This window comes from Micromesistius poutassou, assembly GCF_964030765.1.
Source record: "Micromesistius poutassou genome assembly, chromosome: 24".
Lineage (NCBI taxonomy): Eukaryota > Metazoa > Chordata > Actinopteri > Gadiformes > Gadidae > Micromesistius > Micromesistius poutassou.
Window position 1 is genome coordinate 4,741,278 of NC_140294.1, and position 72,089 is coordinate 4,813,366.

Consider the following 72,089-nt stretch of genomic DNA (forward strand, 5'->3'; position numbering starts at 1 on the left):
AAAATATCGGTTTTTACTAGAGAAGGTTACAAAAATCATCACTATATAGGAGTCATAGAACTATTTCCCAACTTAAAAAATGAACCAATAATCATGTAACATCTACTGGGGAGTGAAGAGGAGGGAGGGGGGGGTCTAACAATGCCATCAAGTACAATGGAGATCCTTTAGAAAAGAGTGGGGGGCTCGGGGGTCAAAACACTGCCTATCATACTGGTCAGTACACTTGATTACACATCACCTGAACAAAACTGCAAAGACACAGTTGAGTCTCCTTCATGCAAGTAACGAGGAGACGACGGCCGCCGCCAGCCACGCGGCGCCTCGCGCGGGGCCGGGCGTCCCTTGCGCCGACTGTGCGCCTCGCGCGGGGCCGCGCATCAAAACGCGAGGCGCGCGCTCGTCCAACCACGCCGGCCGAAGCACGGATACCAAACAAAACACACATGGCAATATAGTCCTTTTTAATAACGGAACAGACAGCTGCACACGTGGACGATACTAACATGCTTTGTATTTTTTTTTTAAATCTTGAATCTTTTTTTTGTTGTAATTATCGTATCCTCCTGAAACCATCCCCCCCCCACCCTCCCCCAAAAGTAGCTCCCAGGCTAACCAGTTGAGGACTGGTCTAGAATACGGTTCATGGATATTAAACAATGTCCGATTATAAAATGAATAGTTATGAAAATTCCTGACTTGTATTTATACAACAGTGTAAACATCCAAAACAGTCACTGTGGCTCGTGAGAGGCGCGAGGGAGTGGCTTCCGTCTGGTCCTCATTTGGCTGGCCATTGTAAAATAAGCACAAACATGTTCCGTCACGGGTAGTACTGAATCACACCAAGAAGAACCCAGCTGCCTTTTAAAAGACGGAGAAAACATCGAGAAATCAATTCGATTTTAGGTAATTTTTTTGTCATATGTATTTTTTTAAATCGGTATGGTCACAAGCACCCGCAGCCATCGTCATGTCATCAAAACTGCACCGTATCCCTTTCAAGACATTTAAAAGTCGTTACATTACAAGTATATCAAATGCAGAACTAGTTTTTCAATGCTAAATACGTAGCCCAAAAAATAAAATAAAAAATTACGTTGAAGTTATTTGTGGGAGTGGGGGCGTTGGGGGGGGCATTGGTGATCTGGGGGAGGTGCCACTCAAATCCACTGGGGGCTGGAGTTAAATCTATGTACAGATAAGAACCTGTGTTTTACTGCGGGCCTCGCCGACCTGAGGGACATCTTGGCTCTGACCGTGAGCTGGGAGGTTCAGTTCCAACCGCCAAGCTCGCCCTGAGAACCAAGATGGCTGCTAGGCTAGGCTAAGGCCCGTTGGTTAGCAATTCAAAGTTCAATTTTCTCTTAGCTTTGGGGAGGTTATCTTAATGACACCGTAACGTTGGCGAGTTGGTTTTGGTTTGAGTGTGTGTCATTAACTAAGCACACCCTTTTATTTTCTCGGTAATGAAGCAAACTTACCAGTAAGTCACAAAAGTCTACAGAGGTGAAGTGATTAATGTGCTTACACCTCAGCTCTCAACAAGTCATTGAATAACTGCTAACCTTGTGAAAAAATTTTTTTTTTAAATGTCCTCCACAAAGAACAGGGTTTTATCTTTAAGTGTTTCTCGTTTTACGTGGGCTTTTTTTTACATTTCTCCTTCATATTAATTCTTTTAAAATAGTGCAACAACGTATCAAGCATCACCAATGAAAAACTCCATGAGAGAAAAGAGTGAAATAGGATAGAAAAGGAAAGAAATCAAACAAGAAGATAAAAGAATAACAAATCCATCGCAGTCCCTCACGTACTCCAGTGTTTAAAAAAGAAACCAAACCTGACAACATTCGTACACATTCTCACAATATATTTATATTCATATATATTTATATATGCATATAAAACACCAAAAATAAAGCAGGTGTGGGGGGGCGGAGGGAGGGGGAAGGGGAGGGGGGGGGGATGGGGGAGGGGTTGGGGGAGGGCAGTGGGTGTGTGGGTTGAGTCTGCGGTCCCCAACACTAGACAGTGAACCAGTGGGTCTTCAGGGTGTTGGGAGGAGGATCAGAGAGGAACCGGCTGCTGCTGCTGACTCAGGACCCGGCGCCATGGTTACCGTGGTTACCACGGCGACCGAGCCGCCGCCGCCGCCGCCGCCACTCACTCAATGCACCTGAGTCCGACCTCAGTAAGGGTAGGGCTGAGAGTGTGTGTGTGTGTGTGTGTGTGTGTGACGGGAGTGGGGGGTGGGGGGGGGGGGGTTCGGCCTCCATAAAGAGGAGACGGGGGCGGGCCGATGTCACATTGTGGTCGGGGGTCACATCAGGAAACCCCGCCCATCTCCACCCCCCCTCAGCCCTCCCCCCCCCCCCCCCCCGATGGGACGTAGTTGGTGGAGGGGAGGAGGCAGAAGTGTGTGTGTGTGTGTGTGTGTGTGTGTGTGTGTGTGCATGTGTATCTATGTGTGTGTGTGTGTGTGTGTGTGTGTGTGTGTGTGTGTGTGTGCGGAGAGGTGGGGCATCATTTCCTTTGCGTTACACTTTCTTTACAGCGGGGTGGTGGGGGTCGGGGAGGAGGATAAGGAGGTGTGTTTGTGGAGGGAGAGGAGGGGGGGGGGGGGGGGGGGGGTCGGGGCTGTGGGGGAGGAGCCTCTTATGAGTAGGAGGAGGAGGAGTTGTGGCCGTCCTTGGCCCGGGCCTCGGCCTCCACGTCCTGGTCGTCCTTGGTCTTGATGTCCTGGTAGTCGTGTGTAGTGACGGCTGACTTCAGGTAGGCCCAGTTCGCCCCCAGAATCATCAGGTAGTGGATCTGCACACACACACACACACACACACACACACACACACACACAGCAGCGTGAGGACCGGCCGCTTTGACGCAATGAGGGTTCATTTGGAGTTCTTCTGAGACACTGAGATATATTTATATTTTTTGTAATAACAGTGGTACGATGAGATGTGATCTTCAACGAGATCAACATGCTGAAGATCGAATACGACATCAAGTTTAAAACCAAAAATATCAATTGTATTATTATAACAATGTGTGTGTTTAAGTCTGTGTGAGTGTGTGTGAGTGTGCGAGAGTTACATTCAGGAAGAGAGAGAGAGAAAGAGAGAGCTAGAGAGAGAGACAGAAGGAGAGAGAGAGAGACAAAGAGAGAGACAGAGAGACAAAGAGAGAGACAAAGAGAGACAGACAGAGGGAGAGAGAGAGAGAGAGAGAGAGAGACAGAGGGAGAGAGAGAGAGAGAGAGAGAGAGAGAGACACAAAGAGAGAGACAGAGAGACAAAGAGAGACAGAGAGAGAGACAAAGAGAGACAGACAGAGGGAGAGAGAGAGGGAGAGAGAGAGAGAGACAGAGAGACAAAGAGGGAGAGAGAGAGAGAACCTGTGTCGAGTCTCAGCGGGGGAAAGAGATGCAGCCAGGGATGATATGTGTATGCCTGTGAGAGTACGTATGGGCTAGGTTGTCGTGCTGGGTGTGTCAATATGACGTGTGTGTTGAGTGTCTGCATGTGTGTGTGTGTGTGTGTGTGTGTGTGTGTGTGTGAGGGGGGGGGGGGACAGCGTTTCAACCCTCTGGAGAAATATAGTCACATACGCGGGAGGCGGTGTTGCTATGGAAACCGTAAGCATACCATGGCAACAGGGTTTTTTTGTTTTTTTTTGCCCGTGTTCTTATCTGATGCATCAAAAATTCTCACCAAGGCGATGAGCGTAGCTCCGGCACCAGCAAACGCCACGATGTAGAGATGGTAAGACAGGTAGAACTGTGAAACACCAAGCACAAGAGTGACAGTCTGGATTTGTATTGGTAGAGAGAGACTGAGAGAGAGAGAGAGAGATATATGCATTGACATCTTACTTTAGATGACTGTACAGGATATATCTATATCTATATCTATATCTATATCTATCTATATCTATATCTATATCTAGATCTAGATATATATATATATATGTATTGAGTTATATGTTTCTTCTTTCAAACGTTTTGCAAGAACCTTCCACCAGACCTGGCTTGTGGTCATTAAACTCTGGAAACTGGAAATTAATAGAATTTAGACAGGAAATACTAGGTAGGAATATCAGCTAGATGAGGAGCAATACTGTATATGAAACGTCCGTCTAAAGGAGGAAAGGGGGAAAGCAGAGGGGTATGCAGAAGAGAAGAGTTGAGAGGAAAGGAGTGGAGAGGAGAAGAGATGAGAGGAGAGGAGAGGAGAGGAGATGAGAGGGAAGGAGACGAGATGGGAGTAAAAGGGAGAGTGTAGGAGACGAGCGGTGTTGCGTTACCTCGCTGGTGTCACAGATCTCTCCCAGAGTCGCTCCGCAGGCTTTTCCCGGCGTGGCGTCCCAAGGAATGATACCTTGAGGCCAAGGAAGGATGTGAAATGTCAGACAGGGACTTCTCTTGGCACAGACCTAGCCTAGCTTAACACAGACAGCTAACATTGCAAAGCACAGACTTAAGCCGTTTCTCAATTCGCGTTCTCGTGTGTAATCGTGTGTACTCGTGTACTTGCGTTCTTGGTAAACGTCATCAGTGGTAGCCCAAGCACTGTTCCAATTCCAAGTACGCGAGTACGCGAGTACTGTCGTAAAACCCGGAAGTGTTCTCGATGAGGCCGTTCTACCGGGGATGCATCGGAGGTGACTCGTGTGGACTTGGGACTGTTAAATATCCCAGGATGCATCATCGAGTCCGCTGCTGTTCCAATTGCAGGTGCGTGCTCGCGTTCTCGGAAGTCTGTACTTGAAAGTCCGGACTTGCCAAGTACGTACTTCCAAGTCCGCAAGTACGTAGTCCGCGTACTTGGTATTGAGAAACGGCTCTAGTCTCGCCCATCCCAAGCACAGCACAGACCTTACATATCATTACCTAGCATAACACAGAACTAGCATAGCATAGCACAGAACTAGCCAAACATAGATTTACCTAGGGTAACAGACCAAGTGTGGTCTAACTTATCATACCACAGACCAAGCATACCATTGCCTTACCTAAATAACACGGACCTAGGGCAGCATAACCTAGCATTTCACAGACCTAGCAAAGCATAACCTAGCATAAAACAGACCTAACCTTAGCTAACATAACACTGACCAGGCGAAGCCTAGCATGACACAATCCAAAGCTGTTTCTCAATACAAAGTAAGCGAACTACGGACTTGCGGACTTGGAAGTGCGCACTTGGCAAGTCCGGACTTCCAAGTACAGACTTCCGAGGACGCGAGTATGCACCTGCAATTGGAACAGCAGCGGACTCAATGACGTCACCAACTCAGCTCTGTTAACTATGCTTTACGGCCTCATGTAGGCATATACTACTGAACAATATAAACTAATTATATAAAACTAAACCCCAGCCTCTTTCATTTTAAAATAGTATGTTAATATTTTTGAATGAATATAAATGAAAAGATATGCTTGTCGTGTGTATAAGCTATACACACAACTTTTTATATGTAGGGTACAGATGCGCGTGCCTAACTGCCTATGTAGTTGGAGAGTAGACTATTGATATAATAATTACAAATGAGCGAGAAATTACACAGATTAGAATAGAAACACACACACACACACACACACGTGCGATCGGATGGATTCGACCGGGATTTTCGTTGCCGTTGCAATGGGTTTCCTCAATCAGTGACGTATACAATATAAACAAATTATATAAAACCCAGCCTCTTTAATTTTAAAATAGTACGTCAATATTTTGAATGAATAGGCCTACATTTGTTATATATGTAAAATGTTCCTATATATAGCCTATTATTATAGCTTACATACTACTATTTTAAAACATGGGAATGCGAAATGCATCCTGAGATAAGTCCACACAAGTCACCTCCGATGCATCCTCGGTAGAACGGCCTCATCGAGAACACATCGAGAACACTTCCGGGTTTTACGACTGTACTTGCGTACTTGCATACTTGGAATTGGAACAGTACTTGGGCTACGACTGATGACGTTTCACGAGAACGCTAGTACACAAGTACAAACGAGAATGCAAATTGAGAAACGGCCCAAGTGTTACAAATTATTTTTTTACCAAAAATGGCGGCACCTAATGGACACCTTCACATCTTTCGTTAACAAAGTAACGTAAGGGGACATCTTTATGTTTAGAGACAAATATTTAGAAGGAGCAGAGAGATGATGTGGTTAAGCTTGGTCTCCTCTCTTGTCCAACAGTATTCTAACATCTCAATCCATCTACAGTTTGAATTGGTTATTTATTTAGAAGCTTTTTGGGGATTTTTAATATATAGGAGATTGATTTTGTACTTTTGAAGTGCAAACTGCAAACACAAACAACTAATCACCTCTTCAACATCATCCTCATTCTCAGCCACCGAGAATCGACCATCAAACAGGAAGCAAACAATCAACAGAACATGTTGGCAATATGCGTGCAATGCATGTTGGAATTCCTGGCAAACAACACCCAGTAGTGTGTAACATTGGCTAACACAAACATAGTTTATCTTAGTCTCGTGATACCGGATCTCGACTGTCTCTCAAACGGCTGGGCTTTGTAAGTTCAAGTTAGTGTTTGAGCTGCCACGACAACGGACGCTTTTACTGGAAATTGCGCCATACCGGAACTTAGCTCTCAAACCATTCTCCTCCGTAGTGAAACAAATGAAAATGAAAGTGGTCTAGCAACGTTACATTATTTGATTATTTATTTGAACATACTCTGCATTATAAAATGTGTTTTCACTGATGTCACCACAAACACCAAAACATCAAGAAACGTTTTGAGCCACCCTATACTGGGCGTGTTTCTGGTACCACTGTGTTTTTCAGCACTTCTGCACATCACAGCACCAATGTGAAGGGCCAACCAGTTTTAGCAACGAAACCTGGTCGATTGACCTCAGTCTCTAGTTGAGAGTTTACAGACTGACTGGTGAGTCTACGTTTATGTTGCCTTACAGAAATCTAGTATAGCTTAATCTAAAGAAACACAACAATAGTATAGCCTTACTCCCCCCAACACAGACCTAGCATTGCCCCACACAGACCTAGCATAGCCTAACACAGACCTAGCATTGCCCCACACAGACCTAGCATAGCCTAACACAGACCTAGCATTGCCCCACACAGACCTAGCATAGCCTAACACAGACCTAGCATTGCCCCACACAGACCTAGCATAGCCCCACACAGACCTAGCATTTCCAAAACTAGCCTAACACAAAGGATCCACCTCAGAGGCTTTGAAACAGATAATCTGTGCAAGCACGTGATTGGTTTGTCTGAGGGTCTCTGATGACCACGTGCTTGCACATGACATACGCTTGTTTGCGGTGCCATTGTCTGGTTGTACCATACAAGAGGACATCCTAGTGACTGTGTTGTTCAAATGTTTGTGCTCTGTAAATGTTCTGTCAGCTTGCTTTAGGTTGTTTGTTCTTTGCTTCACCTGTGGTTTTGCTAGTCGATAACAATCCTTTTCAAACCATTGATTGTTTGTCGTTAAGATCACGGTGGCTTGTCTACCCACAATCCCCTTATCTGTGTGCAGCAGCACGAACAACATTGATGAGTGTCTTGACACAAGCGTCGTCTCACGTCGTCATGCCCGGAAATCAGGTCCACATTTCTACTGGAGATTGGAGTTTCACCGTTTTACTTTGAAATATTCTTACTATACATGGCCCCTTTTTATCGACATTCCCTACAATGCATCAATGCTGTGAATTTAATGTTATTATATGATAATATATATAATATATTATGATATACGATTTTTATGGGAAACGACAAAGTGAGGGATAATTTTAATTGAGTTGTGGTGGGATATCGGGGTCAGTGATGGCTAACAGACGGCATTAGGGTGAAATGTATGTGATAATCACTGAAATATCGCCAGCTGGTTACTAATGTGGGTCACATACATGTTCATCAGACCGATATTGACGTGTATATAATCCAACCCGAGTGTGAAACTAAACAAAACCTAATTCTTATCGTACACGGCCAAAGGATTCTACTCCATGATGTGCACCCAGGAAATACATAATCTGTTCCATTCTAATCCATTGGAGAATTCAAACGCCTAATCTATGTGAGATTTGAGCTTCAGGCTGTTTGAGACCAAGGCTATATGAATGAAATACAATCGGATGGTCGAAAGCAACGGGAAATTAAAAAATCGTCAAGCATTTTATACCTCACGATTACCCTAATTTGACAGCCATAATGTCCTTTAATTTTGTTTAGACTAACAGAATCACTTTACTGCTGGGAAATGTGGGAGCAATTAAAGTTGTTGGAACTTTCCAGCGGAGCAGAGGGAGGTGTCTGGACAGTCAATTTTCTTATTATTTTTTATTTTATTTATTTTAATATTTTTTTTACATTTTAATCTGTTGTTGGTTTAATCATGAATAACTAATGAGTTTGTTATTTTTTTTAAGTAGCCTACACCTGGTTTACTTGTGTATGATGAGTATACTTTTGTTTACTATTGCCTTTTCTTCTTTCTTTTGTTGATTTACTTAATTGCTAACCAGTAGATACACTAAATTCTAATTTTTTTTAAGGATGATCTTTAAACTACGTTTAATATGATCAAGAGGGAGGAATGTAGAATATTGGTGTATTTTAGTGTCTCTCTTTCTTCACAGTTCTTCACAAGTCTATGAACAGGCCAGTGCCTCTCCTACTGATACCAGGTGTTATTTACAACATTCCTCCATTTGTTATGTCCCAACAAGGACGAACCAACCTGGCCGTCTGGGGCATAGCCAGGGCCATATACCTTATCAAGGGGGAGACTGCTTCTGTTCTTTTGTTATTTACATTTTCTTATTATAATACTCGCCCCAAACCTTCAGTTCGGCGAGAAGAGGGATCGACAGCCAAGGAGCACGTCAGGAGACTGCTCCTCACCACCTACACTATAGATTATTCAACCTAAGTCTGTATCTTGCTGTATTACATCCTGGAATAAACCATCCATTCGACCCTCTGATCCAACCTGTCAAGCTTCCTTGATTTACACTTCAAGAATTACTGCTACAATTGGGAATATACACAACGCAGAGACTATACGAACAGTTTAGAAATAAGCTGAAATCTAACACCTGAAAGGTTAAGATACAGGCTGGGGTGTCCACAATTAAACAAGAAGGTGGTTAATTTTAATTAGCACACAAAACAATAAATGTGCACTAACTAACTACATTGAAGTGAAAGATACCTGTTCATTTTGTTAGCCCATTCTATTCATTTTCTAAGGCTTAATGTTTTTATCAAAAAGATTGGCATGGACAGCGTCCGGGTTTGGTCCAGGTGGTGAACATGGTTAGCATCGGTTTTTAGCAGGATGCATTAGCAAAGGGCAATAGAGAAGAACAAAGGTAAATATTCTTATAGCATATTGCCTTGGGCGTAAGCATATTGTTTGTCCAGGGTGTTAGAAAAGGTCACTATAATTGTGTGTTAGCATAGAGCATTAGCATGATTTACTAGCATAGCTGAATGGGTTGGAGAATAATGTGCTATCATAGGTCATCAGAATTGGGGTGTTAGCATATTGTGTTAGCATCACGTGCTAACATAGGAGCTTACAAATGATGGGGGTATTAGCATTAGGGCATTAGCATGACGTGCTATCGTAAGCCATGAGAAAGGGGGTGTTTGCGTCGGGCATTAGAGTGGGGGTGCTGCAGACATAGAGCTAAGCATTAGCTAGCATCAAACAGAGCTAAAGGTATGTGAGGTAGGCGGCCCTCTACTGACCGTACTGCCGGACGTCCACGCAGATGGAGTCGGGGGCGGTGATGTTGGCCAGGGGGGACTTCATGGCGGAGCAGGTGGTCCACATGTTGAAGAAGAGGAAGACGGGGATCGCCGTGAAGCCGAAGATGGCGAGGAAGACCAGGGCCAGGATATAGGTCAGGAACATGAACTGGGGGAGGGCAGGAATCATTATGTCAACCTTATTTGATAGACGGACAACAACTTTATTAATCCCCCTCAAGGGGAAATCCCCTTTACAGCAGCCCAGCAGAAATGAAAAACACAGGATACAATAAAAACACAAAGTACCAAAATAGACGCAAAAGTAAATGCTAAAGTAAAGACAAACCGAATAACTGAACTTGTATAGCACCTTTTTAAAAAGTTCACAAAAGGCGGTTACACTTTGTAATACTACTACTTGTACCAGTGTAATAAAGCAGTAAATACCGTATGATAAGCAATGTAACAACGTGTTACAGCATGTTCTTGATTTGTAATAACATTATCAACATGTCACCACAGTGTGGTTAGGGTTAATTGTTGAGAATATGAATGGAGGCAGAGATACTTTAACAAGAGGAAGACATTGGCAAGAGGATGATGAAGAGGACAGGAAAGCAGCAGAACAGAGGGGGCAGAGATATTTACAAATTATGATTATAACTCAAATCCACGACCACGTGGACTAAACAGCAAATTGGGAATCTGTCCATCCTCCTCATCCCACACAATTTACACAATAAGGTTGAAATTCCCTTCAAAGTAGCTTTTAGGCCTGCAGTGCACTTACAAACACACACAAACACACACAGGCATGCACACACACACACACACACACACACACACACACACACACACGCGCACACACACACACACACACACACACACACATAAATGGACATCTGAAGCAATTAGTGTAATCATGCTCACATGGAAAACTGTGCCAGAACATCCCTGAGGGCTTATGTGGGTTAAGCGTGTGCACGTGAGTGTGCGTGCATGTGAGTGTGTCTATGTGTGTGTGTGTGTGTGTGTGCGTGTATGTGTGTGTGTAGGCTTGCATTTGTAGGCTTGCATTTGTACACGTCTGGCTCATTCCTCTCATTTTTATTTCAACGAAAGGCTTGATTGAAACGAGGGTAGTAGGATTTGTTTGGTTCACATTTGTGCTCGCCTTTGACTGGGCCACAGTTTGTGTGTTAACCCTTTCCTCATAATGATAGCACATACAGTTAATGAAACTAGACAAACTCTACATTTCAGAGGCTTGATTATGATTGCGAGTGTTTGCGAGTTTGTGTTTGTGTGAGGTTCTGTGAGTGTTAGTCAATTTGTGTTTGTGTGTGTTTCTGAGTGTTTCTGAGTTTGTGTTTGTGTGAGTGTTTGTGAGTGCTTGTGAGTTTGTGTTTGTGTGTGTGTTTGTGAGTGCTTACGAGTGCTTGTGAGTTTGTGTTTGTGTGTGTGTGTTTGTGTGTGTGTTTGAGTGTTTTTCTTACAAAGGCGGTGATGCATCGTCCGCAGGCGGTGGTCTTGAAGTCGCTCTGCAGCTCCTTCTTGATGGCGCTGGTGGTGTAGAAGCCCTCAGCCAGCAGCACGATGGCGTACACGAAGAAGAAGGAGGCGATCCCATAGATGATGTACTGAAAGATTTGGATCCTGGAAAATACGGCAACACGTACAAATACATGAACATGGTGCGTTTAATCGCAACTGAAGTCCTGGTGTACAAGCAGTTGTGTAAACCTGTAGCAAATTTCTGACTATAAGCTAAGGTTTTGTCCAGTTTTCCGCCCATATCTGTTGAATGAACTGATTTGCGAAATAAAGCATTTACACACCCTAAAAGGTACATTATGAAAGATTTGGAATTTCAAGCAAGCTAAATAATAAAATAAACACTCTGCTCATCACCCATCCCTTTCTCTATTCCCTCCAAAAGCCGCCGCTGCCCCCACCCCTAAAAAATGGTGGCTTTCTTAACAAAACAATAATAAGATTACTCTATGCAGCTGTAACGTTGCAGCAATAAACCCCTCCCTGTAGCCTGACAATGTCTCTTCACATTTTGTACCTTATTTGCAGAGAGTGGTTTGTAAAACCTGGGAAGATCTCAGATCAAACATTTGACAAACTAACAGGTAGAAATTTGATAAAACTATTGCCTTGCTAACCCATTTAGGTTACACAAATGACAGGAATCCTCAGGTTTCGTGACATACTCAAGACGGCCGTGTGTGAATGATTGATAAGACAACTCGCTAGCTTGACGGCTTCCCGCCGCGAAGCTTGTGTCGGTGGTTGTGAACTTACACCAGGGCCAGGGTGGCGTGGTCCGTGGTGACACGGGAGAAGTGGTTCTCCAACATGGTCAGGGTGCCCGTCAGAGCCACGTGACCGCAGCCACAGAAGAGCGCCACACCGGAGAAGCACAAGATGGTGGCCACCAGCGAGGCGTAGGGCACGCCGCCCAGACACTTGATGCAGCACTCGAAGCATCCTACAGTGGGCATCAGAGAGATGTTTAGTACTCAAGCACCATTAGTGGTGTGTATTAAAGATTGATGAAGTGATGACGTTTAATTGATTTACAGAGAGAGAGACTTTTTGTTTCATGGTTTTTTTCACTGCTGAATCTTTAAAAAAAGTAATTTTTTTGTCATCTTTTTCAACATATCAAAGCAAAAGAAATCACTGATCCTAAAGGATGAATCAACCCAAATTCCGCTAAGAACAAAAATACAATTTTGCCTTTTTTTGCTAGCATCTACTTTCAAATCAACTATGTGTATTGCGCACACACACATGCACACAAACACACACACACACGCGCGCGCGCACACACATGCACATTACCCCTAAACATACATGCCAATCTAATCTAGCAACACACTCAGTAAGAAACATGCCTACTTTGAGTAAGTGCCAGAGAGTCTTAAATATTACATGTAAAACACCACACGACAAGAAGCACTCCCACTTCCTCCTCTCCACCTCCCTCCCACCCTCCACTGCTCCCTACTTTCCTTTCTTCCCTTTTTCCATAAATGCATGAGCAACACACATAATGTGATCCTAGTGAAATTGTTTTCTGGTGCTGAAAGCTGGTTTATGGAAGCTGGGGCATTAAACTGCCTCGTGGATTTATAACGTTGAGATTTATGTGGCCGTATCATAGCATAACACTTCTGTAAAAGGAGTAGGCTTGCGGAGGTTTAATGTATTGTAACGAGGGCATTAAGACACTGATTGTTCTCAGAACGTATTTGGATGCACGGTTAAAACGCAGATTGAAGCCAAGACTTTTTCTTCTGTATTTCATCTGAACTTTCAAAACTGTCGACCTTAAAAATAGCAAAGACGGGGATCTTCATGTTCACCTTTATGTTGTAAACCTAAATTCTAAGTGTAACCATAACCTTTAGGCCGTTTCCTCAGGGTCTTTGCCGAGCTTCGACTCGGAGGGCAGGTAACCAAGATACAATCTGCTCATCCCACAGCTGCAGTGCATGCTGGGTATTGAAAAGCAGGTGGCTCCCACCAAAGTCAAGAGGATGAAAGGAAATGAAAGGAAGGGTTGGTAGGTACATTATATTGAGCGCTAGAGCTGCGCATTATATAACGTCCGTTAAAAATAGCTCCGCAGGGAAAGTAGGAAGTTACTCGGGGAATGAAAGAAGCGTTGCGTGCACTACTTTGTTGTTTCCATGACAACCCCCCCCCCCCCCCCTCCCCCCTGCTCCAGTTGGCATCTCAGCGCTGATGCCCAGCTCCTCTCAGCGTTCAGTTTTGGGGCTTTTTTTAATTGCCTGTCTCTGAGCGGATGTGGCCTGCTTGTGATTGGTTCATTTTCCTAGTGGGCGGCAGCAAGAGCAGTCATTAGTCTTTATGTCCCCTACAGCCTCCAGAACCTAACACCTCCAGAACCTGACACCTGTGCTCTGTCTTCAGGACAGAGAACCTCTGGAGAGGGGGAACCAGACTCTGGTCAGTCAGTATATTCTGACAGGAGACGAAGAGGTGAGATAATTGTGTATAATACACACACACACACACACACAGAAACACAAAAACGCACGTACACGCACACGCACACGCACACACACACACACACACACACACACACACACACACACACACACACACGCACACACACTACACACACACTACAATAGTGTTGCGCAATGCATTCCAAACTTCTTAAGAGTTAACGACAGAATAGGGCTGAGAGAGGATGGTGAAACGACAGCGTTAGTCCAGTCAACCGCGACCGAACATCCAGTCTCTTACTCCCTGTGTGCGTTGTGCGACAGTGAAACAGTCGCCCGGGGCGAGAAGAACACATGTATGATAGAAAGAACCACAAAAAGAGACAGAAAGAGGAGTGGGGAGTTTGGATGAAGAATTTGACAAATTATTAACTGAAATTGTCACCAGGGACGTAGGTTAGGGATATCAGAAGTCCCGGCCTCTCTGAGTGCCAATCACGCTGATTTGGAGCATCCCGTCTGGGAGGTGAGGACAACGGGAATGAGGGGAACAAAGGAATGGGGAACGGCCCTCAGCCAATGAGGAGCCTCTCTGACTCCCAAAGACAAAGGTACAAAATGTACACATAACACTCGTGCATGCACACAGGCACACTGAATGAAGGAATACAGCATGAATTCATTTCACATAACACAAGCCACAAGCATCAGCAGAGCATCATCAAGCAAAGGAGCACGCAAGAGAATAATCTTCAGAAATGTTCACAGTACATTTCCTCCCTCTGAGAAGCAGCCCACCGTCTCCCACCACCGCACGCTGGTGAGAGCAGTAACAGGACCCCTGTTCTTGGGTCTGCCCCTGGCGATGCCTGCTGAGCGTTTATCTCTCTGTGGGCTGTAAAAGGTTTCTAATGGGAGACAAGAGCTGGCCGGACAGCGAGCCGCAGTCGGCCCTAATGGAAATCAATGGGCTTTTCATTAGGGCGCTGGATTTAGGTGACAGTCTGTGGTCTGCCCATAGACCTCGCTCTATTACCCTCGCTCTCTCTCACTCATACACACACTCATCTCTACACCATCTCTCTCTCTCCCTCTCCCTCTCTCTCTCCCTGTCTACACTCTCTCCTCCCTCCCTCTCTCTCTCTCTCTCTCTCTCTCTCTATACTCTCTCCTTCCTCTCTCCAGCTATCTGCCTCTGTCTGTCTCTTACGAGTGAGACAGACATCATCTCTACATCATCTCTCTCTCTCTCTCTCTCTCTCTCTCTCTCTCTCTCTCTCCCCCTCTCTCTCTCTTTCGCTTTCCTCTCTCTGTCTGCCTTCCTCTCTCCACCGCTACATCTGTCTCTCCCTCTCCTCTCCTCCATACACCCCTCCACACCACTGTCCCTCTCTGGCCCTCACGACGCCCCCCTCTCCTGTCTCTGAGATATCCCCCCGTGCCATCTTTGTACTGCCGCTCATTCACCGAGAGTCCATGGCTGAATAAATCAAGCCATCAATCAAAGTGGATGGTTGGTTCTACCCTGGGAGGGGGTGACTCACCTCCGGGCCTGAGACCCTGGGTCTATAGGTGTGGTTTATTTGATCATTTCCACCCCAACTCAGTGTGGTTTAGGCCTTAATGCTTTTGATTTAATATTCTGTGCCTGTAATGAATTATGACCGATTTTCACGCACGCACGCACACACACACACACACACACACACACACACACACACATGCACGCGCACGCACGCACACATCACACATACACAAACACACGCATGCACACGCACACGCATGCACACACACACACACACACACACACACACACACACACACACACACACACACACACACACACACACACTAAAGATGCTCCTTATTTGTGTATGCATTGTATTTTCTGGGACATTTCCGTCATTTCGGTCGTCATTTCATCTGCTCTGAGAGTCTCCTCATGAAGACCCTGGTGCGCCTCGGCTGTCACAACCAAACGTCATTGTGACAAGAACGAGTGGGCGAGAGACAATGAGAGAGAACTAGGAAAAAAGTCCCTTATTATTGAAACCCTTACAGTAACGAGGGGAGGGAGGGGAGAGAGAGAGGGAGGGAGGGAGGGAGGGGGTGGGGAGGGAGGAGTGGAGGGAGGGAGGGGAGGGAGGAGGGGAGGAGGTGGAGAGGGAGGGAGGGGAGGGAGGGAGGGAGGGAGGGAGGGAGGAGGTGGGGAGGGAGGAGTGGAGGGAGGGAGGGAGGAGGTGGGGAGGGAGGAGTGGAGGGAGGGAGGGGAGGGAGGAGGGGAGGAGGTGGAGAGGGAGGGAGGGGAGGGAGGGAGGGAGGGAGGGAGGGAGGGAGGAGGTGGGGAGGGAGGAGGGGAGGGAGGGAGGGAGGAGGTGGGGAGGGAGGAGTGGAGGGAGGGAGGTTGAGGGAGGGAGGGAGGGAGGGGAGGGAGGAGGGGAGGAGGTGGAGAGGGAGGGAGGGAGGGAGGGAGGGAGGTGGAGATAACAAAAGGAAATTGGATTGAGGGAAATGAGCGACGGAAGCGTCAGGAAGAAAGAAGACAGAAAAAGGACAGCGGAGAGAGAGAGAGAGAGAGAGAGAGAGAGAGAGAGAGAGAGAGAGAGAGAGAGAGAGAGAGTCTGCAGGACAGAGACCTTGTGAGGGTATGTGGGAGGAGGGGGAGGGAGGGGGAGAGAACCGAACAACCAGAGAGAGAGAGATGAAAAAGAATAAAATAAAACAAAGCAGTTCTTGGCCCTAGGGCCTGGCCGACGCAGCAGTTGCCGTGGCAACGTGTTACACACGACCCAGTTCAGCCGCAACGTAGCCCGACGTACACCGCTGCTGTCTCACACACACACACACACACACACACACACTGCTGCTACTATCTGAGAGATCAGTTCAGAAGGATAATCCACACGAGGAATCCATTTCCTTTCCTGCCGAATGCATGACTTCCGGAATCCTCTGGAGGATCCGCACTATTGGTCCACCTGCTCCAATGAGCTTCAAGTGTCCGGTGTTAAAAACATAATCCATTCATCCCATTCATATTCTCCCTGGGAGAGAGGGAGAGGGTGCAGAAGGGAGGCCAGAGGGAGAGAGAAAGAGAGAGAGAGAGAGTGGTGATGTAGTGATAAAGAGAGAGAGAGAGAGAGAGTGAGGCGATGGAGGGAAAGAGAGATAGAGAGAGATAGAGGTGATGGAGAGATAAAGATGAGGAGAGAGAAGTGATGGAGTTATAAAGACAGGGAGAGAGAGAGAGAGAGAGAGAGAGCGAGAGAGAGAGATAGAAACAGAGGGAGAGTGAGAGTGAGAGAGAGAGATGCACCTGTGACACGTCTAAAGCTCACGTTTGAAGCGTGGAGCCTCTCTAACCGCTCACAGTCGTACACAACACAACGTACACCCTCAGAGCAGGGGCTCACCCACAGCGTATTCCAACCTCTGTTTAACCACGTAGCAGCGAACACTAAAACACCAATACTCATTCATTGACCAACACCGCGAGCTAGTGCTGCACCATGAGAAGACCGCCCGCTTTGGGGAAGCAGAAGTGACATGTGCCAGCTGTGATCTCAGACACAAACAGTGGACACAGACCACACTGACATCTTTCCATCCTCTGTAAAATAATAATAATCTAGTTTCCGGAAAAAAATTAAAAATTCCTGTCCCGACGACATCTGTAGTTGGATGATGAAACAACGTGCAACCATGGGGTGATGTTAACCAATGAGGGCTCGTGGTTTTATGGCCAACTCTAGAGCGCCATGCTTAGTCTTAACGACCCCCGAGTAAGTCTGTCCACCAATCAGAGCGCTGAGAATGCTTAAATATTTCAGAGGGCCGGTCTGCTGTTCGCCGGGGGTGATGTTCCAATTTAGAAACCCCCCTGTTAGTCAGGGGCCTGCTTTCTCCTAGTGCATTCTGGGTAGTTCACAAACGAGGCTTGGAAGATGAGAGATAGACTGAGTGAGAGAGAGAGCGAGAGAGAGAGAGAGAGAGAGAGCAAGAGATAGAGAGAGGCTGTAGAGATGAGCGACACTTGTGAGTCTATTATTGTCAGATCAACACTGGTGCCGGCAACTAGTGCATAATATACTAGAAAGATCAAATATGACTAAAATATAAATACATATAATGATAAATATTTCAAATAGCAAAGCATATATTACAGGGTAATGCTATAGCTGAGTACTTCATACACTCTGAGTGAGTGATAGAGAGATCCTTTAATCAAGACTTGAGCCTCTCTCTCACAGCCAGGGACCCACACTGTCTTTTACCCACAACCCTCCTCTCCTTGCTTACTGTATGATGGATTTGTGTCTTTCTGTCTGTCTGTCTGTCTGCGTCCGTTTATCTACCTCTATCGCTCTGTCTGTCTATCTTTCCCTCTATCTACGTATCTGGTATTTGTAAATCGAGAGATAAATCGAGAGAGAACAGCTGGTCGGAGACCGTGGTGTTGACACACAACCACACACACACACACACACACACACACACACACACACACACACAACCACACACACACACACAACCACATGCACACACACACACACACACACACAACCACATACACACAACCACATACACACAACCACATGCACACACACACACACACACACACACACACACAGGGTGTGGCCACGTCACCCTTCGGTTATGAAGGGTTATGATGCCCGCTCCAGTGATGTCACTTCCTCTGAGATGTCATCAGGGGCAATCATTGCAATGACAGAGCATGTGCCTTTGATACGTATCACTGTTATGATTTAAATCAAAATTGTAAGCATTATCATTGAAGAAACAAATGATAATAATAATAATAATAAACTAATGCAATAATAAGCCCAACAACTTGTATGTGGACTTGCAGCCTGTCTGACCGAGTTATAACGTATGCTACTTTCCCTTTACAGATGTGAAACACTAAGTGAAAACCCCATCATTAAACAACGTCTCATGACTTCCCCTAATCACTACCGAGGTCCACGCGCTACACGCGACCACGCCCTGCAAAACCTCCATCTCGTAGCTGTCATCGCAGGCTAACCATGTGTTAGAGGTAGCTAGCCGCTAGCAGATTGGGAACCAGCGGGCGTGGATGGGGTTGGCATCCTTTGGAGGAACAAGGCATGCTGGGAAAGAAAATCGGCCCCCCACTTGGTTATTTTTGTGACTCCACTGTACACTGACAGAAGCCTTATGGGGCCGTTCTTTGAGAGCTGTTTACCGTGAGGTTGGCTCGTAGCGACCTGTGTTAGATCTTTACAGGCATGCTCAGAAAGAAAGAGAGACAGGGAGAGACCTAATAACTGAGCTACAAACAACTGAATCCCCCCCTCACACACCCCTTGCCAGCGGCAGGCCTGGCCCGGCCCGTGTTGTGTGAGGAGCCAGTAAGTACTTCCAAAAGGTTGTCATCGTCTATGACGGCATAAAGTGTCACGTGAGGATGGCCCTTGATTGGTTTATCATTTGCGTTGAATTATTTGGTCTGTAAATATAAAACTATAGGTTACAGCCTACAAGTAAAGGTTATTTTACATTGAACATAATCGGTCATTGCCGTTTCTTCCCACTCAGTGTTGCTGTACTTGCACCAGTTATGCTCGTCAGCAGCATCAATGCACCTGATATTCCCATTATTATAAATTCTAAGTCTATACTTCTATGAAAAGTATAATACAGAAACTCTTGCATGTCCATTTCATTGGATGCGACCTGAACGTATGAAATAATAAAATAAAATGAAAGATATATCGTGCTGTTTAAACACTGGATATTGTTGTGTAAAGTAGGCACACGGCTGCATTTAAAAATAGAGCTCTCTTTCTCCATGCATGGACTCACACACTCACACACTCACACGCCCACACACTACCCCCTGGTCACATGTGAAGATGCATAAACAAACAGCCCACACACGCACACACATGCAAATGAGGTATACTAACACACACACACACACACACAATACTCAAAGGTGTATTATATACAACAACACACACACACATAAACACACTGACACACACATCAACTGTACTACCAGAGAGAGACACACACGCACGCAAGCATGCACACACACACTCTCACTCACACACACACACACACACACACACACACACGCATGCACACATTCTCACTCACACACACACACACACACACACACACAGACACACACACAAACACACACACAATCTAGAGCCAGATGGAGGTCGACAGCTCAGGGCGATAGAGTATCTCTCTCTCTATCACTCTCTATGTCTCTCTCTCTCCTTCTCTCTCTGACGGCTTTCAGATGCTACCACTAACTCACACACCTCCAGGGGCTGGGGAGCAAAGAGGTGTGTGTGTGTGTATGTGTGTGTGTGTGTGTGTGTGTGTGTGAGAGTGAGAGAGAGTGAGAGAGAGAGAGAGAGAGAGAGAGAGAGAGAGAGAGAGATATGGACACAGAGAGGGCAAGAAATTAAGTGCTGGTTTTGTGTGCGAGTGTGTGCGCCAGATGTGTGTGTGCGGATGTATATTGGTGTGTGTGTGTGTGTGTGTGTGTGTCAGTGTGATTCATGGGGCACTAGAGCAAAGGTGAAAGGTCACAAGAGGTCTGGCATCTGGACAGGAAGTGGGGAGGGGGGAGTGAAACAGAAGTCGCCCACAGGAGATTAGATCCTGAATCTGGGGGGGGGGGATCAATAAGGGATCATCTTCTCCTATCAAGTGACGCTCTAACAGCCTCATTAGAATAACACTTTTTCTGCCGAGGAGACACAGGGAAGATAAGTAAATCGACGTACATGTTGAACACAGGAGCGACCTGAGGCTGGATCAACAGCCAGCGTTGCCGTGGCGAAGAGGGCGCGAGGGAGGGGAGAGACGTCGTACGTCCCCCTGTTGAACTGAACAAATCAAGGCCGCTTCTTCAGAGTTACCATGACGACCCATCAACCGATCACCTTGGCCGGTGGCGTGAGCGTGGGACATCCCCCCGTCCCCGGGCCGTCCGCCCCTCCGCGGACAGAGGCCCCCTTACCCCCTAACATGTGCTCCAATCACATGTTTGTGTACTGACTGTAAGTTGATTGACACAAATCATGTCGGTGAAGTAAGGGATAATGTATAGAACGCCGGTCATTATCGGGAAGTAAGCCCCGACAGGGCGAACCGGCGCGTAGCAGAGATGTCTTGCTTCGCCCTGAAGGGGCTTATTTGCGATAATGACCAGCGACGTTCTATACATTATCCCGCTTATTACACGGCTACTTGCCAAAACAAAACAAAAAACTTTACACAGTGTGTGTCTTTTTATAATTTATTTGTTACCATTCGTAGTGTTGATCAGCAGAGAAATAGTCCGCCAAAAACGTTGATGTCGCTTAGCAACCGAGTACGCTGGGGTTGATAAGTTACCAGACTACTTGCGGAGTGATACGAAAGACGTGGAAAAAAATCCACTTTCCTTGACAGCGGTCATTATATGCTAATGAAAAATAATTCACCACCGGAAGTCGGGAAGGCCCTTGCAAGTGAACGGAGCGTTCCACAGCATTGAGAAGAGCCGTGTAGTAATGCTTCTTATATGAGTGTGTTAAACGCTGAAGTGCAGCTAACCAGCTGTGTCTTGCTGGCTCGGTGGTTACCCAGGTAAAAAGGCCTGGTTTTAAACGTTTCATGGTTTATTTATGCTGTCGTCCTCTTGGGAAGATAACTTGACCCGTTAAAACAAAAACAATTCTGAATACCTGTTTCTGTACGGTTGTGGTTAAGTGTTGAACTTTAACCGTTGTGTGTTAAAGGTCCAGTGAGTAAGATGGAGGGGGCCACAAGCAGTGAGTTTGCCCCCCCCCCACCCCCCACACATCCCTTTCCAGCGACAGGCCTGGCCCGGCCTGTGTTGTGTGAGGGGCCAGTAAGTACTTCCAAAAGGTTGTCATCGTCTATGACTGCATAAAGTGGCCATGTGTCACGTGAGGAGGGTCCTTGATTGGTTTATGATTTGTGTTGACTTATTTTGTCTGTAAATATAAAACTATAGGTTAGAGCCTACAAGTAAGGGTTATTTTACGTTAGTTGAACACGATCGTTCATTGCGGTTTCTTCCCATGTCAACACAATAATTACAGATGATGGATCTGAGTTGGGGCCGAACACAAAGGGACATTATTGCAATCGCACCATGGTTGATTTTTACGGCTTTTGAGCCTGTGAATAAATCTGTTTAACCAACCACGCTCTGGTGTCTTCGTCAGTCACCATAGACACTGAATAAGTTGTAGGACGTGGTGAAGGTAACAGCCAGTCATGTTTCTCACACACAGTCCTCTTGCATCCATAGTGGTCAACTACATTCGTACACGTCTAATTATCGTTATCGGTTATATGTGTTGATCATTCATCTCGATAGCAGTCGGTGCTCTACAAGCCGAGATTTACTTGCACTGCAGTACGTGAATAAAGGTATGCTTTTGATCAGTTATACTGCTAGTTTAGTTTTGGATAAACTTTCTCCGAAAGCCTGAGAGCCTACCTTTAGTTACAGTAACAGGGAAACTACCTCAAAAAGGAAAGTTTTACATGGCTGTATTAAAGAACGCACATCCACTTATCATTATCCCCCACATCCACAAAATGCCAATCTCTACAATATACCATCTGTGCAGCGGTTGAAGCTGACTTCCAGGACACTTCTAGTTAACGGCACGGTGTGTGTGGATGTTTGGAGATGCGTTGGCCTGGTTGATTTTGACGTCCACGTCCGAGAGGGTGAAGCATCTTAGATACATGGTAGAACGCCATGGTGTGTGGTGCATTTCATGCACAACATCGTTCACTATAAGACTCCTACACAAGGACAGTACTAAAAAAGAAACACAAATGGCTCTTAGTCATGGGGATAACACACCCCACTCGGTCCTATAGCTCTGCCTCCATGGAGGCGGGCCCACTCCCCATGTAGATATAAAGGCTCAAACCAAGGTAACAAATTCAAAAGTAATCATTTTTCAGATGCCACTCAATTCTAGACACTGTACCTTTAAACGTGAGCAGTAGCCAAAGTCACAGTGGTTTACTACACCCAAGCACGTGCACACACACACACACACACACACATACACACACACACACACACACACACACACAATAAGTAAGAAGATACTTTTTGGCAGATGTCTGGGAACAAGTCGGGAATTAAAAAAAAAAAAAAAGGATTTCCCAAAGTGTTTCCCAAAACAAGGTTCAAAGCCCCCAGAATGTCACCAGGGGAAAATGTCTGCTTCATATTTTAATGAGCCAACAGACGTGTTTGTGCGTTACACTACATTGCCGTTGGCATGTGTTGACGCTGGGAACTACTGCCGGGTTACAGATTGAGTGAGAGAGCGATGGACATTATGGTAACCATAGGATTGTAGACCATGTCGGTCTCGCCTTGCCTGTTCATTTTCCAGATTGGAATCAGGCTTGGATCTGAGTGAACAACAAAGAAACAGCATCTCTGTAAACAGGGAGACAACATATTGTATGTGTTAATTAAGGGTATCTAACTGTTGCTAATGAACCATAGAGTGTGAACACAACCCTGTCCTTTTCTACTGTTGTAAGAAACCGGTATTCTATGCTTTAGGTTACGTAACGCTATTTCCCGCTATGCTAGTTAGTGTTATGCTAAATGTGCTTACGTGTGTAAGCAGGCAAAAGCGTGTGTCACACGGTGAAACCGTGAGAGTTGGCAGCTCTGATTATTATGTGAGATCATATGATGAATGTGACATTATAGTTATAGTTAGTTATAGTTAATGTTGTATTTATCATGTTGTCAGGTTATAAATTGTTGCTTTTATTTTGTCTATGAAACAAAGGAAGACACAGTTAGCTCTTAGCTTGCAGAGTGACAGTTGCTTTGTGTTGAATATTTCCTCTACGTCATTGTCACTGAACAGCCATTGTCATGGCAACGGTGTTAGTAATCTAAAGTGACCACTCGTCTTTGCAAATTAGCGCAACACAGATGCATAATTCGTGAGTGAATCAGCTGGGCTCTTTAATATGTAGCTGCAGCAGAAACAAAACAGGCAGGGAATCGTAGCCCTCCCGATAAAAGACGACTCCCAGGGCGCTTCACCGCTAGAGTTCAGTAGACTGTTCGATTGTTCGACACATCTCTCTGTCGAACGGGTCGCTAGTCTACTGGACAGATCATCAGAGGGAAACTCCCAATGCTTCCTTGTTGCAGACAATAATACCGGAGCAACAACAACTTTTGCGGTCCTAGGTTTTTTAAATTTTGCTTTGGTGCTCCTACAAATAAAAAATAACCCTGTTTCCACCAATGTATTTGTTATTGACCACAAGCTATTGTTTTGTAGAGACATCCTCCAGGTTTCGGTTGGAGTTCTTTACCCCCCTGGTTGCACCGTGTCTCACCGCGACTCATCTTAATCCAGGAGACGTTCATGTTTACCTGGCTGCATGTTCATTATTTCCAGTACGCTGCAGAATAGAACCGATTGGACCGTTGGATCACGTTCACACCTGAAGCAGACCGAACCAGAGTTCACTTGGAAGTGGGCCGAGGCTGGGATTTAGGTTAGTGTGGTCCACACTAGAGCTCTGAAGAGAGTTGACAACCTGCCAAGCGGCCCGTGGTATCGGGGTGGAAACGCACCAGGGTTCGATTAAGACGGACCAACTGGCTCAGGGGGGTCCATTACATTTGCATTTAGGGGATTTTGATGCTTTTATCCAAAGCCACTTACAACCATACACACATTCACGGTGGTGTCAACCATGCAAGGCGACAGCCAGCTGGTCAGGAGCAGTCAGGGTGAGGCGTGTCGCTCAGGGACGCCTCGACACTCAGCCAGGAGGAGCCGGGATCTAACTAGCAATGTTCCGGTTACCAGCCAACCCGCTCTACCTCCTGAGCTAAGCCGAGACCTATAATCTTGTTCACATATAAACAACTTTAAAGGGTGTGGTATTATGCCATCGGGTGAGAGTGTGAAAAGCCGTTACGAGCCTTTAAAAAAAACGGTCGCTTCCTGTGTTTTAGTGAGATCACAAGTGGGCGTGTCCACCTAGCTGTACGCTGGATTAAGTTCCATCATCAGATTTGGACTAAACCAAACATCTAAGGTTTGTATCCGGAGAGCCATCCGATGCCAGTGTGAGCCTGGTGTGAACCGGTCGGGGGAGGTTGTAACGCAGCAGGGAGACATGGCATGGGGACACAGGAAGCTGCCCAAGCTCCTTAGCGATCTCCTCCTCTGGCCTTCCCGCCCAAATTGTAAATCTCCAGAAACTCAACAGATGCTATAAGATTATGTATAAATTCCAGATGTCCGACTGACACAACCACACCCACACACACACACCCACACCCACACACACACACACACACACACACACACACACACAACATACTTATGTCTGATTGCATTGACAAATAGGCCATCCCCAAATCCAATCTCTACAACTTCCCCCCCCCATGATCTCGGTGGAACGTGATTGGGTGGATTCAGTTGTCGTGAGTTTTGTGACATCACATCCAGCGCCACTTTCCAGCACAGCCTCCACCTGAAAGCAATAACACAACACGGCATGTGGCTCAGGAGGTAGCGCGGTGAGGCCGCTAACCGGCAGGTTGCTAGTTCGAGTGTCGAGGTGTCCATGAGCAAGAATCCTAACCCCGACTGCTCCTGATGAGCTGGCTGTCGCCCTGCGTGGTTGACTCCGCCGTTGGTGTGTGGAATTGTTGTGTGAATGGGTGAATGTTAGGCGATGTTCTAAAGCACTTGAGTAGAAAAGCGCAGAATAAATGCAGTCCCTTTACCGTCTAACACAAATGTCACCACTTTCACTGTGACAGGCCGTTAGAATGTATAATATGTTAGGACTGCTGTTACACCGTGTGGCATAGGCTGCACACAAGCAGGAGGGATGATGTAATCATTTTCTTTTTCATCAGCGCCAAAGTCATCGTATTCTGCCACACAGATGCTCACCTGTAACACACACACACACATCCACGCACACATGCACATACGCACAACACACACACACACACACACACACACACACACACACACACCAACACACACACACACCAACACACACACACACACACACACACACACACACACACACACACACACACAGTTCAATCCTCATTTTCTAAACGTATCATATATCAATGTAAAAAATGACATAACGTATGTTAGGAATTAAAACATATTATCCATCTGACCGACGCTAAATCCCCTGGTTCCTGACAAAAAGAAAGAGAAAAGGCCTCGACGGGGGAAGACAGCTGCAATACGTTCTGAAACACGGACAGTAGCACGCAGCCAATCACAACAGAGATGTCCCTTCCAATCGGCCAATCACAACAGAGATGTCCCTCTCCGGTCAGCCAATCACAACAGAGATGTCCCCCTCCAATCAGCCAATCACAACAGAGATGTCCCCCTCCGGTCGCACCCCGCCCCGTTCTCTATTCTTTTGTCTCCGGTGTCGGAGCGGAGACGTCCTCCACCCTCCCCCGGTGCCTCGTGTGGGTCTACCTCAAAACCGAACCGAGCGCAGACCCCCGGGTAGACGAACAAAGACACGCCCTCCAATGGAGGAAGACCCGGTGTGTTTATCGCTGGAAACGCCTAAACACCTCGTCTAACACACACACACACACACACACACACACACACACACACACACACACACACACACACACACACACACACACACACACACGTACACACACACACACACACACACACACACACACACACACACACACACACACACACACACACACACACACGCGCGCGCTGCTACAGGTCTAATGGACATTGCATTATAATTATCGAAGCGCCCATTAGTCGTCGTCGGAAGCGCCGTCCTTCGTCGGTCGCCGTCGTTTGACGGCAGAGCATCGCGCTCCCCGCTGTCGGCTCGTGCACGAGGCGCAGAGTAATGAGGGAGAATCAACGTAACCGCGGACACACGTTTTGAATCATACTCCATAAAATAGATGTGCCCATCATCTCCTCTGATCGTAATGGTCTCTCTTCTAATCCCCCGTCCGCCCACACGCTGCGCGGCGGAGCGCGTCGACCGCAACGATTGGGATCAGCGCGTTAAAATAAAACAATTGCTATCAAATCGGGAAAATCATGCTTTGTTCACTCGCTTTATTCATTTGTGATGGGGCGCTATCGCGTCCCCGGGCGCGACACAATAACGACGCGCGACTGGAGGATCCGCCTGGCGTCTGAAGGAGAAGCCATTACCAGGGGGTTAAAGCGCTCAGCAGGCGCGGAGCGGGAACCAGGCGGTACAACAATAATAAATAAAAAAAACGTCCCGAATGTGTGTCCTCCTGCCGGGGTGTGAGGCGGCCTACCTCTGCTCTCCTGGCCCTCCTCCTGGCTGTCCTCCGCGGTGGACTCCGGCGCTGGTTTCGTCCCTTCCATGGTTAAAACACGGTGTTCTGCTGGCGCGCGTCTACCTATGAGGGGGATGGATCCGAGTGTGGACTAGATGCGCTCTCTCTCTCTCTCTCTCTCTCTCTCTCTCTCTCTCTCTCTCGCTCTCGCGCTCTCTCTGTATCTCTCTCACGCTCTTGCTCTCTGTCTCTCTCTCTTTCTCGCTCTCTCTCGTTCTCTCTGTCTCTCTCCCTCTCTCTCGGTACACACACACCCTCCCTTGTTCTCTCCCCCTCTGTGTCGCGTCTCCTCACCGTTAACCTTCCTACGGCGCCGCTACCTCTCTTTCTATATTATAATCTCGTTTCAAGATGCGCACGTGCCGTCGGCTTAGATTTATCAGATTAGCGCCCCCCCCCCCCCCCCTCCTCCAAACTGCGCTACGTCACATTTCAACCCCGCTATGTGAACCAGCCGTCACATGGATGGATGTGTACATGGTTATAGGTTATATTTGTACTATTCGTCTTGTTACCAGAGGATTCTCTCAGACGCAGGGTTTGTTAGCGGAGCCGGGGATGCAAACTCATGTCCAGCCAGCCAACCACTAACACGACACACACACACACACACACACACACACACACACACACACACACACACACACACACACACACACACACACACACACACACACACGCCCCCTCTCCATCTGGTGATACGAGGGAGAGAGTGAGAGTGGGATGGAAAGAGAGGGATGGGAGAGAGACATTTAGACCAGATGAAGGTGCTATTTTAAGACGGCGTATTGGGGCAGAAGGAGGAATGAGAGAAGCTGATAACAATCGGAGGTAGGGGAGTGGGAGGAGAGACAATCAAGAGGCTTTAACTTTTTTTCCTTCTCTCTCCCTCCCTCGAATCCTCTCTCTCCCTCTCCTCCCTCTCTCTCCCCCTCTCTCTCCCTCCCTCTCTCTCTCCTTCCCTCCCTCTCCCCCACTTCTCGCTCTCCCTCCCTCTCTCTCCCTCCATCCCTCCCTCTCAACCCCTCTCTCCCTCACTCTCTCCCTCCCTCCCTCTCTCTCTCCCTCCCTCTCACCTCTCTCTCACTGCTGTGCTACAACCACCTTCTCCACAACCTTCACATCCTTTCTGTCTGTCTGGAGGTGGAGCTGTCCTTTAATTATTAATGTTAATTTGATGTGGACATAGCAATTACATTGGACAAACCAGATGCATTGTTTGAGTGTTTTAGCACACGTGCTAATTCGCAACACTTGTCCACAGGCGGCTTTTGAAAAGATAACAATTAAAATAGAAATAAAGGAAATAGAAAAAACTAAAAACAACAAAAGAACAACAACAAATGCAAGCATGTTTACATGTTAAGTGCATTCATACTCTACAGAGCAAAGGCAACATGATCAAGCAAACGACCAGTTAAGAACTGTTCATGTGAGCGCTGTCCTTTTGTGAGAGGGAGCAGGAAACAGGAGTGGAGAGCTGCCCTTAACAAGCTAGTGTGCTAACAGGCGACCCGGTTTCCTACCTGCTACCTACCTTCCTTCCCTCCTAACCCACTTTCCCGTCGGTCGTCGCTGTCCTCTCCCTCAGATATATCTGGAAACCCGGCAGTTGTTAAAATCCATAATGCTTATGGCTATTGTATGTTGTACGTCCTGGCACTTAACATACGCACTCATTGTATGTTGTACTTGTAGGTTGCCAGTGCTTGGCACTTGGTTCTATAAACATCCTTACTGTACCGACAGTATTGTTGTTTCTCCTTCTTCTGACAAATGTACTTATTGTAAGTCGCTTTGGATAAAAGCGTCTGCCAAATGCCCTGAATGAAAATTGAAAAAATGTAAATGTAAGTTTAGCATATTAGCACCTTATTTTAGAAAGATATGTATCTACTATATTTGTTTTTTCTCAGTTCAAAACTTTATTCAGTGTGCTCCTCAGCTCCCAAGTGTCACCGTTTCCTCCGTATTGATCGGCTGGTTGGCTGATCAATGGGGACACATTGTCCACCGTTTTGGTGGTTGTTTTCGTTGATTGGATCACGTTTATCACGGCTTGTGCAACTCATTGTCTCGAAACTGATGCTGACACACACACACATGTACACACACACACGCACACATACATACACCCACACCCACACAGACTCTCTCCTCCCTCTCCTCCTCCTCCTCCTCCCTCTCCTCCTCTCCTCCTCCTCCTCCTCTAATAATAAACATCTCCCTCAAACAAAAGGCCCCATCTGCCCCCCTCCCGTCAGACCGGGGAATAATTCAGAGTCCCGTGGCTCTGATGGTAAAATATAACATGCTGCGAAACCCCCTCCGCACACACACACACTCTCTCACACACACACACACACACACACAGATTAACACTCAGGGGCTCCCCCCGCCGCGGGGCGGTAAACACCCGGCCCGGTCCCTCCAAACAATGCCCGGGGTGTTGTGATCCTGGGGGCAGACGGTGTATACCCTCCTACCCCCTCCTCCTCCTACCCCCGGCACATGACCCGCAACTCCCATCCTCCCAGCCCTGCTCCTCTCCCACTACCTAATACTAGCAACTACAACTTACATTTGTCAGAAGAAGAAACAACAATATACCTCTGTCGGTACAGTAAGGATGTTCATAGAACCAAGTGCCAAGCACTAACCATGACTAGGTTAACCCATTCCCTGTATACAACAAAGACAGCTAGGATAAGACGCGACACAACTTACTATAACGTGCTATAACTAAGTATGACATACAATTGTTGAGTTTGTACAAGTGCGTACATTAAGTGCCATGAAGTGCAACATACAATAAGTGCATACAGTAAGTGCCAGGATGTACGACAGAATAAGTAGGAGGGGTGGGAGGGTCTAGGTGAACGCTGAACAACTGAGTCTTAAACGCTAGTAGAAGCTCAATATGTTACGTTTTCTTCAGTATTTGAAAAGATCTGCGTTTTGAAATCGCTCATTTCTGAACCCCTAACTACCCCCTTCCACCCCACCCCCCCCCGAAACCCATAATCCTTGGCGAGGTCACACAGATTAAGGACGTTTACCACAGACACACAAACAAACACATACACACGCACAAGCACATACACACACACACACACACACACACCGGCACACAATCTTACACACGTTCACACCACAGACAGAAATCACACACACACACACACACACACACACACACACACACACACACACACACACCATCACACACCAATATAAACACACATGTCAATTCTAAACACACACTTACAGCATACAAACACGCACACGCAAGTACACACAGACGCAAGGCAGCATGAGGAGTTACTTGGGCACTTGGTACTACAGTATTTTTATGACAAATAAAGGTCTTCCTTTGGTACCTACTAGATCTACTAGGTAGTAGATCTAGATACTAGATAGTACTTTCCCATTGTAGAGTGTATTTTGTAGATTGGATAGTTTTTCTTTTGTTCTCAGATGAATAGCTAAAGGGACTCTCAGTCCATTGACTAATAACTCCTCAGTTCATCTCTTACTGGAATCTTGATAAAACAATGAGAGAGAGAAGCAACGCTTTAGGCTGACTGGCTGCTGGACACAGGACTGGAGCTCTGATCTCTGCCCTCCCTGACCTCTCCGCTGCAGGCCTGGGGAACAGCCCTGCCCCCATGGTTGCCAGCTTGGGTGGGAAATCTGGCCCAATCTGGCAACACTGCCTGCCCCAGGGCTCAGCCCGTCTCATCCAAATGCCGGGCCAGAGGTCGATTGCACAGAGCATCCTCCTTTTGCTGCTCCTTGTCCGACCCTCGTCTCTCTCTCAATGGGGTCTCTGTTGGGTTTCAGACTCCATGGCCCAGCGGGCCGCCATGCGAGCCGTGGCGTTTGAGTCCCCCAACAACACCTCTTAGCTGTTCACGCCGAAATATTGCTCTACAATGAACAGCAGCTTGTTGCGCTAGCATTTATGGTTCTGCGTCGACGGTCAACAAGTGGGGGTCGGCAACTCAGGAGGTATACCGGGTTGACTTGTTGACTCGTTGACTAGTTTGTTCCCCGGCTGGCTGTCGCAGTGCATGGTGGACTACCCCGTCAGTGTGTGATAAAAGGATCTGCTAAATGGCCTAAAACTGTAACTGTAACAGCAACGGCCTCGGGGGGCTTGCTGGTGACCTAGAGACCCCCACCGATCCTACATTGTCAGTTCACTGCTGAAATATAATTTGTCCGGCGCTCATGCTGGATCGATGGCACGCCTCTTCTGTCATTTAGAGCAGCGGTTCTCAACCCCCGGTCCGTCCTCCGACCTCATACGCTTATTTGTAGTGGAGAAAATGATTTTTTTGGTGAATTGTTCTAAAAGTTTAAATATTGGTATATTAAATTCATACAATTAGCCTCTGTTTACAATACTATTAGCCCCCTAGTTCATAATATGCAACTAACCCACTGTCAATGCACTGTGTCTTTGCACTACCTTTGTGTATATTTAAGTCTCATGGTTATTATTTATTGCATGGTAGAACAGAGCCTGAGACAGTGGCGTAACATCATGGTTGACGGCCCCGGTGCAAAATATTTTGCACCGTTGATGCCATAGCGGAGTTGCGAGGGGGGGGCGGAATTGCGATCAGATTTTTATAAAGACAATATTGAATATGGGGAAGAAATATAAGGACGGCATTTTGGGGGCCCCAAAAGGCTTCCTCCATGGGCCCCTGATGGCGTCTGGGCCCCGGACAGCTGCACCGGTTGCACCGTCGATATTTACGCCACTGGCCTGAGATTCCAGCTTTTCATTGCTGTTGCTTTAATTGTTGTGAATATGACACATTAAACAGCAACATCCTTTGTTTAAAAAGGTTGCATCAAAAAATGAAGGCATTAAAATGGACTACCGGTCCTCCAAATGTTGTTATGAAAATGCCGATCCCTGGAACAAAAAAGGATGGGAACCCCAGGTTTAGAGTAACCTGCATAAGGAGCGACCTGTGGTAGAGTCCAGAGGGATGGCGTAGCATGGACTGGAAGGGACCCGTGCAATGTGTTGTGCCCAGCGTCCCTCTATGTCCTTGATGGTGTACTGCGTGACCACATGAAGCCTTGTAATGTCCTGCTGTAGATAAACCATGGCTGGTGATTACAAATTACTTTATTACTAGATTATTGTGTATCGTGTAAACCAATATATCCCAGCGTACAGGTTAAAGGGGTATCATCACACTCAGACTTTAGACTGCTTGATACCAGCGACGCAAACAAATCCAGATCTGCAAGACCTACTTTGGTTCCATGGAAATAAATCCTTAAAAGTTTAACTATTGACATAATTTGTTCCTGGATTTGCATGCCCCAAATCAGACCAATCAGGTTAATTGTCCTACTTTTCAACGTTATTTTTCTCAAGGAAATGTTGATGTTGCAGGTCCGGAATTTTTCACAGCATGTATATGAAACAGTTACCTTTGATGTAAGAACAGAGCCAGGCGTGAGGGTCTCCCTTTAAATGTGTGTGTGTGTGTGCATGTTTTACACCAATACTCAATAGCGTCGTCATGCGCATGCGCATGCGCAGAACCACTAGGTAGCAAAATCTTGTAGCAGAAATCGACAGGACACCGGCACTTTAAGCAAAGTCGAGCCTTATAGAACGGTGATTTAAACTCTAAATTCAAACTAATAATCATGAAATCCACTGGGTCTATGATGGGTGCCTCATTGTGGAGTCTGAGAGAATAATAACAATACTTTTTTATTATTATATAGTTTGGAACAAGGTGTCTGTGACTGTGAGCAAAACGCAACCTTTGATTTCCGTGAGAAATTGAACGAAATAAAATTTACTATTTACTCTGGTACCCACAAAATTGTAAGTCAGGATGGCCGAGCGGTCTAAGGCGCTGCGTTCAGGTCGCAGTCTCCTCTGGAGGCGTGGGTTCGAATCCCACTTCTGACATTACTTTTGAAGACCCCAACGAAAAGCGAGATCGCCATTATTATGACCTTTTGATATAAAAGGATCCGCGTTGCTTCGCCTGCTGCAACTAGATGTTCCGCACACCAACTTTGTTTAAGTCGCGATTCAGAATTAATCAAAATTGTGCCATGCATTGGCCGGGAATCGAACCCGGGCCTCCCGCGTGGCAGGCGAGAATTCTACCACTGAACCACCAATGCTTACATGTACGCAGAATTTGGCTACAAGATCGAACACTAAGGCTGCCTGTGGTTGTGAGCGTAATCCTTTCTGTTTTAATGGTCTTCTAGTGTACAGCGGTCCGTCTAAGGTGTGTGTGTGTGTGTGTGTGTGTGTGTGTGTGTGTGTGTGTGTGTGTGTGTGTGTGTGTGTGTGTGTGTAACCTTTTAATCTGTAGCGTTGATGACCCACTTTTCTCCTCTTTGCCCGCCCTCTGCTTTCTGTCGTCAAGGAGCCCCCCCCCCCTCCATTCCTGTTTTAATCCTGCTTTCTTTCACACACACACACACACACACACACACACACACACACACACACACACACACACACACACACACACACACACACACACACACACACACACACACAGGAAACAATCACCTACTGTTATTGCATGCTGACGTATTTTCCAACGCACACAATGAAGTTAATCTTGTGCTAGGCTAGCAAGTGTGAACAACACAACGTTCAATCCACAATAAACAAACACAAACACAGTCAACCTTCCACCTATCTCCCTCTCTGCCTCTCTCAATCCCTCCCTCCCCTCAACCCTTCTCTCACTCCCACTCTGTCCCTTCCCGTCTCTTCCTCCCTCCCTGCTCTCCTTCTCTCCCTCCCTCCTTGCTATCCCTCTCTCTCCCTCCCTGCTCTCCTTCTCTCCCTCCCTCCTTGCTATCCCTCTCTCTCCCTCCCTGCTCTCCTTCTCTCCCTCCCTCCTTGCTATCCCTCTCTCTCCCTCCCTGCTCTCCTTCTCTCCCTCCCTCCCTGCTGTCACTCTCCCTCCCTCCACCTGCGTCTCGTTCCACAGGTGAAGGGACACTGTGACCCGACCGCAGCAGCACTGTTGGCACGGCAACACAGCGGAATCAGAAACGGAGTTCGCAAAAAGGCAAAGCGCAGCTAGCCCTCGCTCACTTCAAAGGAGACCACGATTCCCCCGGCCAAGCCTGAGTCAGGTGACCCAGGGAGGGGCGCTTCATGCAAACTCACCCCACACCCACGCCCACACCTGGCCCATACAGCTGCTGCCCTGCTGCCGTTGGGTCCCGACCCGCCAATCCAGCCACACACTTTACATCTCCTCACTAGGAGGCCACGCTGCGGCCTGACTCAGAGGAGCCAGCGGCTCATATGTTCTACACGCTATTATAGACTTATAGTCTTTTTGCTACCAAACCCTACTTACATGTCAATGCTAAACGCACTGCATTCATACCACGCTTTTTCTAACCAGTGGCCACTCAAAGCGCTATACAATACTTCCGAACATTCACCCATTCATACACACGTTCACACACCGACAGCGGTGGCAACCACGCAGGGCGACAGGCAGCCCGTCAGGAGCAGTCAGGGTGAGGGCGTCTCGCTCAGGGACGCCGCGACACTCAGCCAGGAGGAGCCGGGGATTAAACTAGCAACCTTCCGGTTACCAGCCAACACGCTCTACCTCCTGAGCCACGTGCTGCCCATGTACTACTAGATGTTGTATGTCCTATGTAGAACTACATGCTCATTCCATTGACATTTGAGTCTATTAGTCTATTTTTGTATTGATGTTGTGTTATTTGGTGCAGAGGAACTACACTTCTCCGCAGGGTTTTTTCGGTTGCCTTGTAGTGATGAAACAGCTCCCCGTCTTCAGAGTGCCGGGGACCGGGGGGGGGAAACATCTAGACTACTGGCTGGACACACTACTAGTGCTGTACACACACACACACACACACACACACACACACTCACCCACTAGAGCCCTTCTCCCATAACATTCTCCCTCCCCTCACACACACACACCATTAGAAAGACAGACAGATAAACACACACACACACGCACGCACGCACGCACGCACACGCACACACACAAAGGCAATCCTGCTCTTCTGTGCCAAGTGATTTATCTGACAAGGCTATAATCTCTCTGGCCCAGATACTGACTACACTCTGCCCCCCATCCCCCACCTTGTGATGTCATCATCACCACAACCCGTCACCGTGACAACAACTATCGGCAACCGCATCCCAAAACTCATAGTGATAGTGATAACAGCAATCGGCCCCCCATCAACACATCCCGTCCCCATGGCAACATCTAGCGACGTCACCACAATCCATCACCAAGGACAACGACAGTCGGCTGCGCCCGCGGCCACACCCTTATTACCGTCGCCTCACCCCACCCGACGACAACCATCACGCCTTCATCACCTACCACACCACCGTGACAAACACCATCCCGATCAGCATCATCTTCACCATCCCCGTGACAACCGTCCGCCCTGCCATAAGCCGTACACTCATCATCGCCACCACAGACATCCCAATGACAACCCTTGTCACTATCAGCACCATCCTCACATTCACCATCACCGTGACGACAATCAGCCCGGTCTCACCAACATCGCCCTCATCACATGTCGTGGCGTCATTATCACCATCCTCCACTGGCAACGTCACCACGACAACCCTGATCACCATCACGGGACATCATTTAGCCCTGTAACCAACACCGCCTTTATCACACACATGTGGTCACCATCCTTGCTAGCACCAACATCACCATGACAACCCTTGTCACAATCACGAGAGAGAGAGAGTAAAAGGTGGACTTCCTCTGCGTGCTTCGGTGCAGTAAACCCAAGCTCTTCCTCGCCCCAGCTCCCCTCTCCTCTGACTGTGCTGGAAGCAGTAAACATTGGTACCCGCCCTTACTGGAAGCATATGTTGTTCATGTGATGGACAGGCTGACAAACAACAGAACTACCCTGAGCAGTACAATGCTCTGGGCTAATGTGTTGAGTTTGTGCGTCAAGCGGCATGACATGTACACTACAAAGTCAGAATTTTGAAAATCCAAATCAAGATTTTCAGTGTCATCGGTTGTCTCTAGTGATATGTCAATGATGACTCAGTTGTGATATTGTCACGTCATTAAATATTTTACAATGTACCTCACCCTGACGTCACCACGGGCGTCCATGTGTGAAGCAAAGCCACTCAAATTTGTCCGGCTACCTGTAACCTGTGTAATCTATCCTGGATCAAGACCCTTGCTAGATTACCAGAGGGGACTGCACCTCTCCAATCCAATTAGCATCATCTCGCTCTCTCTCTCTCGCTTTCCCTCTCATTAGGACGGTGGCCCGAGTGAACCCAATGTTGAACTTTGAAAACCAGCATGAAGATCAACAATCGGCTGCAATGGGCCCCGATTCACCTTGCGGCCATCTTGGATGCGGAATTCCACATTTAAGATGGCCGCTAGGTCAATAGTGGGTTGGAATAACTGGACTGAAATGGAACGCGACAACAAATTATTTGTGGTTGAGAAATGGACATGTTGTGTGCACAAGTGTAATTTTGTTAGAGCACAAAATCCATTCTGAATTATCCAGTTGTAATGTCTTCCTAAAATAAAGTAAATACTGATGATTAAAATCTCTTGACATATTTGTTCGTACACTTTACGCTTTTTACTTGGAAATATGCAAGATATAATGAATGCAAAAAACTATTTGAATGGGCATTAACTTTGGTCTCCAAACCCCCTCAAAAAAGTAGTATTTTATACATCAAAAACTGATTCTGATGAGCAACCAGGTTTGATCCAAATGCAAAAAACTTTATTACAAAAACATAAAAATAACCTTTAAATGAACACTAAGACATGACGATAAAAAGTGAACCTCCAACATGTGGAGTAAGTGAGAACGGGGTCTAGAAACGTTGAACCCCCGATAAAATCACACACACACACACACACACACACACACACACACACACACACACGATTCTGCCCTAGTACTCAAGTTGCCTGGAAAATAACTCCACTCAAAAGTTGACCTACATTTTAGGCCAATTCCGCTTGATGTGTTGGCAACACGATGCTGGCTGCTCCTTGTGAAATTAACGCCTGCGAGAAAAATGCTTCATGTTAACAGTTCAACACTGCCACCTGCTGGAAAGTAAGCATTTTATAACAGCCAAAATCGTACAGGTTTGCTCGACTCTGAATGCATTAGGAAGACCAAGAAACAGAGCTGGCGTCGCTGCCCAAGTGACACATCCTTAAAATTCCCAAAGGGCGTTCAACAAACAATCTAACAAATCCTCTGACTGACAGCCAGTGAGTGCAAACAGACATTTTGGTTCTTAACGTCGTCTCGGCTCCGCCTTCATGTCCCATCCGGCGCGGAGATCCGTCGCGGCTTCTCACTGATCACGCCGGCCCCACAGTGCTGAACTCCATCCACATCATCACAAATCTTAAGGAAACCAACCTTCCACTACCGGAGTGCCCTTGAGCAAACAGTGGGCCCCTCCATCCCACCCTCAGAACCTCCCAGCCCCCCGGTCCGGGGTCCGGGGTCCCCGGGGGTCAGGGGTCAGAGGCGCAGGGGGATGACGGGCCAGTACTTGGGCAGCTTGCGGTCACAGTTGCGGTCGAAGTTGAGCTGCAGCGCCGCCTCCATGGCCTGGATCTTGGCCGCGTCCTCGCCGTACAGCTTCCTCATCTCCGCCCCGCGCCGCGCCCCGGGCCGCTCGTTGGGCGGGGCGGCCGTGCTCAGCTGCGCCCCCCGGTGGAGGTCCTGGTCAGCGGGCACGTAGCGGGCGTGCTCCTCGTCCTCCAGCTCCTGCTGCTTCTCTGCAGGGGCGGAAGGGAACAGCGGCTCTTAAAGCTTTGGGAGCCTCTTTGTTTTCCTTATTTATAGTAGGGATGTGTCAGAATATTCGATTATTCGATCCCGAGGGTCAAAACCGATTTTTAACATTTGGAACTTTAACATTTTTTCCCCAATTCAAATAAACAAGAATTAACGGCCGGCACTAATGTTGGTTCTGTAGCACTGTTAGTTTTTTTTTAAATTATTAAATCATGTACAGAAAAACAATATACACAATACACAAGCATAAATATTATTATATATGCATACAACACAAACAAACAACACCAGGTACGCTACTGAGTGTGGAACGGGGAGAGCATCTGACATCATTCAACAGCGCATTGTGTAATTCCGTTGTTAGTTTACAGAGTGTAGGCCTATTCTGTTGGTATAGGAGGCTAACAATGTCGAAGTCCCACAAAAGCTCCGCCTGGGCACAGGCGTGTCCAGTGTGGGATATGTGGAACTAAATTATCTTACCATGGCTCCACGTCAACGACGCTATCGCAACTCAAGTTGCATCCAACTATCAAGGTAAACAAAGATGAGGGACCCACCCAATCAAGCATGGCAACATTTATTTACGCTCGCAAGTGTGACAGAAGCCGCAGCGAAAAAACTTCTGCCCTAATTGCCAACATGGTGGCTAAAGATATGCTGCCTATTTGTACAGTAGAGGGGAGGGGGTTTTGAGAATTAATGGCATACATAGAGCCAGAGTACACGGTTCCGTGTCGAAAAACCATCACCTTGCGTCTCAAAAAGATGCATGCTGAATGCTCAGAGTCCGTTCGCAATGCTTTAGCCAAAACGGACCGAGTAGCTATTACCACGGACGCCTGGACCTCCCTCGCAGTGGAATCATACGTTACAATAACGTGTCATTTCATTGATGAAAATTGGGAAACGAAGAGCGCTGTCTTACAAACACGGTCGATGCCAGAGAGACACACAGCAGAAAATCTAGCTGAGGGGCTGAGAACCGCAGTCGAAGTGGGGCTTGGAGGGGAAAATCATTGCGTGTGTTCACAATAATGCAAGTAACATCTTACTAGCCAACACACAGCTACTGGAGTGGGACTCAAGCTCGTGCTTTGCCCACACATTACAGCTGGCAATAAATGATGGGTTCAAAGTCAATGCCGTAAGCCATGTTGTTGCAGCCGCCAGCAGAATCGTATCTCACTTCCACCACAGCACTGTGTCAAGTCAGGCCCTGAGAACCAAGCAAGAACAGCAGAATCTGCCTCAGCATCGTCTGATACAGTACTGCCGCACCAGGTGGAATTCGATCTGTGACATGTTCGAACGACTCCATGAACAGAGGTGGGCCACTGCGGCAGTGCTGTCAGACAGAAGGTTCACCAAACTGTCAGATGTACGCACACACTAGAGCCAACAGATGAGAGCTGGCACATTATGGAAATGCTGATCCCGGTGCTGAAATCACTGAAGATGGCAACAACGGTGCTCTGCGGAGAATCAGACGTGTCCATCTCCCTGGTTTATCCAGTCACCACAACACTGCTCTCAAAGCACCTGCTTCAATCCGCAGATGAGCCACGCAAGGTGACAGAGTTCAAGCGCACAGTGTCGGAGTCATTAAGAAAGCGCATGGCCCCTGAGGACACAGAGACAGCGCAGAGGGTAGCACTCATTGCCTCTTACCTGGACCCGCGACACAAGCACCTGCGATTCACTACTGAAGAGGTTTGCGTGTTTCTATTTTGGCCCAATATTAGGTTAGCATAGGGCCTATGTTATTCCTGTAGGAGAAATCAAATGAGTTGCATAACTTGATTAAAGTCTAAATGCCACAAGATTACCATACACCCCCCCCCCCCCCCCCCCCCCCCCATGCCACCAGGTGTGGTGTGATTAGCCGTTACAAGCCGTTTTGAGAATCTGCTTCTTATGACATGAGTGGGCGTGTGTCCACCTAGATGTGTGCTGGATAGATCAGTCCATCAGCCTACCCAGTGGACTGAAGCAAACGTTGCTCATCTAGCCATCACACATCTAGGTGGACACGCCCACCTGTGATGTCATAAGGGGCAGATTTTCAAAACGGCTTGTAACGGCTAATCCCATCACACCTGGTGGCATGTCATGGGACCTATAATATCATGTTTTACTAGAGCTATGTGCATTTTACCGTCGGTCTGTCTAGTTGTGTATTAAGCGCTGGATGCCAAGTTCAATTCCTGTGTGTCCATTGATGCATTTTACAAATGAAAGCAATTCTGATTCTGATTCAGAGGCCTTTTTTGGTCGTAATCAAATATATTTTTCAATAATTATCAAGCATCTGGTATCTGTGGCTGTCGCAGGCCTGTAATTTACATTTAGGGGATTTTCCTGACGCTTTTATCTAAAGCAACTTACAACCATTGATTGACATATTCACACACCGAAGGCGGAGTCAACCACGCAGGGCGACAGCCAGCTCGACAGCCGGGGATCGAACTAGCAACCTTCCAGTTACCAGTCAAGCTCCTCTACCTCCTGAGCTACTGCCCCCCGCCCGCCTGTAATAAGCCCAATTGGACGGCCTACCTGTCTGTACCTACAAACACACTTCAACAACATGATTGTGTCAAAAGAGGTGAATCAAGCCACCTTGCAGAATGTGTGTGATTTACTCTCCCAACCACCAATAGCCCGTATAGTCTGTTCACAGAGGCATACACGGTGTATCCAATTCTTGATGTATTTGAGGCTTACTTTGAGTCGTTTCTATTTATTTCCTGTCAGGAGTCACTTACTGAGCTCTTCTCTGTGCTTCTCCGTCTGGGCAAAGTACTGCCGCAGCTCCTCCGTGATCTCCATGTTGCTCACGTCACATTCAATCTCTGGTTCTCCTTCCTCCGAGTCGCTGTCCTCCTCCTCCTCCTCCTCCTCACGGCCCAGCTGCTCAGGTGACTCCCTGTACCTCTTCTCCCCTCTCCTCCCCCGCCCGCCACTGTCCTCCGCCCGGCCATGCCGGTCAGTGTAGAGATGGTTGGAGGAGGATTGACCGGGGTACTGCCGACCAGGGTACGGCTGGCCGTAGCACGCCGGGCCGTGACCCGCGATCAGCGCCTTGCTGTAGGCGCGTCGGTGTGTCTGGAACCAGCCCATGGCCTGCTGGTAGTGCCGCCAGTAGCGACTGTACGACGGGCTGGACACCCAGGCGGTCTCCTCTGTGGCCTGGAAGCGGGGACAGAAGCACACAACACATAGGCGATAGGTTTAGTAACAACAAGAATAGATGGACGTTGTCACGATCATTACAAGCGCTGTTTTTCTGCCAATCTGTGCTACCTATCAAAACGTGCTACTTAGTGGTTCTGCACATGCGCATCCCGACGATATTGAAATATTCAATATTGAATATTCACAAATACATACAGCCGGGTTTAACAATACTGTGCTACACTTTTCTTGTTTTACATACATTATATTGCACAAACTGTAACCCTGAAACCTCCAATAAAGACATTTTAATACAGTATCAAAATATTCTCCCCATATTCTTACAGCGTACAGAATATGGGTTGAGCGGTGGTGTAAAATAACGTGATTCTGTAGTTGGAGCATCGTGTGATAAGAGGCAATTGGTCTGCAGATCAAAACCAAACACATAAGGCATGTGTTGATGTGGTAGCAGGACTCTACTGCTATCGAGTCGCACTACGGTAGGAACATCGGACAACTTAGGGAGCATAGATAGACAGAACACCTTCAACTTAGCATGAGGATCACGTGATTACAAGTCAACTTACCATGAGGATCACTTGATTACAAGTCAACTTACCATGAGGATCACTTGATTACAAGTCAACTTACCATGAGGATCACGTGATTACAAGTCAACTTACCATGAGGATCACTTGATTACAAGTCAACTTACCATGAGGATCACTTGATTACAAGTCAACTTACCATGAGGATCACGTGATTACAAGTCAACTTACCACGAGGATCACTTGATTACAAGTCAACTTACCATGAGGATCACGTGATTACAAGTCAACTTACCATGAGGATCACTTGTGTAGCAGGATGGAAGATCACTTGTGTAGCAGGGAGGGGATCGCAGATAAAGTCCGCGTAGGCAGACTACTCCCTGATAAATATAAAACATTTATGGTCATTAGAGCGTTACTCAACGGGATAAACGTCAACTTGAATACCCGAACAGCCGGTAGTGGGCTACAGGAGACAAGACGTTGGATGTCAACAACTGAAAACCAAGATGGACGTACACACGGAGCGCACACATCGGCGCAACCACGGGTCAAAACACTTACATTTATAATTTATTGGCAGTATTTAAGATATGCACCGTTAACTGGTCGTGGTGGGTGTTTACCTTTCGACGCGTTGCTGGCTGATTGTTAAAATAGTCTCCCCAGCAGCCGACAGCAAACACACACTAGGTGTCACTGGATACAACAACAGTGCCCTCTAGAGGACGAACCTAGAATACAAAAGAGACCCCGGATGGGCATTTGTAGATTGTCATTGTATTTTTTATATATTTAAATTAGCTAATTATTATTATTTAAAATTATTTAAATAATAATATAAATTATTAAAATGTTTACGTTTTACGTCTTCCATGCAAATAAATCCATCGAAATATAATAGAAGTGTTTTTCAGTCACGTGGTTAAGGTCATGTGACGTGACATCAGAGGGGCGGGGCGTCGTGTCAGAGGGGCGGGGCGTTGCATAAGAGGGGCGGGGCCTGTCTACCTGCCCGACTGATCCTCAAGTCTTGCTCAGCTGTCGACACCACCGACTTGGAAGCGAAATAAAACGGAGGTGCAGACTTGTATCATGTATTACTCACCGTCGGAAGGGAGAAAGTGGTGACCATTAAAAGAAGGTGGTAAGCGACCACTATAAATAGCATTGTTGGTTTAAATATAAGCATCATTATATACTATTATGGGTGTGCTGTTGTAGGGACCATACGATCCAGATTCATTCTATACCCAAGGTTCAATAAACGCCACTTGTGAACCCCTTTAGTAATGTCCAGAAGTCAGAAATGACCCCAGAGAGGAATTGATTCCTCTAAAAAATTACGACTAACCCTAACACTTGTGTTATTCAAACGGAAAAAAAAACATCCTAAATAAATGATAGAAATAGTATTAACATGTATTCTAATAAACAGTCAAAGTATAGTAAACAAAAAAGGTCGATGCATTGGCCGGGAATCGAACCCGGGCCTCCCGCGTGGCAGGCGAGAATTCTACCACTGAACCACCAATGCTTACGATACCAGATCTGAGACGCATTTCAAACACTAGAAAACCGGGTCACGAACTCGGTCCACACCTGTCCCATCTCAGTTAAGATCCATGTGCTACACCTGCACTCGGGCAGTCTACTACTTCTACTCTACAAACAACTTTCGGATTTCTGATGCGTCGCACATGTCCGCGTATGAAAAACAATACGTCAGGCGATAACCATCACGTGACACATCACCTGGCTGCTGACGTCAACTGTCCCCCAGGTGCACCTGTAACTAAAACCGAATCGAAAATGAATACCTCGAGACGTTTTCTCATCTCGCGCATTCCTTAACTTATCACCACACGGAATGTGATTGTGATCGATTGATGTCATCCTGGTGCTTTGGCTCAGCAGCGCAGAGCCGCTCCGCCGGGAGACGCGTCGACCACTAGAGGATTAAATCATCCAGTGAGACCTTCCCCTCCAGCATGGCCTTCGAGGCGGACCCGTCTGAGACCCCAGAGGTACGCCACGGTCTGGATCATGAGAGTTGTATACCCGCCTGCGGTTATGCCTGTTTTTATTAAGAGTGCTGCTTGTCTGTTGTAGTTGTTGTGGTTGTTGTTTGTTTTGTACAGTCCATGCAAAATAAGATTGAAGAAACGCGAGAGAGGATTCGCTCGGAGTACGATCCAGGTAAGGCATGTTTAATTGATGTTTATGCAAATGTCGGACATCAACAATATAATTAAACAATTCGTAGCCTATTTTAATCTCTTGTGTTGTCTGGTTCCCAAAGTATGATCAGAACGAGTTCAGAACGAAGTCTCATCAAATAAGGATTGCTCGTGTTTTAAATAGCTTTCCCAATTGTCCCATTGTATTATTTATATTTATTGAAATGTTGTTCTGGTTGTTTGACCGACTGTTTATATCTATTAGGCCTGGGCGATATGGCTTAAAGACATATCACGATATAACTTGATCATATTGATCGATATCGATAACTATTGGTAATTGTAATGACCTAAAAAGACTAGGAATTAAGACCATATGACCTTCCACTTTTCTTCATTGATAAATAATCCAATGTCGATACAACAATGAAAAACACAAATATGATAAATAAGTATGGAACCTTGTTTGTGTAAAAAAAACCCAGCTGCTAGATTCTGTGGTCCAGTCTCTTATCGATATATTTTGAACATGTTTTATATTTATATTTATTTATATCTATCACGATACGATAATTTATTGATTTATTGCCCAGGCCTAATATCTATTGTCATTTTGTATTTCTGTTTTTTATTAGTATGTTGTAATCAGGGCGTCACTGAAAAAGAGAGCCTGCGCTCAATGGCATTCCCTGAATGAATAAATAAAGGTTAAATAAAAATAAAAGACGCATGTTTGGCTTACAATGATGACCGCCTGAGCTATGACGGATGATATTATGTATGTATGTATGTATGTATGTATGTATGTATGTAATGCATGTAACTTTCCGTGCACTCCAGAGAGTTCGGGCCGGTACCAGCCCGTGGACGTGCAGCGGCTCTGGGAGGACGATGGCTTTGTCGCGAGCTACCTGGAGGCCAAACATCACGTCGTGGGAGACGCCGTGAAAATGATCGATGAAAGCCTGCAATGGAGAAAAGAGTTCAGCGTGAATGGTGCGGTAGCCAACTCACTCACTCTAATGGATTTAGTCTTTAGAGTAATCAAAACTTTATAACTGCATCAAGGTATTTGTTTCATAGCCAATTAAATTACCCTGATTATCATTACGCTGTATGCTACCCTGCGCTCTGTTAGTCAGAAAAGTAAACCATGTTATTGTGCATACTTCTAATAGACAAGCGACGTCAACCAAATGTTGACACTGACAGGACGACAATGGGACAGGCTGTAAAGTAGAATAGAGGGCCTACTGTTGAAGACACAATGGTCAAACTCCATGTGACCTATGCCTCAGCCTCTGTCCATCTGTCGGTCTAATGCTCTGGGCCCCGTGGACCTTGTGCCCCTTTGGCTCTGGTGTAAACGGTAGCCAGCGGTCAGCATTGGTGTGGTGTTTGTTTGGTTTTGCATGTTTCTGTGTGTCCTCCCCTCGCCAGACATCACTGAGGACAATATCCAGAAGTCCTTCCTGGAGGCTGGGATGCACTATTTCCGAGGCTACGACAAAGACGGCAACAAGCTGTGTGGGTTTTTTTTAAATGACTCAAATGCTCTCTCTCTCTCTCTCTCTCTCTCTCTCTCTCTCTCTCTCTCTCTCTCTCTCTCTCTCTCTCTCTCTCTCTCCTCTCTCTCTCTCTCTCTCTCTCTCTCTCTCTCTCTCTCTCTCTCTCTCTCTCTCTCTCTCTCTCTCTCTCTCTCTCTCTCTGTATCAAGGAGCCTTTTTACCTTGTATCCAAACCGAGGTGCAGTGAACACATAACTAAAGACGCACCATACCCCGACACATAGCACGTGATTGGTTGGTATCGTAGATGACTCTAGGTTTCTCTGGGGTTGAACACATGCTAGTGCATGCCTAACCTGTGATTGGCTGATAAGGTTATGGTGTCACTGGCTGATTTAGCCTCGATGCGACACAATTGTCTTCTGCTAATGGAAAGGGGTGCCCAAGAAAGAAAATAAAACCAAACTGAAAGCGTTCTTTAAACGCGGGCTCTGTACATATACGTTACCTAACCCTACAATGCTGAATCAGAGTCAGAGTTACTTTTATTACATCTTATTGTACAAGTACACAAAAGTACAATTCTTAGACTTGGTTCCTCAACAGCCACACACCTCAACACACTAGCAACAATACAAGATTAAGTAAATAAGTAAAAATAAGTAGCAGAAGTGGTAGTGGTACCAGCCACGGTTGAGTTGAGTGCCAAAAGGCTGTGCAAATATGAATGTTTATTTAAAATCTGTATTTAAATAATCTGTTGTTGTAGTGTGCGTGGGGTTTGGTCTGGGGGTAGTGGATCCCTCCAGGAGCCAGACTGCTTGGGGGTAGACATTGACACTATGCTACAAAGGGAACACCTTTCCCTTTGGGGATGCGAGTACATTCATTCAAACCGAGAATAGAACCCCTAACCCTTCGCTGCCGTGTGGGCATTGTACACAGAAGGAACCCCCTGGCCCTGTTAGTGCTTTGACTCCATGCTGTGGCGTAACTATCTGTAAGCAGGTACTCCAGTCGTGGGCCCCGACCAATCAGGGAATCAGGGGGCCCGTCAATCTTCGGAGGGCTCCAGCTCAAATTGAGCTGAGTTGCTCCCGAGTTGCTCCCCCCTGTCCCCCCCCCCCCCCCCCCGTCAACAATTCCACCCGCGGACCCTGTTACAATGTAACATAAGATTCTACAGAGTCTCATTTCAGCCAAATACCAAAAATCATACTGCTTATGAGCCCGTCGTTGGCTTGTTACACTGACTCCATGCATTCACGTCCAGAACCTCTCAGTAGTGATGGATTTCACGATTTGTTTCTTTGATTCAGTTCGCGTCGGTCACTTCGCCAAGAAGAATCGCTCAGAATCGTTTTGTTCTTGTTAAAGAGTCGTTCATTCGAACTGATTCGGTCGCAAACGACCCATCACTGCCTCTCAGTCCTGTGAGTGTCAGGGCCAGGACTAATCTGTTTTTTGTGGCGGCAGTCTGGTTCCGCTTGAAGCTCCAGGTAAAGGATGGCCGAACACTGCAGGAGAAGAAGAGGTACCTGGCCTTCTGGCTGGAGCGCTTCGTCAGGCACGAGCCGGGCTCCCTACTCACCACCGTGTTCGACATGTCTGAGTCCGGCCTGGGCAACGTGGTGAGACTCTTTGTTGACTTCCTGCTTGGTTTGGATTTCCTAGAGTTTCCTGGCGCTTAGAATCTCCCACTTCTGTTGTATTTCATGCTTGGCTTTCTCCAAACCTCTTTGTTACCCTCCCAGGACATGGAGTTTCTGAAGTTCCTCATCACCTGCTGTCAAATATATTATCCCAGACTGCTGGGTAGGTGTCGATCCTCATGAGGGAACATTTACAGAGTGCCAGAATCATCCCTTTACTTTTGAGTTAACATTACCCATCTGTTTTATTCTTGTATATGTTTTCTGGTTTTGTTCCCAGCTAAAATCCTCATATTTGAGCTGCCATGGATTATGAACGGTGAGCAACGCAGCGACTCTGAATGCCTCACACCGAGCGGCAGCTGTTCTGTAACAGTTGTTCGTGTTTTTGTGGGGTGGTGTGTTTCTTGGTAGTTGTAGTTTTTAATCTGTAGCTGTTAACAAAACAAGGAAAATACTTAAATATATTGATTCTCATGTATTTATAAAACAGCTTGTAATATAGCTAATATAAAACAATGTGTAATGGTTACATTCTTTGCCACTGCTCAAAAATTATATATATATATATATATATATGTGTGTGTGTATATATATATATATATATATATATATATATATATATATATATATATATATATATATATATATATATATATATATATATATATGTGTGTGTGTGTGTGTGTGTGTGTGTGTGTGTGTGTGTGTGTGTATATATATATATATATATATATATATATATATATATATATATATATATATGTGTGTGTGTATATATATATATATATATATGTGTGTGTATATATATATATATATATATATATATATATATATATGTGTATATATGTATATATATATATATATATATATATATATATATGTGTATATATGTATATATATATATATGTATATATATGTGTGTGTATATATATGTGTATATATAAAATCAAAAATCTAGTAACCATTGTGTTAACAGCATGTATTATAGGAAGAAACTTAACTAAAGGTGTTATTAATGTGGAGGGAAAAACACACATGGAGATGCCGGGGATTGAACCCGGGGCCTCATACATGCAAAGCATGCGCTCTACCACTGAGCTACATCCCCTCTAGGCTGACACCATGGAGTCACAGTGTGTGTTCTACCGTCCTACAGCTCGATCCCTGTCATTACTGAACAACAAAGACAACACAGCCTGTTTTTCTGTTTGTATGCTTTATTAATATATCCCTGATTGAAGTGTGTGTGTGTGTCTGTGTGCAGCGGCATGGAAGATCGTCAAGTCCTGGCTGGGGCCGGACGCCATCGACAAGCTGAAGTTTGTCACGCGACACGACGTCCAGACGTACATCGAGCCGGAGCAGCTCCCCCTGCACATGGGCGGGACGGTACGGCCGTCGCCGTGACGATACAGGGTCTGGCCTACCGGGGGACGGGTCATTCACAATTCACAATTCACTCAACGCTCCCAACAATCTCGCCATGTTAACAATTCCTCCAACAATTCCTCCACAACCAGTAAGCACAAGGAGTGCTTACTGGCTAATGAGGAAGCAATTTAAAATGCGTGGCACTTGTTTATATGAACATCCTTACTTTACTGACAGTGATATATTGTTGTTTCTGTTTCTTCTGACATATGTACTTACTGTGAGTCGCTTTGGATAACAAGGTCTGCTAAATGCCCTGATAGTAAATGCCAATGCAAATGTAATGGGATGTGTTGGACCGGGGCGTTGGTTTGCAATAAGGTGTCTTTGTGCTCTTTGGTGTTGCAGGATGCATTCGAGTACAGCTACCCTCCTCTGCCAGAGGACGACTTCCAGCCACCGCTGTCCGAGTCGGGCCAGGGGGAGGTGGGCGATGCCGAGGTCAAGGAGACGGACGGACCGGAGCCCAGGCTCAGGAAGGTCTGTGGAAACAGAAGTGTGTGTGTGTGTGTGTGTGTGTGTGTGTGTGGGTGTGGGTGGGTGTGTGTGTGTGTGTGTGTGTGTGATTTATTTTATATCAGAAAGTCTACTAACCATTGTGTTAAGAGCATGTATTATAATAATTAACTTAACTAAAGGTGTTATTATTGTGGAGAAAACACACATGGAGATGCCGGGGATTGAACCCGGGGCCTCATACATGCAAAGCATGCGCTCTACCACTGAGCTACATCCCCTCTATGCTGAAACCATGGAGTCACAGTGTGTGTTGCAAAACAGGTCTACCGTCCTACGGCTTACTGAACAACAAAGACAACACAGACTGTTTTTTTGTTTCTATGCTTTATTAGTTACTTATAATAATTACTTATTGGGCTTTAAAAACACTGTATTATGAATTGGTATTATTATTATATGCATGAATATGATAGTAGTAGTAACGGACACATTACATTACGAATATAGTCAACTCTGGGCCCAAACCTAACAAACACAACACAACACACATTCAAGAGGGTCAAGATGACCCTCGAGCCCCCCTATCAGTCTGCGGAGAACACTCTGCCACAGCTGGATGGCGAGGACACACATATCACACAGAAAGACAACACAACCCGGAGGCTCAAGGACAAGAGAACCCTCGATAACCCACACAAAGTCTACCACACACACCTGGTTAGGAAAGATACTATAAGTTTCACATGCACCGGATCACGGGGTGCTCTTCTGAAGCAGAACTTCCACGGAGGCGAAGCTACAGATGACCTCAGCGCTGTTAGGGACGTAGAATATTCGATCTCTCACGCTTTATGAATCAGTATTACCTTTGCTACTTTACTCAATAAATCCGAGGCCCTCGTGCTGACAGACTTTATTACCTCTCCGTCTCATTTTATCTGGTCAAGTAACTAGACACTGTTTTTCCCAACAGTATACGACTAAGATAGCCCCAGTAAGACGCTATCCAAAGTCCTATTTTTAAGTACAACAAGGACAAAGACGTACAACATACAATAAGTGTGTACATGAGGTGGCAGAAATATATTTCAAATGTATGTTTTCATAAAAGTCAAAGTTTTGTACGCAAATTGATTGTTCAAAGTGTTCCAAATACCTTTGCATGTACGTTCCCACCCCCCGCTGTAGCTGTGTGGGATCACGAGTGTGTGTCTGTGTGTCCCTACCCGACATGTGTGCGTCCCTGTGGAGGAGGGGGACGCTGACTCCAGGGCCCGGCCCTCCAGACGACCCTCCACTACCTTCACAGGCTCCCTGCTCCGCCTGAGGTAGTGGAAGAGCCATATTTAGTAAATGTCTAGTCATAGCATATTTTGCGTTATTGTTTTCTATTATATATGATTATTATTATTAAGATTGCATATGAGCATGGACACATTGAGGCTTCCCTAGAGTCATCAAAGGTGGTGACGTCATGCGGGAAAACAGAGCTAGAAGGCTATGGAGCAACACAGTTTATTGACCCTCATTCACACACTCACATTTGGATTTGCCTTTTTTTTTTTTTTTGTATTGTTCCCTTTTTACAAGTAAAAGATCAAACTTACTCGAGAGACATGTCATTTTTGGAGTCAGGCTCATTGCTCCTTTAGGCTTACCAAGTGTTGTGAAGAAAACTGGAAAGACAGTTAGCTTCCTTGTAGCGCTGACCTCGCGTTGTGCGACGGGTTTGGACGTTCAGAGTCGTGTGCTTCTCCTCTCAGCCCAGCGCGGGAGCTGTGCTTCGGCCAGTCAGACGGGGACAGGCGATCTGTCATCCTTCTTGAGAACATCCCCAAAAACCCGGTGGCCTATAAGGTGATGATTAATAAGACCCTTTATTGTATTATGTGTAACGGCAATAAACAATGCTACTTGCTAAACACTTTACAACATTACTCTGTACGTCCTTCCCTTTGCCGTAAGTCTTACTGTGAACTTGGATGTGTGGTGTCCAGGTTCGTACCACGGCCCCGGACAAATACAGGGTGAAGCCCAGTAGTGGTGTCCTGGAGCCGGGGTCCAGCGTGGAGATCATGGTCTCACTGCATGGAGGTCGGTCTCTCCACCCTCCAACCCGCAGAATTCTGTGTTTAGCGTTTAGAACCAAGATGGTCATCTTGGTTCTAAACGCTAAACACAGAATTCTGCGTTCAGTTCCCCCACAGAGCTAGCTTGGTTGCTCACCTAGCAACCAAGAGGGGGGGGGGGGGGGTATTTATTTATACAGGTGGTATTATGGTATATATTTTGCTTATTTTCATGCAAGCTGTCAGACTGTTGCCCTGCAGCCTGTGTGTGAATGAAGTTTAGATTATTTTATACTTGAGTATAGTATATATATATATATAATAATATAAATATAGTATAATAATCAAGTCGTAGTTAAGGAGGCAGCCGCGTGTTGCTTAGGCGGCCACCTAAGCTGTAAAGTGTGGTGGGAAACCCTGCAATCAATGCTCCATGCTTGTATGTGAGGGTTTGATGGCTAGAGTAGTAGTAGATTGAGTGTAAGAAAACCAAAAAAGTTCAGATGCTGTACTGCGCCCACAGTTTGCTTTCTGAGATTTCGCTCACTGTGATTGGCTATCTCAGGCTCCCAGGCCTCTCCTCAGGACCGCTTCCTGGTCATGGCGGCGGAGATGGAGAAGGGCGTTGCCGGGGACAACCAAGACCTGGCCCAGTTCTGGAAGGACATCCCCAAGACTAAAGTGATGGAGCACAGGTGAGGGTGGCTTCCCCCGAGGGTGGTGTTGAGGAGGAGGATTTAGTTTTTGATTGATAATCGTTGTAATGGTAGAGTTCTTAGCATTGTTTTCTTTATTTTATGAATAATTATATTATTGGCATTGAATTTTCAGGAAAGTGTTTTTTTAATTGCCCTGTCATGTTTCTGTATTTTCGGTTTTGATTGGCATTTTTCCCTTTCCCTCAGGTTACAGTGTAAAGTCCTTCAAGGTATTAAACCTGCCCACATGCAGACCAACAACACCCACGCAGACCTCACTAACGGCGCTGGCAGCCAACAGGACACGCACACCATGGTAACGGCTCCTCCAGATTGGTTTAAGAGGCACTGCATGGTTAAGAACCATGTTGTCTAATGTAATACATCTACCTCATACCTTCTGCCTCAAACTACTATCTTGTGAAACTGTCTTGCTAATCAAGAGACCTTTAGTCTTCTCTCATGCGACATACACGCCTGTGGCACCTTAACGCCTAATGCCCCTTAAAGAAGGGACTCTGTTCTGTGTTTCGTCCCTTTGAGACTGGAGCTGTGATTAAGGTTGACATACTGTCGCTGAAACTGCAGTTGTTTGACTTTAAAAGCCCTCCTCTCTGCTGTTTGTAGCTGCTGAAACTTCTGGCTGGATCCAGGCGCCTGGAACAGAAGCTGGATCGCTGCCTCTGGACGGAGAATGTTCTGATCGTCATGGTCACCCTACTGACCGCTATCTTGTCCTGTTGCCTCTACACTCAACACACTGGGCTGGGGCTGTTTTAACAGGCCCCAGGCTTCTTGTGCCATGGAGCCGTTTGGTTGGATCCAGAGCACTGATGAAGACCCCTCAGTCGGGTATGGTGGACAGACTTCTAGGGAAAGGGGTGTGTGGGTGTGCGGGATGAACAAGCTGTTGCTGATTTGTGGACTGAAAGTTGTATCCATTTCTGCATTGTTTCTCATCCACATATTAGTTTTTGTGAACTGTCTGTTAATTTCAAAGCTAGCAATAAAAATATTGAAATTATATCAAATCAATCCTATGGTTTGGATTGCATGAATGTCTTATGAATGTCAAAAGTGTCATTCAAAATCATCTTAGTTTATTTCAGGGTGAGCATTACTCTTTGCAGTACTAATATGTTTCCCCGCTGTAGTGGTCATCCTGTAGGGATTTTAAGAACTCTTTTGATGAACTTGAAACAAGCCACAAGATTCTCTCAAAGCAAGTTTGATCAGATGGCCTTCTGGTAGAAGTAAATATTCCTAATGGCTCACGATACATTGAGTCAAATCCGATGACATCATTTAGCAATTTTGGTAAAAAGCCAGCCTGGAGAACACGCTAAGTAGAAAAAGTGATAGAATAATAAAACTAACCATAATCTTAAGTCAAGCAAATGCAAGGCATCCATTGTGGTTGTCGGTACCAGTTTTTTCCCCCCTATAAAACGACTTGTATGACCTGCGGTTTAGTGACATCAGAAGTGGGGTTGTCCAACTCGAGATATGCTGGATTGGTAAGCCTCCCAGTTACTACAGTCCACTGGGTAGGGCGGTAGACTGATCTATCCAGCGGACAGCTGGGTTGACACTGATGCCACAGAGCAGGGCAGATTCTGAAATGGCGTTAAATGGCTTATCACTCACACCTTGTGGTAAAATGTCAACTTGACTTGATTTTCACTCTGCAATACAGCTGAGCCACTTTATTTTATTTTAGCTTCACTTACTTTACTTATCTTAAGTTACATCTACTTTATTTTATATAGGTGCATATGTGATGACATTATTTATGCTATATCTACAATCCTGCTGTGGTGGTCATAGTTGCAGGCCGACCCGTCACCTCTTATGCCATCAGGTGGCTGCTCAACGCCACCGCTGGTGAGCGTAGGTGTCTGATCGTCCTGGTAACGGTACTGACAGCCAGCATGTCCTGTTGCCCTCACCTATATTAGCTGGTTTTTGTGAAATGTTATTAATGTTGAACATAAACTGTGTGTGTGTGTTTGTATGTGCCTGTAATGGCAATACTTTTGTTCCAATAAAGTTCCACTTGCATTAAATGATGTTAATTCTGATTGCGGGTGCTACGGGGGGCTGGATTGTTTATAGCAGGCAAATACAATTGATACGACTACAGAAAAATGAGATTCAATGATCCCGGGCTAGTAGGGAACATATTTGAAATGCCCGTTACTAAAAGTTGCATTTTACAACAATGCAAGCACAATTAGAACAAACCACCTGTTGTGAATTCAGCAAAGCGGTCCATCACTATAAGATGGTACGAATCAACCAATCAAATCACATGACAAACAGCAACGGTCACGATCACTTACACAAATGAAAAATATGATTTCATAGGTTAGTTTTGTTACATATAAGTCAGTCCGATATCTTCATACATATACAGTATATATATATGTATATCTAACCCAATTCCTGTTAAGGACTCTTATTCTGAAGGGGCAGAACGGAAGTGTCTGCATGTGTGTGTCACTTTCTTGACTGTTTGGAGAGTAGCTGGTGCTGGAATGAACAGACGTGTTATAGGGGAAAGCCACATGTTTCAGATAATCGTCCCATTCACCACCACACGCAAGCAGCGATTTGGCAAGCTGGTCAATGAGGGTTTGATTAAAGCGTTCAACCATGCCATTCGATTTGGGATTATATGGGGTGGTGCGTGTTTTCTTAAAAGGTCCCATGACATGCCACCAGGTGTGGTGTGATTAGCCGTTACAAGCCGTTTTGGAAATCTGCCCCTTAAGACATCACAGGTGGGCGTGTCCACCTAGATGTAGAAAGTAATTATTTTCTGGTCCCAGTCTTTATATGCCATAGCTTTATATGCTATATATATGCTTTATATGCCAACATATTACACATATGTTGTTTGTGGATTTAAATGGTAATTCTTCATGCAAAGAAAACTACAATTTATCGCAAAGAAGTTTGATAATGTTAGGTTTTGTGTGAGGCCGCTTTGTGAACTACAGCTCTTCGCTGCTCTCGACGCGAATGATATACGTCACCACCCGCACTTGGAACTCTGGTACAGACATGGCAATCTCTCTGCTCCGCTTCACTTCACTTTTTTCTAAGGGGAGGATAACAGCATCGAAAGAGGTGAAAACCATCATAATTCGGGGCATATGGAGAGTTTCAGTTATGCCGATGGGGAGATTGTCGGTCTTGTCCACGCCAGTCGCAGGGAGCGTGATGTCACATACATGTAGTCTTTCTCATTGTGTATTCTCTAACAGCCCTTAACTGAACAATTGCACAATAAACGGTCAAACTCTTGACATGAAAAATGATAATTTAAATCCACAAACAACATATAAAGACTGGGACCAAAAAATAATTACTTTCTCTCCATTGAAACCCATTCATATTTTACGATCTTATAGGTCCCATGGGGACCACCGGAAGGGGCGGGACTTACGAGCTCTATGGAGAGAAGGAGAGTCCTGATGATTATTTTATCCTGATTTAGTGGTGGATTTCATGATTTTTTTGAATGAATCAGTTCGCGTTCGCCAAGAAGAGTCGTTTGTTCGTTCACGAATCACGATCGTGCAATGGTGCAAACGGTCATCAATCATCAACAACATTAACTAAGTTCCTTTTAGCTGCGCTTTTAGAGCGCTTCATGTTCGGAATCGGGATGTTGTTGCCCGGCTGGCTCTCGTGATTTCTCAGTCCTCTAGTCTTCACCGCTAAACACAGTCAGTGAACGAACGGCGACTCGCGAGTCAGCGACTAGTGGGTGGAGCTGGGAGTTGAGTCTCAGCGAACGAACGACACGAACGAGACGAACTGAAACGGGGAATCAGGTCAGTTCGTTCATGTTAAAGAGTCGTTCGTTCTAACTGATTTGTTCGCAAATGAGCCATCACTATCCTGATTGAGTGAACGGCACGCCCATATAGCGTTAGCATTTAGGGATGTTGCTGATACCTTTTGTTAGTTACACTGTATGGACTCAAGTGAATAACTTATTAACAGATGATTCTTAATGTTTCTGGATTAAGAATGTGTAGGCTACTCTATATTAGGCAGGCATTATTTATTGTTACTTTCTTGAAATGTTTGACTTCTGATTAGTGCGCTAACTCAATCTCGTCCCGTAGATCTGTTCAGCCGGAAGAGCCCCTCGCTGAAATTATACCATTATACTGGTTTTAAAAACATCCACCGTTCTGCTCCTTGATTTCCACCTCCATTGGTTCTAATCAAAACAAGGGAGAGTTGAGGAAAAGTTTCCTATAGGGAATCTGAGGTTGTCTCACCATGTTAAATGCTATGGTGGACGCGCCATGTTTAGCGGTCACTGCCTCTGTCGTTCTGTTATTTTGTTGGTTCTGTCTCACAAGATGGTAGCCGGCGTGACGTTACTGCCCATTTCCTAGAGCGAAATTTCTAAAAAGGTTAAAGAGGAGATTGTTTATTTGATTGGATTTATTGGTTAGCCGTGTAACTAAAGCCGAGCAAGAACAAAGAGCCTGCCAATAACGGGTTGTTCTTACATTAACAGCTACAGATTTGTAACTTAGCCTATAGCTTTAGATTGGATGCGCTAATATTAATATTCCTCCCAAAATGATGAGAGAGAGCTACTCATATTTCTTCAAATATTAAATGTACTCTAAATGAGATTGCTATTGTGGGACAGGGGAGAATTGAATATAAGGCAAACATAGAACTATATAATAAAATGACAACTACATGAGGATGGATGGCCCAAATCCAGACCAATCTTGGCAATACACAAGGCCTTCTATAAGGTCTTCCATGGTATAGCCTGCACCAGACTCTTTTAGAAATAATAACTCTGGATATCATATTTTATTGATATATGGACCTCTCAATTATAAATGCAACCTCTGCATGCTAGAAATGAGCATGCAAAGCAGATGTCTTTCAACATTTCCTCCAGGGGTAGTATTCCCCCTGGCTGTGACCGGGTTTCTCTATCCACACACAGTTCTCACTCTTTTATAGCCATTACCCGTCCGCATGTCTGCATTTCCCAGCAAAGAGCCGGAGACAGCTGACCTGCTGAGAGGCTGCAGCAGATGTTGTGGCTTCTACTGCTGCTGCCCTAGATAGGCCTACATGCAGACAGCGAACAGTATGTACTGTTCACCTCCTACGCCATTATCCTGCCACTGCTCAGCAGGCTGCACCGTCAGTGAGAGAGCACTGGAACTCAAGTCTGATGGCTGCCTCTGGACGGAGAAGGTTCTGATTGTCCTGGTCACCGTATTGACAGCAATCTTGTCCTGTTGCCTCTATGCATATGACCATCGGTTTGTGGCATGCAGGAGAGACAAGCATTATGTTTTTCTAACAGACCTACAGTAAGGTGATGGCAGATTGACCTTTATATTTCTTCCTGAACATCTTAGACTTGCCCCAACCTTGAGTACATTTAAGTCAAGGTTAAAAACATTTATGTTCACCTTTGCTTTCTGCTTAATTATAATGCAATTTGAACCTACTCTTTTGTTCAATTTTCTTTCATGATTTTTTCATCATGTTTTTCTGTGTCTTTTACAGATACTATTAAATACAACTGTTGAACTTAATTTTTGCATTTTTTGTAACCCTGTTTTACTTTATGTTTTCATGTGAACATTGAGTCTGCCTTGTGAAGGAAATGTGCAATATGAATAAAGTTGACTTGACTCTCAACAAAATGGCGACGCTCTGTGAAAGGCAAATCTACACCCTCATTTCAGTCGTGCAATAACCGATAGTCAAAGTAGCTACATCGGGGTACGGCTGTTTTCAGAACCGCTGCTAAGCTTTTGGGGTGCTGGTTGTTGGCGGTGGGGGGGACTCGCAATTGAGAAATAACAATGGTGGACCTGTTCGTAATTCATTTATATATTTTGAAAATTGGAATGTAATAATTATAAATTTTTGGGGGCCCCCCCAAGTACTCGGGGGCCCCCCAGGTACTTGGGGCCCTACCCACTCTGCGTACTCTGCGTATGGGGAGCGGCGGCGCTGGCTGTTTTAACGGGACCTCTTGTTCCTTGGACTGAGCTTCTGGGTCTGGTACTGGCCCCTCTTGGTGAAGAATACTCAAGGGCTGATTAAGGTCCCACATTCACACAACGCAATGACCACGCAGACGCTTCAACGCAGTCCTGAACCTTTATGGTTCTGCGTCGGGTTTTAGTGAGCGGACCAATCACAGCGCTTGCGGCTGCGTTGCCTCAATGGAAGGTTACAATTTTTGGGAGGCGCACGTCAGGCCCTTGCGGTGGACGCAAGGAGGGTCCGCAAGGACGTAAGGGGTCCATAACCCCCTTGCGGTGCGTGAACGTGGGACCATAATCAGCCCTTCAGAGATGGGTATGATTGAAGGGTGGAAGGGTGTGAACTAAACATGCTGGTGCTCATAAGTTGATGGAAAGCTGTATTCATTTCTCATCCACTTGTTAGCTATATGTTCCAGGCTTTAGTACAATTTTAAGTGGTGAGAGAGCATTGACACGTTGAAATGGTTCATCGTTACCATCATTTGTCCTCATGCTGTAGACATGTCTTACGTGTAATTGCCTCTAGGTAAAATCATTAGTTTTTGTATCGAGGTATCAAGGGTCAACTGACATTTTCTGACATGTATTTGAATAACTTAACTTCTGCTCTCACATCGCAGAGTTCCTGCTTCTAAGATAAGATAATACTTGTGGGTGGCCTAAATGTAGGTGTTATACAGCAGCAGACAAAAGCTTTGAAGTCTAGAAGACCGACCCAGAAGCAAGCTGTGGTGTGAGAGCTGCACGGGGTAAGATGCATTTCTGTGCAACAAGCCGTAGAAAGCAGTCCTCTGCTGAGATGTGGCAGGTGTTGTGGCTTCTGCTGCTGCTGCCCTGGATAGGCCTGTGCATAGACAGCAAGGGTACGTTCACTTAGCAACACTATATATATATATATATATATATATATATATATATATATATATATTACTGTACATACATATTTATATATATATATATATATATATATATATATATATATATATATATATATACTGTACATATATTCTAGTTTTATTTAAACTATTTGTTCTTAATTTCACTGTACCTTCTTACTCTTTTTATTCTTTTTATATTCTTAAATACTGTATATATATATATATATATAAATTCTTTGCATTGTTAAGGAGAGCATGGGATAAAAATGTCATTGCCAGCTATGAATGTGTTAAAACGTTAATTCATTCGATATGGTGTGTCATTACTCGTTGGTGAAAATAAAAAAATAATATAAATCTTTGATTGATGGAAAATAGATAGAAAGATAGAAGAGATAGATAGAGGGCCTCTTAACTACCTCTTAACTACCAATGAATCAAGCAAACTAGTAAATGTCCAGTTGTTGATGTGTTTGTTTGTGGATGACATGATGTCCTCTTCGTTGCAGTGTCTTTAGTAAAAACCACGGGGTCAGAAGAAGAGTGGGTGACTCTCTGCTCCAATAACACTTTTGACACTGTCATGGTTGCCACGTGTAAAAAGAACAACGACACCAACAGCGGGAAACCGTTTAAACTACGTTACGCCAGGGACAGGAACACATCATGGACCCAACACAACACCTCTGGAATGGCATTAACTGTGAAAAACAAGACCCTGTTTCTACACCTGAACAACTTCCAACCTTCAGACAGCGGGAACTACACCTGTGAATGTACCTATGATGGAGGATTAGACCATCTGCATCTCCATCTTACTGTGGACGGAGGCCAGGGTCTGTTACTGCTGTGGGATCATTGTTTAAAAACTGTTTGACAGATACGTTAATGTGGCCGCTGTAATTTAAAATTGTACTAGTCATAATTATGCTATTATAGAAACTGCAAGTTTCCTGAGATTTAGGTTTATTTCGGGGTAACATTTTTGTAGAGTTTGTCGATGAGAGCACTGTAGCACACAACGTCTGTTTCTTAGCAGCCGGATGAAGCATTTGACACCCTTCGTACTCACTTCTGTTCTTACAGATACGGGAGATGAGCAGCTCACCTCTTCTTCCTGTAGCACGGTCTGCGTTGTTTTAGCGGTCATAGCAGCCCTAGTCCTCCTCGTCACCTGGTGTGGCGTTGTTATCTGGTCACTGCACAAATGTTGCCATCGGTAAGAGAGATCCTCATTATCCAACCAACAATTATGTCGCAAGAATGTGCTTGCCCAACGTCTGATTATTGTGGTGGCTGTAGCCTACTAAATGCCATCTGCTACTCTAGCAGTTGAGATGCTTATCTCAGGACTTTCACATCTAAATCCATAAAAAATGGTCTAACCTGTATCGGAGACTCTATCCTATCCTGCTTGTTGCCAACTTATACGATTTTTGAAGACATGGAGTCATGGAGGGAAAAAAAGATGTGTCGTTGATAGAAGCATTAAAAAGTTCCTATAGGCCACCCATTTGTGTTAAATAGCATTGTCCCTTGTCAGAAACACCTTGTTTTTATTGTAGTGCTTTGTCTGCTCCATGTTTTTGCTGCATACTGCTGTTAGATTGGCCATTTGTCTTGTGTTTTCCACCATTGGTTGGTAGCTTAGTGGCCAGCGTGCTTGCAAGGATAGTTTGGGCAGGGGCTTCTGAATATGTGTTTTCCTTGGATTTTGGCTGTATAAAAGGGATTACAACATCTAATCCCGTGTATTAATTAAATTACATGATTTTACCAGGCACAGGTGTTTTGATGGATGTGATATGTAATAAAAAGGGAGACATTTTAAGCACCAAAATCCACATTTTGTTCTTGTCTGACCCAACAGAAACACACGTCCAAGACCCCAGGAGGATGAAAGACCAGCAGGCCAACAGGATATTGTAAATATTGAACTGTTCATTTTTCTTTTTAAAATAAAATTGTATCCAGTATTGAAAAAAAACCAAATATGTTTTTTGTTGTAGGAATATGTGCCATATGGCATCGTTAGATGCAGACCTCATTCAACTGTTAAAGTATCAAATCAACCTGCTGACCAAAGATGACAAGTCAGACCAACATCGCTTATTCAATGCTTGTAAGAGATGTATTATGTAATGATTGTGTTGTAATAAAATGTACAATATGCCTATGCTTTTTCTGTGGTGGGATAGGACTTGGACTATGTTCTTATATATATATATATATATATATATATATATATATATATATATATATATATATATTATTATTATCTTATATATATATATATATCTGTACCTGTGTAAAGCTATCTTTATAAAAAAATAATCTGTTTGTTTGTATACTGTTATGTATGCAATGGATAGTTATTAGCAATTCAAATATTGAAACATAACAATTAAAGTGTTATCAATAGCATTAACTTAAGCTAACCAGAAGAGGGAGCTGTTTGTAGAGCATTCTCAGATACTCATCAAACAAGAGTCAAAATATAGCCTGCCAAATCAATTAGGGTTTCACGTAAATAACTTTTCCAGAAGAACTGTAGTATTGTGGTGGATTTCATGATTCGTTTGAATGAATCAGTTCGCGTCGGTCAGTTCGCCAAGAAGAGTCATTCGTTCGTTCGCATTTTCGGTAGCAGTGAATCATGATTCTCAGTCACTGAGTCAGTCAGACTCGGCTCCTCCCTCGTTCTCGTTCAAACGAATCGCGAATGCACGTTCTCAGCCGAGTCGGTCAGACTCAGCTCCTCCCTCGTTCTCATTCTCAAACGAATCACAATCGTGCAATGGTGCATACGGTCATCAATCAACACACAACATTAACTAACTTTAATTAACTGCCTGGCTGACTCTCGTGACTTCTCAGTCCTCGAGTCTTCACCGCTAAACACAGTCAGTGAACGAACGGCGACTCGCGAGTCAGCGCGACTCAGCGACTAGTGGGTGGAGCTGGGAGTCGAGTCTCGGCGAACGAACGAGATGAACGACGATGAACGAGAGCGGCGAATCAGGTCGGTTCGTTCGTTTTAAAGAGTCGTTCGTTCGAACTGATTCGTTCGCGAACGAGCCACCACTACTGTAGTAATTTCATAGTTAGGCCTACACAAGCAGGGATTTACACACGTTTCTCTGATCCATCTATGGAAAGCGATATTCTGCGCAAATTTGATTTTAGGTCGGCTGGTCGGTTGGACAACGGAAATACTTGGTTTCGGCAGCTATAGTGAATCCGCACTTGTTTCTGTATCATTGCTGTTTTAGTAGAGGCTGTCTCAATGGGTGTGTGTATGCCAGTGCGCCCGAGTATGTGCGTGTGGGCCATGTTATATTCCTAGAATGCTTTTACACATGGCATTCAATTACGTTTCTTTTTTGTTTAAATTAAGTTATTTTGCGTGATCGGTAATTGGGCCTCATACAAATAGTAGCCTAGGGGCCAATGGCCACCTTAACCCGCCACTTGGTGCCAGGGGAGCACACATGAATAATAATAAAATGTTCAATGAGTTCAAAAAAGTCCCATGAGGACTAAAGTCTGCATGAATAGGAGACAATAATCATAATAAACAGTAATCAGTTTCATGGGAACATAACACAGAAATAAAATACAACAGGTATCCCAATTTCTGCACAAAATACGATAAAGCAGCAAAAACTGTGAACTGAACTGTATAGGCTACGGCTCGCATTTTAATGAAGTGATTGTTCTTCATCCTTGAGTGAAGTCATGGAAGAGCAGCAAAATAATGTTTGTATAAAGGGAGAGGAGTATATGAACTGGGAGGGGAACTGGTCCAACTGGTTGTTCACAACATCATAGCCTACTATCATCGTTACTGGTAGCCTATGGTTAGGTATGTTGTAGCTCGCTTTATTACAGCAGGAAGAAGACGAAGGTACTGTAGTTCACTCTGATCCGTCATATATCATAAATATGTATTAGGCCTACTTATGTTTCATATCAATAGGTTAATTTATATTTATCAGTTAAAAACAATTACAAACGTTGTTAATGTTTTTGCTAATGTTTATTAACAATAACTCAATAGCTTTCTGGAAATGTATCACTGTTTAATGAAGTTAATTGGTCACACTGCTATTTGTCAAAAATAAACAATAAAAAATAATATTTAAGCAGATTCTTTATCCAAAGTGGCTGACAGTGAATTCACATTCAGGTTCTTAAGAGCAGGTAGGGCTTATGGGGCATGTTGCTTTAGGATACCAGGTTAGGCTGCTTACATTGGGGATCGAAACCAGAACCTTTCAGCTGGGAGTCAACTGTTTTATTATGATTAATATTAATATTAAGTATTAACGAAAATAATAATCCTCATGAAGCTGTCCTGTCTGGGGTTCCATGCCTGTTCTGTCTGAAACAAAAATCTATATTATGTATAAATACAAATATTATAATAACTTTTGATGAAAAGTTGAAAAATCTCTTTTTAACCTAATAATTAAATAAAATAACAAATGTTTTCTAGGAATGGCCACTTCTCACAGTTCCTGGTCTGAGGAGAACTTTTCATGTTCCATCTGTCTGGATGTGTTCAACAGCCCAGTCTCCACACCATGTGGACACAACTTCTGCAGAACCTGTATTACAACGTTCTGGGATAACAAAGACCAGTACAAATGTCCTGTTTGCAATGAGATTTTCCAAACAAGACCCGATTTACGGGTCAATACCCTCTTTTCAGAGATGGTTGATCAGTTTAGAACGTTTGTACGAGTCAAAGAGCAGCCTTGTGTTGGACCAGGAGAAGTTCCCTGTGACGTCTGTACTGGGACCCAGCTGAAGGACATGAAGTCCTGCCTAGTGTGTTTTATCTCTTACTGTCAGACACACCTGGAGCCTCATCAGAGAGTTGCAGTTCTGAAGAGACATCAGCTGGTCGACAGGATGTGTAAGAAACACAACCAACTCCTGGAACTCTTCTGCCTGACTGTGTGTATGTCTGTTCTGCACAGAGATGGACCACAAGTTCCATCCTGTCTTACCATTAAAGGAGGAATATGAAGTGAAGATGGCCCAGCTATAAGATAAAGTCTGAAGTCCAGCAGATGATCCAGGTGAGACAACAAAAGATTTAGGAGATCAAAGACACAGTGGACCACAGCAAAGCAGTCGCAGACCGAGAGATTGCCGATGGTGTGGAGGTCCTCACTGCACTGATGCGCTCTATTCAAAAGTGTCAGGATGATCTTAACAAAATGGTTAAAGATAAGATGAAATCAACAGAGGAACAAGCTGAAGGCCTCATCAAAGAACTTGAGCAGGAAATAGAAGATCTGACCAATAGAAGATCAGAGGTGAAGCAGCTCTCACACACTGAAGACCACCCCCACTTCGTCCAGACCTTCATGTCCTCGAAGAATCCTCCCCACACCAGGGACTGGACAATAGTGGAGGTCAGTCATCAGTCATACATAGGGAACTGAGGAGATCCCTGGATCAGCTGGAGGAGACACTGAACATGGAGTTGAAGAAGGTCTGACCTGAAATCAGCTCTAACCAAGTGTAAGTGTCATCACAACACACAATGATGAAAATGACATTTGACATTGTTCACAATCCCAATCAAAATGAATCCTACTGATAAAATCTAGGTCTGTCAATCTATGTGATTCTTTGGGTTTATTAGCTGAGTGCTGCTCGGCAGCGCTCATCTTATGTTCTTCTTGGGTCATTGTTTCTTTATTATTCACTACAAACTTTGGCACCCAATTTTTTTTATTTATAATTTGAAAAAATATTATGTATGAAATATTTTATAACGGAAGTCAACATAATTTATACTTTATTCAACGGTTTTAGTTTTACACCCGTTTGGTATATTTTCGCTTTGTCTCATTGACTTCCGTTGAGCGTGATGACGTCAAAAGTAAAGTCATCTGTTACGGGGGTTCTTGTTTAGCAGACGTTATAATTATTAATTGATTGAAAATATACTTGTTGAGCACAGGGGATTTATGTGTGACAACCCCCTGTTTATATTACAATGGGTCCCAATGGAGACTCTGGCCTTTCAGTCTTTTAGAAAATGTGGTTTGATTCATTACATAAATCTACCACTCTGAAAGAGTTTCTTGCTAGGAGTTGCAGAGAATATCAGATTGATAACTTTCTAAATTGAAAGTTAAAAAATATATATATATATATATAAATATATATATATATATATATATATATATATATATACTAATATATAAACTACTGTTATTTATATTATTATCATCCTCATTATTAGTTAGAATTTACAAACATGATTTTGTTGTCACTACTGTCATTATATGACACATAACACACTCATACTAAGATTATTATAATGATATAAATATCCCCACAGATTTACACTAGAATGCTATTACTATTAAGGCTTACACACATCAGAGCTCACCCATAGAGCACACACATAACACACACACACACACACACACACACACACACACACACACACACACACAGCGCACCAGGGATAACCAGGGATCCCTAAGAAACCACATTTTGACAAGTTTTTTGTGGCTGAATAATTAAAATGGTAGATGAGTGACTTAACGGGAATCTCAAACACCTCTGGCAATGGTGTTATTAGTAATACTAATAATAATACATATTGTATTATAATTATTAGCCTGTGAACACACACTGGACCCAAACACAGCCCACAGACGACTCTCTCTGTCTGAGGACAGAAAGGTGATGATGGTTGGAGGGGACCAGTTGTATCTGGATCACCCAGAGAGATTTGACTCCTGCAGCCAGGTGTTGTGCAAAGAGGGTTTGACTGGCCGCTGTTACTTTGTGGTAGAGTGGTTTCTATAGCAGTGACATACAGAGGAATCACAAGGAGAGGAAGGAGTGATGACAGCAGGCTTGGAGGGAACAACAAGTCTACAACAACAATACATTAAATATTTTCCAGATATATCCAACCATTTTAACCATTTTAATTGTTTTTTAATGGTATGTTGACATTGTTCATTCCATTTAGACTCAAAGCCCTTCACTTGATTTAAGCCATTTTACATTTCTTTACGTCTTAAACTATGTGGCTTTACCAAAACATATTTTCAACCACACTTTGCACTACAGCACTCACCGCATTTTCTGCAGGAAATGCATTATTTTAGTTCTGTTTTTTGTGTAAGGGACATGTATTCTGTTGTATTTGTAATAAAGCATAATCATGATAAACACCTCAAGTTGATCCAACTGAATTATTCTTCCTGTATTCTTCATTTTAAATCCTCCATGTTTAGCAGATTGTTTGGAAGATTTTCTGTTCCCTCACCTCCTCACCTCACAGACCCAGAGCCACGCCCCTTTCCTTGTTCATTCATTTTTCCCACTCAGTTCAATCACCTCCAACTAGCCTATATCAATTACGCAATCACTCCCTACCCTGCCACAGACTATTTAAGCCACACCTGTGACCACTGTCATTTCCTTTGTGTTCAGAGACACTGAACACCTCGAGAGCTGTACCTTGAACTCCTTGTGTGCGTATACTAAGAATGTGAGTTTGCTTTGTGGTCAATGAATTTTGTTATGTTACCTTATGGCTTGTAATATTTATTTAACTGAACTTGTGGCAATGCATTGTGGAGCTGATTGTTGTACATTTTGTTTGCTTCCCAGAAACCACACATATCCTAACTTAGCCACACACACACACACACACACACACACACACACACACACACATCCCTATACATGTATATCACCCACCAACCTACTACTGACACATACACGCATTCATACAGCCTGCTCACACCCATTGGAAATAAAACCTTTTTGAACCTTGGAGCTTGACTGGACAACCCTGTGTTCTAACCGACACCCCCATTGGTCTCAAGCCAGCATCCAGACATCCTAAAAACCCTCCTCTTCATGGTCCTTCGAGCCGGAGTTTGATGACCAAAGGATGTCAATCCTTGCCATCGTTGCTCGAGACCGAGCGCCCACACCACCAAACCCAGTTTCCTGCCCGCTATGATGACTTCGACCTGCCGTATGGTCCGCAGTCACATACCAAGAAGGAGCAGGAGCAGCCACCTCTTTTCTCTGCAGACTCCTTGTGTACTGGCCCAGTGTACGAACCCCGACCCCAGCATGAGTCTGAGGAAGAGGAGCCCTTCGAGCCGTACACTGGATCTGAGGAAGAGAGCTGGAACCACCAGAGGAGCCGGAGCGGTTCGTGGAGAGAGGGGCTCGGGCCCCCTCACATCAGACCTCACCTGTACCTTCTCCGAGAGCCCCGGCCCCTGTTGATCCCCCCCCACTTGCCCCTCAGGTAGCCCCAATCCCCGACCCTCAAACTGCACTCCTACAGCAGCTATTAGAGGAAGTCAGGAATCAGGGAAGGCTAATACAGCAGTGCATGATCAGAAGTAGTCCCCACTCCTAACGGTCATTCCGTCAACGATCCCCCGGCCCTAGTTTCCCTGGCCATCAGGTAGCTGCATCTCAAGCCCCTCAGACTTCAGTGCCACCTACCACAAGCGACCGCAGAGCCTTTCCTCCCTCGCCTCAGCGACAGCTTGCTTCTCCTCCTCCGGTAGGCCGTGCCCCTTCTGTACAGCCCCCTGCCCAGCCCTGGATCTCCTTTAATCCTCCTGCCCATAGTCAGGCCCCTGCCACCTCTCAAGTCTCAGCTTCACATAATCCTCAGCCCCCTGCCCAGCCCTGGCTCCCCTTTAATCCTCTTGCCCATAGTCAGGCCCCTGCCACCTCTCACGTCTCTGACTCACCTAGTCCTCAGCCCCGTGCCCAGCCATGGATTTCCTCCCATCCTCCTGCCCGTAGTCAGGCCCCTGCCACCTCTCAAGTCTCAGCCTCCTATAACCCTGTGCTTGCTGCCCATATGCTGCCATCTCAAACCTTGTCTGGCCCCATGGACCACTCGGCCCAGCTAGCGTACCAGCCGCCAACTGTGCAACAGCACCACCTAACATCTGCTGCTCATTCAGCCCCTCTAGCTCCCCCTGTGGCCCCACTGCTGTCCTACAGACGGGTGAAAGGACCCTCATTCCCTGACCTCACCAGAGAGGATGAAAGCCAGTACATGATGCTAAAGATGGCCCTATCCAACCTGATAGACCTGGGGGAGTCCGAGCAGTATAAATACCACATCTTATTGGATAATTTAAAGGTAGATCAGGCTAAGCGACTTGCATTGGCTTTTGTCTATGCCCTAGACCCCTTCACTCAAGCTATAAGAGCCCTAGATGAACGTTATGGTCAACCCAGGCAGCTTGCGTTGAGAGAGCTCAGAGGTATAATGGACATGCCAGCCATCAGAGTAGGTGATGGTAGAGCCCTAGATCAGTTTGGCCTTAGAGTCCAGGCCCTAGTTGGTCTCCTCCAGTCCATGGGTAGTCAGGGTCTCTCCGAACTTAACTGTGGCTCATACGTTGAGCGACTTCTGGAGAAACTTCCCAGTGACCAGTTTAGTCAGTTTAAGAGGAGCATGAGTTTGACCCACTGTCACTCCCCCTGACCAACAACCTCCTGGATTTCTCCAACTGGCTGCAACAGGAAGCATACTGCCAACCCAGTAGGGACAGACTGTCACAGCCCGCCCGACCAAGACCGCCACAACCCCCTCACCAGTACAGAGGTACAGCCGTACTGCATGGGGCCAAGAACACCCCTTTAGTCACCTCACCTAGAGCCCGACCTGCCCCACCGAAAATCAGTCAGCCTCCCCCTAGGGTCAGTCAGACTCCCCCTAACACCTCATCAGAACGTTGCCCGGTCTGTGCCTATTGCAACTCCAGCTCACATCATGTTAGCAAGTGTGATGGATTCCTCCAGCTCACCGATGAGCAGAAAGCCAGCTGGATCAAAGAGCAGAAACGCTGCTGGCGATGTGCACGAGACCACTTTGCAACCCAATGTGACCTGAAAGGGCGCTGCAACCAATGCAATGGGAAACATCTGCAGGTCCTATGCAGCATCAATCAGAGGCAAGTGCAGAATTTCTACTTGGACCACCCCAGTGATTGCAACAAAGTCCTGTTGAACTCCCACTCCCTAGACACTTATGCCATACTGGATGATGGGTCTGAACGCACAATCCTCCTGCTTCCTGCATTCCAGAAGCTCCAGCTAGCAGGTGAGCCCGAGAGCCTGAAGTTGAGAACTGTGAGACAGGATGTCCAGACTCTGAAGGGAGCTGCCGTGTCCTTCACGCTCATTCCTAAGGCCCATCCGAGGAAATCCTATGCCATTGTAACCGGGTGGTTATTGGCTGTATAAATGTATATATTGTATTTCCCTTCTGTGTCTTTTAGTTATGTTGTAGCAGGTCTGGCGATTGCAGCAGGTGTGTGTCACGCCCCTTACCGGCACCTGTAGTGCAGCCGCGTCATGGGCTGCTAATGCAGACCTGTTCATATAGTCCCGTGGTTGTTCAGTCTCTCTCTCTCCTCTGCCAAGTGAGTGCCATGTGTTCGCTCTCCAGGTATGTAGTGCAGCCTCAGAATCGCTGAAAATGTGATAAGGTGTAGTGCTGACAATGTTCTGCCGTAGGTTGGCGTGTATGCCGTGATTGTGTGTGTGTGTGTCCCCTTCCGGTTAGCCACCGCTGCCGCCGCTAGCTTCTGACGGCTTCATTATTTATGGGTGCAGGCTACAGCCCACCATGCAGGTAAACAGTGCCACAAGCCTTACATTATTGTGTCTGCTAATGTAGCTTATATGTATTTATTTACATCTGGCTGTGTCTCTTTGTTTCAAGCCTGCCTGGCGTTAGGTTGCTGTTGTTGCCCTGCCTTGCCTCTTGCCTCTTGCCTTTATCTCCACGTTTTGTTTCTTTTTGTTGCCTTGCTCCTAGTTGCTCTGCTCTCGTCAGTTAGACGCTCGTTTTAAAGTAGTTCAAGACTGACTGACCGCGACTCCTTAGTGGGGGGGTGGGAAGTAGCACAGCTTTGAGGACCTGCAAAGGTTATGCATGTAGCATTATGGGTTTTGTTTTCTTTTGTGTTGATTTGAGTTTGTTTGATATTTTGTTTGGTTTCTTTTCTTTGTTTGCCGTGCAGGACCTCAGCTTAGTTATTTCCTCAGTCTCAACTTAAGCTGAGTCTGTGGTACAGATTAATATTGTGCTCTTTGGAAATAAAAATAACTATAATTGTTTTTACAGTAGATAAGTAACTTAAATAAATTAGTGTTCCCATTTGTGACTAAATAAAACTTGTTAAACTTTCTATAAACCGTGCCTGTATTCATTTGTGTACCGACCTGTGCTCTGAGAAAGTAAAGTTTGAAAAAGAGTAAATTCTTTAGGTGCAAGTCCTAAGGTGGCGTTGTTGGTGTAACTCCCTAGATCATCCTTTTGTTTATTGCCCCCGCCACACCATCAGCAATGCCTTCACGGCAGACCAGCTTTCCCTGTCAGAGCATTCTCATCCTGTAAGCTCCCTTCAGCGGCGCTATGCCCACCTGAGACAGCTCCCTCTTAAACAGCTTGACCAAGTAAGCCCACTGCTCCTCATAGGAGCTGATCACACCCACCTCATCATCCCGACCCAACCTGTGAAGTTAGGTGCCCCTGCAGCGATCAGAACCCTGCTTGGCTGGACACTGCAGGGCCCTGCGAGAGATATTGCTAGCCCCCCCGCCATCAGATGCCACTATATCTCCTTCAAATGCCCCCCTGATGACATCCAGCACAATGTGCAGAAACTGTGGCAGCTGGATGCGTTGCCTCCAAGAAGCACCAGAGTGGTGTTGCGCTCTAAACAGGATAAGCAGGCAATCCATCAACTGGAGACACAAACCATCTGAGTCCCTGTTAATGGACTCCTACGATATGCCACACCACTCCTCCGAGTAGACCCCTGGCTCTCCCTCAAGGCCCCAAAGGAGGCAGCTATGTCCCGTCTTCGCAGCTGTGAGCGGCGACTCCTCCAAAACCCTAAACAGGCGGAGACCTATACCAACGAGATCCAGAAATTGATTACTGCCGGGTATGTCACGAAATTGTCCTCATCTGAAGTAGCAGATGCCCCCGAGTCTTGGTACATACCCCACCACATTGTGCATCACAATGGCAAAGATCGCATTGTGTTTGATTGCTCCTTTTCCTACCAGAATCAATGCCTGAATTCTCAGCTGCTTCCTGGGCCTACCCTTGGGCCTTTCCTCCTGGGGGTTCCGCTTTAGGCAGCACAAGATCGCAATCAGTGGAGATGTGAAGTCAATGTTCCACCAAGTGCGCCTGTTGCCCCAAGACAAACCCCTCCTGCGTTCCTCTGGCGTGACCTGGACTGCAGTTCCCCTCCAACTGTGTATGAATGGCAGGTTCTCCCATTTGGCACTACATCGAGCCCATGCTGTGCCATTTACACCCTCCAGAGGATCGCCAAGGAGGCACAGGCCGACGAACAAATTCTCCATTCCATCCACAACTGTGTCTATGTGGACAACTTCCTTCAAAGCCTCCCCACACCAGCGCAAGCCAAGGACCTCATTCAAGGGCTGCGCACCACCCTCCTCTCGGGTGGCTTTGAAATTAGGCAATGGGCCAGTAATGACCCACAGGTCATCTGTGACCTCCCTCCAGAGGCCAGGTCCGATCAAGCAGAACTCTGGCTTTCACACCATCCTTCCCTTGACCCCATGGAGTCTACGTTAGGCCTCTACTGAAATTGCCACACAGACACTCTGAAATACAGGCACAGAGCCATTGAGGCCACCACTCCAACCATGCGTCACATCTATCGTGTTCTTGCAAGCCAGTACGATCCTCTTGGCTATATCATCCCTTACACAACACAAGCCAAAGTCATCGTCCAGCACCTGTGGGGTAAGGCACGAGATTGGGATGACCCAAACCTCCCCCAAGACCTCCTGGAAGCCTGGCTGTCATGGGAAAAGGAACTCCCTTACCTCTCCACAATATCTCTGCCCCGCTGCCTCACACCTCAGTCAGTGGATTCCTCCCCAGCCATCCATGACCTTCACATTTTCTGTGATGCATCGGAACGAGCATACGGTGCCATCGCCTATATCCGCACAGAAGATGGTCAACGGTGAACGTCTTTCCTGATGGCGAGGTCCCGGGTTGCCCCCAAAAAACAGCTATCCATTCCCCGACTTGAACTGTGTGCGGCCCTCACCGGTGCTCAGCTGCTCAACCTCCTTCGAATAGAGCAGTGTTTCTCAACCTTTTTTGAGCAAACGCCCCCCCTTACCTTACCCTGATCCTCTGGCGCCCCCCATTATTGTTAATTTTGTTTAAAATAAATTGCGACACCCGTGGGTAGGCTATATCCATTACCAACTCCACTCCAACTCATGCTACATTGCTTGAATAAAAAAATAAAAATAAAAGCCGTCTGTGCCGTT

General features: G+C 45.7%; 3 protein-coding genes and 5 non-coding genes across 8 annotated transcripts; 2 read left to right on the top strand and 6 right to left on the bottom strand.

Moving 5' to 3' along the window:
- Positions 1-2,658: 2,658 nt before the first annotated feature.
- Positions 2,659-27,227, bottom strand: LOC311369878 (neuronal membrane glycoprotein M6-b-like; the record flags this gene model as incomplete). Its single annotated transcript, XM_084488095.1, has 7 exons — positions 2,659-2,814; positions 3,714-3,779; positions 4,306-4,379; positions 9,776-9,944; positions 11,275-11,434; positions 12,089-12,275; positions 27,158-27,227. The coding sequence occupies 7 exons, from the start codon at positions 27,225-27,227 to the stop codon at positions 2,659-2,661; spliced, it is 882 nt and encodes a 293-aa protein (XP_084344221.1).
- A 5,839-nt stretch (positions 27,228-33,066) lies between these two features.
- Positions 33,067-33,149, top strand: AC3HAE_040402 (transfer RNA leucine (anticodon CAG)). The gene has a single exon. It is a non-coding gene; the product is annotated as a tRNA-Leu (tRNA).
- A 150-nt stretch (positions 33,150-33,299) lies between these two features.
- Positions 33,300-33,370, bottom strand: AC3HAE_040425 (transfer RNA glycine (anticodon GCC)). The gene has a single exon. It is a non-coding gene; the product is annotated as a tRNA-Gly (tRNA).
- Positions 33,371-36,998: 3,628 nt separating this feature from the next.
- On the bottom strand, positions 36,999-42,504 carry gemin8 (gem (nuclear organelle) associated protein 8). Its single transcript, XM_084487658.1, has 4 exons — positions 42,408-42,504; positions 42,074-42,161; positions 40,819-41,242; positions 36,999-38,031 (listed from the first exon to the last, which is right to left on the bottom strand). Exons 2-4 carry the CDS (start codon positions 42,074-42,076, stop codon positions 37,772-37,774), a joined length of 687 nt encoding a protein of 228 aa, XP_084343784.1. The 5' UTR covers positions 42,077-42,161; positions 42,408-42,504; the 3' UTR covers positions 36,999-37,771.
- A 349-nt stretch (positions 42,505-42,853) lies between these two features.
- LOC311369496 (motile sperm domain-containing protein 2-like) lies at positions 42,854-52,673 on the top strand. Its single transcript, XM_084487662.1, has 16 exons — positions 42,854-42,928; positions 43,699-43,808; positions 43,923-43,980; positions 44,802-44,957; positions 45,402-45,488; positions 46,946-47,100; positions 47,224-47,284; positions 47,402-47,440; positions 48,389-48,513; positions 48,904-49,035; positions 50,266-50,342; positions 50,778-50,871; positions 51,012-51,108; positions 51,649-51,778; positions 51,989-52,097; positions 52,409-52,673. The coding sequence occupies exons 2-16, from the start codon at positions 43,773-43,775 to the stop codon at positions 52,559-52,561; spliced, it is 1,509 nt and encodes a 502-aa protein (XP_084343788.1). The 5' UTR covers positions 42,854-42,928; positions 43,699-43,772; the 3' UTR covers positions 52,562-52,673.
- On the bottom strand, positions 43,248-43,318 carry AC3HAE_040427 (transfer RNA glycine (anticodon GCC)). The gene has a single exon. It is a non-coding gene; the product is annotated as a tRNA-Gly (tRNA).
- Positions 48,161-48,232, bottom strand: AC3HAE_040428 (transfer RNA alanine (anticodon UGC)). Its single transcript has one exon. It is a non-coding gene; the product is annotated as a tRNA-Ala (tRNA).
- On the bottom strand, positions 49,221-49,292 carry AC3HAE_040429 (transfer RNA alanine (anticodon UGC)). The gene has a single exon. It is a non-coding gene; the product is annotated as a tRNA-Ala (tRNA).
- Positions 52,674-72,089: the final 19,416 nt, after the last annotated feature.

Coding starts and splice junctions, on each gene's coding strand:
- gemin8 (XM_084487658.1), bottom strand. Junction 38,032..40,818: donor GAAGCACAGAGAAGAGCTCA/GTAAGTGACTCC, acceptor CCGCCCCTGCAG/AGAAGCAGCAGGAGCTGGAG.
- LOC311369496 (XM_084487662.1), top strand. CDS start 43,773: ATGGCCTTCGAGGCGGACCCGTCTGAGACCCCAGAG. Junction 47,441..48,388: donor GCTGCCATGGATTATGAACG/GTGAGCAACGCA, acceptor GTCTGTGTGCAG/CGGCATGGAAGATCGTCAAG. Junction 50,872..51,011: donor AAAACCCGGTGGCCTATAAG/GTGATGATTAAT, acceptor TGTGGTGTCCAG/GTTCGTACCACGGCCCCGGA.